At 57.8% G+C, this 68,633-nt stretch overlaps 1 protein-coding gene across 9 annotated transcripts; it reads left to right on the top strand.

Moving 5' to 3' along the window:
- The first annotated feature begins 14,568 nt into the window (after window positions 1-14,568).
- On the top strand, window positions 14,569-54,641 carry FOXP4 (forkhead box P4). Of its 9 annotated transcripts, none has more exons than XM_074163437.1 (17): window positions 14,569-14,769; window positions 24,154-24,243; window positions 32,385-32,507; window positions 34,458-34,544; window positions 39,058-39,060; window positions 40,378-40,525; window positions 41,161-41,365; window positions 41,642-41,746; window positions 44,235-44,322; window positions 46,346-46,429; window positions 47,114-47,315; window positions 47,415-47,491; window positions 47,711-47,812; window positions 52,189-52,310; window positions 52,435-52,501; window positions 52,853-53,019; window positions 53,256-54,641. In XM_074163437.1, the coding sequence occupies exons 1-17, from the start codon at window positions 14,569-14,571 to the stop codon at window positions 53,398-53,400; spliced, it is 2,016 nt and encodes a 671-aa protein (XP_074019538.1). In that variant the 3' UTR covers window positions 53,401-54,641. The 9 variants fall into 9 exon arrangements, with proteins under 9 accessions (XP_074019538.1, XP_074019536.1, XP_074019537.1 ...); XM_074163435.1 differs by lacking the exon at window positions 39,058-39,060 and adding an exon at window positions 36,760-36,765; XM_074163436.1 differs by lacking the exon at window positions 39,058-39,060 and adding an exon at window positions 36,716-36,718.
- The last annotated feature ends 13,992 nt before the right edge of the window (window positions 54,642-68,633 follow it).

Genomic DNA, 68,633 nt, shown 5'->3' with positions numbered 1-68,633 from the left:
CCTGACAGTGGGAGGGAAATTCCCCGGAGTGAGGGGTAAGTCGGGTCTGGAATGCAAATAGAGCATCGTTGGGCCTATTAAAAAATGGAAGAAGGAGAGAAAATAAAGGTGGGGTTGGGGGGAGAGTGTCCCATAACTTCTGTGGCAGGAAACGTGAATTTTGAAAATGTGAATTTTGAAAATGTGCTGTTTCTAGCTGAAAAAAAAAAAAACAAACCTACCTTTATTTTGCTGAGATGGATTCGGGTGAGGGCGAAGCTGTGCTTTTATAAAGTGCCCTCTCCAGCTTTGCCTTTCTCCGGGGCTGTTTTCCAAAGTATTGACGCTTTCCCCTTTTACTCCCCAACTTCCTCTCCCCGCGGCAAAGTCATTTGGGGACCAAAGCGGTTCCGCTTCTATTCTGCAGGGGGTCCCGGTGGGATGTGGTGTGTTTTGGTCTCCCCCTCCCCATCTCCCGTTCCCGTGCTCAGCTTCGGCTCCGCCGGGAGCGGGCTTTGGGCAGCCAGGCTGCGACCGCTCCGCCTGGCACAGATGTTTGCCCTTAATAAATTAAAACCTCAAAAATCGACATGATTTCTCATTTGGAAAACAAAAGGGGCGTTTGTCCCCTGCTGTGCGGGTAAATCTGGGGCTGGGGGCAGGGAGGAGGAGGAGGAGGAAGGTGCTGCTGCTGCATGTCCCGTCGCTCCCAGTTTGTTCCTGTGGTCTGGGGTGCTCCTGCCTTTTTCCTGCTCCCCCCCACCTGCCAGTGGGTCCTGTTCCCATCCCTCCAACCTCCCCTGGCACTGGGGTGGTGGGTTTGACCCGTGGTAAGATCAGAAGCAGGTGAAGGAGAGGACTGGGCAGGCTGGGATGTGTGGGGCCAGATCCTGCACCCGTGCAAAGCTGGCTGGGGTGGGAGCGGTGCTGGTTTCTGCAGAAAACCCCAGCGGATGGGGGTAAAACCACCAAAATGCCCTGGGAAAGGCTCCAAAGCCACCTGGGGGGGGGGGTTGCCGGTGCTTGGGGTGCGGGGTCCCCTCTGAAGGGGGTCAGAATCAGGCACTCGCTTCTCAGGTGCCTGCGATGCTCCGGCAGATCCTGTGTTACGGCAACGGGGGGGGGGGGTCGGGTGGGGGTTTCACGCATCACACCCAGCTGATGGAGCCCCAGGGATTGCTCAGGAGGGTTGGGGGGGGCATGCAAGGGTGGGGAGAGAAAAGGTCCCTGACGTGCACCGGGTGCAGGGGGACCTGGATGTGTTTTTTCTCGCTTTCTGGCCCCTCTGTGCAGGGTTTCTGGCCGGGGCAGGGAGGTGGGGGCTGCAGAGCGAGGGACATCCCTTGCTGTGTACAGGGTGGGCGAGCGAGTGCCGGCCCCCAAGTCCCCCTCTGGGGCTTGTCTGCATTTATGCAGTCTTGGGGGAAATCTCCCCAGATTTGGGGTTTGTTGTGTATTTTGGGCAGGGGAGATGCCCGGTCAATGTGCTCCCAAGAAAAAAACATAAAGGGAAACGTCCTAAAATCTGTCCAGGCTGGGGCTTTGTATAAGTGTGTTGGAGAAACCCCCAGTGAGGGATTTCTGGCCGAGCTCTGCTCCCGTGGAGCGACACGAGGTTCGTTTCATCCCTCTTTTGCCGTCGCGACAGGCGGAAGATCCGTGCTGCAGTTTGGGTCGGAGTTTCCCCGGCTCCTCTGCTGGCCCTGGCAGCGGCGATGGGTGCTGCGGGGACCAGCCCAGCTCCTCGGACTGGGACAGGTCCCCAGGACCAGGCTCTGCCTGCCCTGAAGGATGCTCCGGAATCTCCGGATGTGGCGAGCAGGTCGGGGTCAACACGGCTCTATTCGGGTTATTCTCCCTTCTCCTTATAAACGAAGGTTTTATTTATACCTAGCGTGGCAGAGTCTGCTTTTAGGGCCTTTTTTTCAAAAATCCCTTGAAGTCTTTCCCTTGATGCTGGTGAGCTGGAGCCCCGAACAAATGTCCTTTTTTTTTTTTTTTTTTTTTTTTTTTTTTTTCCCCCTTCCCTGGGAAGCGGAGCCGCGGCTCCGAATCTGGGTCAAACTTTGGGGCTGTCGGAGCAGCCCCGGCTGCCCATCAAACGCCGCCGCGTTCCCGCGTCGCCCAGGTACGGCACCGGCATCGCCTGGGCGAGAACAGAGCGGTTTCAGTGCCGGAGCCATTTCCCCCCTGGGTTATAGAGCCGGTGGCTTTAAAATACTCTCTGATGAAAAGGCCAGTCCATTTAGAAACGCGATGAGATAAAGTTTAATAGGGAAGGGGGCTCATTTGGGGATTGATGCTGGCTTTGGGGGAGGTCGGTGCCATCTGGTCACTTGTGTCCCTGCCGTACCGGAGCAGGGGATGCTGTGGTGGGGAGCATCGCTGCTGCTGAATTTCCAGTTGTAGACTGGGGCTGTTGTGGGAGGAGACGGCGGCTGTGTCCGTCCGTCTGGGAGAGGGATGGAGGGACAGACCTCTGCCCTCAGAGGGGACGCATATCTCCTTTCATGGCAGGACTGGTCCTTTCTGACCACCGCGGAGATCTCCGCTGGCCCCTCACTGTTGCAGATGCAAATCCTCCAGGAATTGCCCTGGGGCTGGGAATGAGCTGGGAGTCGCTGGTTTTAGCTGGAGGTTTAGAATAATCGGCATTTTAAAATCCGTGGCAGCGGGCAGGAGCTGTGGTCTGTATTGGGGCTGGCTGGGGGTGCTGGTGTGGGCAGGTTCTGGGGGCTCCTCGGCTGGGCAGGGAGGTGGGACGTGTCCCTGGGGGAGCTGGTGACCTGGACTCTGTCCCCTTCGTGTCTTGCCTGATGAGATATCCTGGTGTCGTTGCCTTCCTTGGCCATGATGTGATGATTTTTGGTTCAGGGAGGAAGGGCGATGTCCCCTGGCTTGGTGGCCAGTGATGGACCCATGGCACCGTGTCCTACAGCCAGTGGTCACCGAGCGCTCACACCCCACCCAGGGGATGCGCTTCGGGGATGAGGGGGAGAGGGTTGTCCGTGACCCTGGCTCAGCGGGAATTGCGGGAAAAATGACATGATGTGATTGTGGAGGATTGCGGTTCCCATCAGTGAGCCCTCCCCGGGCAGGGGGACACGTCAGGAACCGGCCGGGCACTGGGCACCTCGACCCCCTTTCTGCCACAGCACCCATGGGTGCTTGCAGGGCCCCTGGGACTCGGCAGCTGAGAGCTGCAGGCCTGGGTCAGGTATGGGGTGTTACAGCTTGGAACGGGTGAATCATAAACTAATATTTAAAAAAGTATTTTAAAATATTTTACGAGGGGTGGAGAGGGGAAAAAACCTGCAATTTTTCAAGCGTGCTTTGCAGTGAGATGTATCTGACACCGCATTATCAGTAAGAATCCCCCAAATTTGCACACTGCTGGCTGTCCTGTGCCGGTGGCCTCCTTGGCCACTGCAGCATGGCCACTTCTGGCCTGGAGCATCAGTAGCCACCTCCGTGCTGCTCCTGGGGGCGTCCACACCCTGCGGCTGGGCTTCTTCGGGGATCTTGCTGGTCTCAGGAGGCAGCATCGCCCGCTGCCTGGGATGAGCAGGGATTCGGGAGATGCACATCGTCTCTGCCACAGGTTTGCTGCCCAACCTCTGTCGATTCGTTTCACCCTTCCATAGCTCCATCCCAATCCGTAAAGCAGGGGATGTGCTGCCCGGATTCGGGAAGGAGCTGTGTCCCGATGTGGGCTCTGGTAGGGACTGAGTGCTAGGGATGGAGAAGGCTCGGGAGCTCGGATGGATCGACATGACCTGGGAATGCCGTGGGTGACACCGAAGTGATGCTGTGGGACCAGATCACCTTCCTGGTGCTGCCGGCCTGGCAGCGGTCCAGAGGGATGCTGAAACCGCAGCAGTGCTCTGCCATCCCACCGGGAACATGGGGGAGAAGCTCTTGCTGCATCCCTCAGATGTGGGTGCGGTGGGCGAAGAGTCACCCTCCCGGACTCCCTGGCCAAGGGTGCTGGAGGGGGACGCTCTCCCCAGGACCAGGACGTGGCTCATCCAGGTCACCTGGAGAAGGAGCACAGGGGACCCTGGTGGTTTCTTGGCTTTGGCACGGGATCTGCCTGGGGAAACTCTTCCCCTGGCTGGAGGGATGCTCCGTGCCTCTCCGCTGAGCCTTACCCTCTTCCCGAGCACCCAAAATGTTAAAGGCACCTTTCCCGCGGCCGCCCATCTCCATTCCCAGTGCGAGACCCCGGGACAGCCCGTCCTCTTTACTGGGCACGCCGCTTCCCAGCTTTTAAGAAAGCACTTGGGAGAAATGGCCGGTGTTATTCCAGTCGCTGCTCTGAGCAGAGATGTCGGGGCTGTCGGGAGCTGTGTTCGTCTTCGGGGCTGCGGTTCGCCCGGGCGGAGCGGGGGGGTGTCGAGTCCGTGCGAGATGGAGCCGAGCTGTGCAGAAATAAAATCAGGAAGGTTGTTTGAAAGTGCCGAGCCCGGCTCTGGCGGCGGCGGCGGCTGCGAGACGGAGCCGGCCTCGGGTCATGCTTGCCTCTGATTTGGATGCAGAAAAAATGGACTTCAGACCAGGAGTTTGAAAATGCCCAAGGATAGTTCTTCCCCCCCACCACCGCCTTTTTTCTTCTCCCTCCTCGTGAGCAGCATAATTTCTGGATGGAAACCAGGTCTCTTCCTGCATAGAAATGGGATTTGCAGTGGGAAGCGTCAGTGTGCAGTGGGGAGCGTGTTAAACAGAGCGTTTGCTGGATGAATTTTTGCACAAACATGACGGAGTCTGGGAAAACTTGCAGCATCCGAGTTCCTCCCTCCCGTTCAGTAGGCACCGTGACTTTCTTTTCCTCCCCTCCGGATTATTTAAAGAGACTTTTAGCAACCTCCAGTCTGACTTTTGGGCAAACTCAGCTGGACGATGTTGCTCGGGGTCTGGCACAGGGGTTTGTGTCCCAGCGCCGGGTCCCTCACGCCGATGGCCCTGTCATCGCTCCTCGTCCTGGTCTGCTTTGTCCCTCACCTGCTCCCAGTCATTTTCTTCCTCCCCGGCTCTGCCCTCGCCCTTTGCAGCCTCCCCTGAAGGGACAGGGCTCCTACAGCTTGGGTTTTATTTATATTTAAGAGCTTCCCACCATACACCCCCCCGCTGGGAGCCTTCCTCCAGCCCACGCTGCCTTTACCATTCCCGGGGGTTGCCAATGCCGCAGGCACCTTTCTCCTGGACGAGTTCGGTTGCTTTCCCGCATCCCTCCTCTTCCTCATCTCATATGGGGCGATGCTCTATGAGAGGAATAGCCCTCCTCTTCCTCGGGTTCCTGAGGCTCCGCCAGGCGGGTGCCTCGATGGGGACACACCGCGTTCAGGCTGCGTGCCAAAGGGATGGCGGTGATTTTGCGTGTGCGAGGCGTGTTGCGTGTGTGCGAGGCGTGTTGCGTGTGCCCCAGGCGGGCTCGGGGCTCTGCGGCTGGTGGGATGCTGCAGCAGAAAGGCTGGGTGAGATGTGCATGTCCCCGCTGTGGGCATTGCTGACGGGGTAAAGAATAATTGTGTGAGCCGTGCACGTGGGCAGAGACTTAAACCCGACTGGGGATTTACTGGGAGATGCTGGAGGAGCCTTTGCAGAATGATGGTGCGGTGCTGGCCATGTCCTGGCCACTGGTGCTGGGCTGGGGAATGATGGCTGAGAGCCTCACCGGGACTGCAGGGGGTGTGTGTGCACGTGTGTGTGTGCAAATGTGCACAAGTGTGTGTGCACACACGTGCACCATGGTCCGTGCTGGTCCCTGCCACCGCCGCCTTTGGGCTCGGCTTTGGCTGTAAATCCATCCCACGCCACACCAGCGGTGGGAGGTGCTTTTAATTATTTTAATGGGATTTTGAGGGGGGTGGGGGGGAGTGTGTGTGTGTGTGTGTGTGTGTTTGTGCTGAAAATCCCTCGTACCTTAAAACCCCCGTCCCGTGTGGAAGTGCAGAGCAGCTCTCCCCAGCGAGTTGTGCGTCTTGGGAAATCACACATTCTTCCTCCGGTGGGGTTTTTTTTTTCTTCTTTTTTTTTTTTCCTGGGAGTTTGGAGTATTTTTTTTTGTTCCCTATGATTTTTTTTTTTTCCCCACCCTGTTCATTATCATTTTTGTTAATTAGATTGTGATGGGGAATGGTCTCTATTCAAAAGAAAAACCTCTGAGATATGTTTTTACAAGTGCGTGTGCGTTTCGGGGCGAGGGGGGGGAGAGAGAGCAAAGATGCTTGAAAGAAATCATTTTAAAAATAATTTCTTCATAAAGCCCTTTAAAAAGAAAAACCCAGGTCCCCTTCCCCCACCACGGCCACCTCCCCTCAGCCCCCCCTAATTAAACGATTTGAATTTTCACGTTAACCGCTTGGTGCTTCCTCGGCGCCTCAGATGATTAGAAAGGGATATTCATTTATGCCTTTTAAACGCCGCCCCGATTAAAATCAGAGAGATTTTTTCCTTCATCAAAATCTAACATCCTTGAAAAATTAATTTGATGCCTCTTGTTATCAATTAATTGAATCTCGTTGGGAGAGAGGCTTGTACGGCGGGTGGTTGGAGCTGGCCCTTCTGTTCTTAGTTGCTTTCCCCCCCTCTCTTCTCCTGCTGCTGCTGCTTCCAAACACTGTGACATTATAAAACTCTGCCTTTTTTTTTTTTTTTAATATATATTATTTTTACTCATCTCATAAAATAAATGAATAAAACTTGGTCTCTCTTCCCACCCTCCTCCCCCATTCCCTTGAGTTCCTCTTGTATAAAAGACCCTTTTTTTTTTTTCCCTTCCTTTCTCTTATCCCTCTTTCCTATAACTTCCGAGGCAGGGGGAGAGAAAGAAAGTTGGGGCTTTAGCAATTTCTTGGCGCAGCAAAGCGGCCAGGGTCCGTCTTTCTTCCTTTCTTTAATGGGGGGATATTGGATAGTTCATTTGAATCTCCCTCTTTTCAATTAAAAGTGCACAGCTCCTTCTCTTAAAGCCGCTCTATTCTCCTCCTCTGTCTCGGCAGCCGGAGAAGTGATTTTCCTTTCTTTAATATTTCAACTCTTTCCCCGAGACGGGCTGCCTGCGTCTTTTTTTTTTTTTTAATAGAGTTTTTCTTCCTCTATTAAACTTTTCCAATCTTCGTCCCTTTATTTTTTTTTTCCCTTCCCACCTCTTTAAACAAAAAAAAAAAAAAAAAAAAAGAGAGAGAGAGGAAAAGTTATAAAATTTAAAGAACTGGGTCATTCAGGAAGTTATTGAAATAACTTAAAAAATAGGCGTTTGCTTCATTTCTGTTCTCCTTGGAGTGATTCTACCTGGTTACTTCCAGATCCAGACCCTTCCCTGGTGCCTCCGTTATTTAGGTCCCGTTGTGAATTTGGGACTGGGGGCTTTGGGGGGGGGGGGGGGGGTGTGTGATTCCGTGATTCTGTGATGACTTGAGTGGGCGCTGAGGGCGTCCCCGCTGGGGAGGTGGTTTGGTTTTCTCGGAAGAGTGGATCCCTGCCGGACACGGGTCGATGCCTGAGATGGAGGTGGGGATGTTTCCTCCTTGGGTTCCCTGTGGCTGGTGGGGGACGGATCCCCCCGGTCCGGTGCCCTGGGCAAAGGGTGATTTGGTGCCGGGGCCACCAGCCCAGGTGTCCCTTCCCTGTGCCGTGCGCTGGGGCCATTTGTCCCATCACTTGGTTTTTGTGCCAAGCTGGATTTGAGGTCCTACAGGTGAGAGACGCCGTTGCCTGTTTCCAGCCCTGCCTGTCCTCGCTCGGGTGTCTCTTCTGCTCCCGTGGGGGTTTGCTGAGGATTTTGAGGGTGCTCTGGGGGGGGGTTGTATCTGTGCTTTGGGGCATCTTTCCTTTGAATTCCCATTTGGAACACATTGGGCAGAAGGAAAGCAAGCTTTTTGGGGGGGGGGATGAGAAATTGGGGTCTGCTTTAACCTCGTTCCCTGCTGCCAGGGCTGGATCCTGGTACCTTGGTGGCAGGCGTAGCTCCACGGGGGCTTCCTGGGGCTCAGGTTTTGCCCCCCAGCAGCCTGAGTCTGCTGGGATGCGGGTGCTGGACCGGCACCCCGACCCATGGGGATGCTGGACCGGCACCCCAGCCCCACAAAGATGCTTGATCAGCACCCAGACCCATGGGGGTGCTTGAGTGGAACCCGGACCCACAGGGATGCTCGACCGGCACCCCAACTCATGGGGATGCTCCGGCGTGGCAATGGTGAACCCATACTGGGTGCACCCACCCAGCCAGCACCCACCGAGGGTGCTGCCCTGCTCGGGGTCCCCCTGGGCCCACACATGCGGCTCCCGAGCAGCGAGGCGGGAGCCCCCGTGCACCACGTCACTATTTAATTAGACGTCCCTGATTAACAAAACTTGGCGTTCGGCTTCCTCCTGCCCTCATCTTTCCTGGCTCCGAATCAATGGCTTTGATATGCTAATTAGGGAGTAATTTAATTTCAAAAGGCCGCAATTAACAAGGGTGTTGTGGACATGCTGTAGTTAAGCGGCGTAATCTAATTTGCATTAGTAACAAGCAGGGACTAATTAGAAGCTTAATTAGACACTTAGACGGCTCTTGTGTTTACTTTCTTAATGAGATGGAGTGGGGCTCTTTTTTTTTTTTCTTTTTTTTTTTTTTTTTTTAATCTTTTCAAGAGCGCAGCGAGGGAACGCAGGATGGAGCGGCCGCCCCGGTGCCCGCCACGTGCCTGGCACCGTCCTCGGCACCATCCGGCATCGTCCAGCCATCCCCGTGTCCACGCCAGAAGGGATTTTATTTTCCATGGAGCTTGGCAGGGACGGGGAGACGTGCCAGCCAGCCATCGGCATCTCCGGGGCTGCGGGATGGCTCGCTGGGGTGGGCACTGAGGATCTCCCGGGGGGTTGGCTACGGTCGGGGTGTCCTCCGTGCTCCGGAGAGCAAAGGATGCTCCGCGGGAGATGTTTTTTCGGAGAGGTGGGCTCGTCAGGACCCAAGCAGGAGTCGTGCCACGTCTTGCCGACCCACACGGTACCGGTGGCTTCCCCTGCTGGTGGTGCTCGTGATTCCAGGTGATCTCCCGGCTCTTCAAAGGGGGTGACCCAACTTTTTGGGGAGAAAAACCTCACTGTGGTGGTTCTCGCTTGATTTCTGCGTAGCGGCAAATGCTCTCCGCTGCCTGATGGTTGCCGGTGGCCGCCGGCGTGGCCGGGGTGACGATGGCCTTGCACAGGGAGCCGGAGGGGGTAAAGGTCTGCCCGCCGGCCAGGACCAATGCCCGCAGGTTGGTTCTTCCCAGAGAAGTTGCTGGGAGCGAGATGAAAGTGGGAGATGAAAGTGCCCAGAGGTGAGATCCCATTAAAGCGGTGCCCAGGCTTAGCCAGTCCCTGGTTCCTTAAATCTCTTCTAATTTACAGTAATGCTCTAGATTCGTTTCAGCTCCCCCAGACTTTTATTTTAATCCCCTTTCCACATTTCCATGTGTTTATGTGTTAATTAAAGGGTAAAAAGCCACTCTCCGAGCAATCCCGGCTGCCGCTTCTTTTCAAGCCGAAGCCTTTTAAGATTAGCCAGCCACTTCCTAAAGCCTCGGCTGCGGTGCCGGATCCGGACGGGCAGGTTGCTCAACTTTCCGTAGCTGGAAGCAGATCTGGTGCCTGGGGGTCGAGCCTTCCCAATTCCTCACCTCCTCCCGGCCGTGCAGAGGAGCATCCCGCGGGACTTCCGACGGCTTTTGGCGGGGGGGGGGGGGATTTGCTCGATCCGTGCTCCTCCATCATCTGCCGGTACCCGCTGCCGGAGGGAGAGCCCTCGCCATGCCGTGGGGCAGCCCCCTGCTCCCCTCCAGGTCCTGGCGAGGCTGGAGCTGGGAGGAAGGGTCTGGAAAAGCGCTTTGGGGCTGGGATGTGGTGGGAAAGGTGGAAAAAGCCTGTGGCGCATCACCGTAGCGGGCTGCTCGTAAATGCGTGGTGTCACACGTGCTGTCCCTTGCAAAACGCGGCTGGGTACCGGGGACTTGCTCGCTTGACGGAGACGGGGGGGGAAGCGTTTTCCCGACGGTGTTTCCCACTGGTCATCCCCATCCCTTCCTGGTGGTGGTTTCAAGCTGGGGATGCTCTTCGGGTTTGCGTCTGGGGAAACCGAGGCCAAGGGGCACCCGGTATCGTGGGGGGCTTGGGGACGGAGGGCTTGGGGACGGGGACCCGCTGACAGTGAGGACGAGGAGCCCACGATGCTGGCTCCGTACACAGCCCCGGTCCCGCCGGCAGCCAGCGAAGGGCAGCCCAAAGTTACGGAGCCCTTGAGGAGCGCGGTATTGAGGATATTTAAAAATAGGAGAAGCGGCAAAAATAGGCGTTCAGGCAGTCGGGTCTTAGTCGCTCGTGGTCGTGGCTGCGCCTGTTCCTGCCTGTCCCGGGGGCTGAGAAGCGCTATTTAAGTTTTCACATCCGTGGAGCTGAATCGGGTGGAGAAGCGGCATCGCTTCGGGTGGGGTCTGGATGCCCCAAAATTCGCTGGGAGCTTTTGGGGGAGAAATCGCCCTGTAAATGCTTCGTCTCCTGTTCCTGCTCCTAAAGACACCCCCACCCCACCCCCCATCCTTGGGTCCAAATCTTTGCTTCCAGTCCGTCGGGTCGCTCGTCTGTGTTTGTCCCCCTCTTTCTGCCGGGGCTTGGAAAGGCTCTGTGGCAGTGCCGGGCTCCGTGGCACACACGTGTTGCTCCTGTGGGACCTTGGGCTCCGTGGCACACATGTGTTGCTCCCGCAGGACCCCGGGCAGCGTGGCACACGCGTGTCAGGAACACGTGCCCGTGGCAGGAGCCGTGTCCAAGAGCCCGGCCAGCTGATCTGCACCCTCCCTCACCGGGAAGCTCTGGGCATCCATCAGTCTGTTAATTGCACTAATTAGAGAGTGTGGAGGTGTTAATTGGAAAACCCTGGTATCGTGCCTGTTTTGGGGGGGTGGGGGGGAATGTCAATAAAAATGAATTGATGACTTGGCATGGCGCGTGCACTTTACAGGTTAGCGGCAAGTCGGGGGATGTCAAGGAAATGTTACTGCTCAGATGAAGCAATTGTTAATTAAAAAGCAACGGTAATTAATATACTCTCATTGCCATATGGTGCTGCTAAAGGCAGGGGGATTCTTTACTCCATTTGTAATTCTCTCTTTCTTTTTCTTTGTCCTGCGAAAGGTGCGCATTTAAGTAAAAGGGGGGGGGGGGAAGGCAGAGTGCTTATTCAGTGAAGTGATTTTTGAGTCTGAAATGGTAATTAGCAATCCATTTGCACAGCTTCTGTTGCTCGTTGCCATTAGAGGGGGTCTCCTCCCCTCCCCTTTTAAGTAAAACCATCCTTTTCTGCTTTATCTGGGTGTTGCATCTTCTGCGATGACTGTCTGGACAGGGTCCCTGCCTTTATTCCTGGGGGAAGGTCTGATCCTGATTAAACCCTCTGGATACTCAGCGTATGGAGAATCCCTGAAATATTGGATGTGTTTGAACTAAAATAGATGAAAAGCTGGCGCTGGGGTGCTGCAGAGCCCTCCCGTCTGCGCACAGGGATGCACGTGTGCTTCAGTGCTTGCGGCCGGGTTTTGCTTTTCCCATCCCGGATCAGCCCCGGCTGGAAAGGCACTCATTCCTAATTTAAATCGACTTTATAACATTGCAGACACTGGCTTCATTTCTCTTTTTCTTTTTTTTTTTTTTTTTTTTTCCCTTTAAGGTTTTGTAAAACTTTTATATGAATGGAAATATTTTCATTATTATTATTATTACTTTCTTTTACGACTTCCCTTGCAGCGTTGGGAACCCAGACACACCAGCATCCCAGTAGGGTTTGCGAGCGGGAAGTGGAGTTTTACTAGACTTGGAGAGGGAACCCGACTGGCCTGGTGTCCCGGGCTGCGGGAATCACCCGCCTGGACCCCAGCGCCGGTTCCTCTGCTCCAGCATCCTGCCTCTGGCAGGGGCTGGGACCGGCAGAGCTCCTCCACCAGAAGAGATTTCCTCCTAATTCCCAATAGTTAAGCTTCAATTTACGCCCCGAAGCCAGGAAAGTTTTATATCCTTTCCAAAAACTCTTTTTTTTTTTTTTTTTTTTTTTTTTGCCTTTTTTAATACTTCCTGTTGTAACTCTGGATATTCTTTTCTCCGTATAAAAGTCAAATCCCTTTTTGAGTCCTGCCGAGTTTCTGGCCGTGGTGATGCCTTGTGACTGCCGGACACGGGCAGAGCCGGGCTTTCCCCGCGGGGCCGCTCGCCGGGTCGAAACACGGAGCAGGCGGCGGAATTTCGGGAGGAAAATGAGAAAAGTAACAGCAATAATTTAATATTACTGCAGGCTCTTGTTTGACGTCTGGGGGGGGAAGGAGCAAGTGTAGTTTTCGAGGGTAAAAGGTGTTGTTTTTTTTTTCTTCCAGCTTTTTTTTGTTCTCCTAACGCAGCATCCGTAGGCAAGCATCCCATCCTTTCCCGGTCCTTTCTCGGGAAGCTGCATCCCGGCTCCTGCGCTTCCAACGAAACCAAAGCCCAATAATCCCGTTAACCTTGAGCTCTTCCCGCGGCCACCGGTGTGTCACCCTGCGCGGGTTTGGCAGTGCCAGGACGGCGGGAGGGAGCCGGCAGCTCCACATGGGAATTAATGTCAGTCATATACCCTGCGGAAATGACTTTTGAAATGCATATAATCTCAAACATGCAAATGAGAAGCTTGCTTCACCCTGTTTAATATGAATGATCAGCTTCTGAATAGCTATTATTACACGCCACATTTCAGCAATTATGTTGTTCGCGGTTTGTCTTTCTGTCTTTTGGGGCGGGGAGGGGAAAGACGGGGGAAAAAAAAGAGAAGAAAAGGGGAGAAACAATATTTTTTCTCCCAGTCCCTCTTTCTTTATTCCTCTCCTGTTTGGAACTCGCTGGTCAGCTGCGAGCGGCAGGGGGTGAGCGCTGATCCCGCTCCGGCACCCGCCGGTGGGGAAGGAGCGGGATTGAGTGGGATAAGACTGTGTCCCGCAGTTTTCCAGAGTGAAAAAGTGAGTGTCGGGAAGGAGGGAGAGACCCTCGGCTCCGGTGGGGCTTTCCGTGCCCCCAGCCCGCTCTGTCGGGGCTGGATGTGGCCCCGGGGGGCTCGGCGGTGGCTGACGGGAGCGTCAGGGTGTGATGCTGGATGGAGGTGGTGATTTTCCCTCCAGTGCCAGCCTGGATCCGGGAGTTTCCCCTGCAAAGGGGATGGACCCTCAGGTTTACAGCTCACAACCTGCCCACTAATGGAACCCAACTGAGCAAAGACTCTTCCTCTCATGGCTTTGAAACCAAGCCTTGGAGCTCTTTGGGAGTCCCTCCCCTCACCCCCCTGCCTTAATTTCAATAGCATTTCAGACCCGGGGGGGGGTAAGGGATGCCCTTGGCACCCAGCTCCCTGCAGCCGCCCATGCATTGGGGTGCCAGCAGCTTTTCCAGCCTGTGGTTCCCCCTGTGCCCTGGTCTCCCAGCTCAGCACGGTGGCTTGGGAGCTTGTGTGGGTCAAACGGAGCTTCGGATGGCTGTCCCGAGACTCTTGGCATCCTACGGCTCCGCTCCTGGCGTTGCTGCACCCGTGCCAACGCGAGCCCTGCAGCCGGGATGCGGGGATGAGCCGGGACCTTCTGCCCGTGTGCCCGGGGTGTAACGGGGTGATGGGCAGGGAGAGTTTACAGGGATAAAACTTGCCCACGAAGGCAAAGTGGTTTCCCTCTTGCCGTGCGAGGGGGGAAGCCTGGAATGGCAGGAAATGAAGTGCAAGAGCTGCAAAACGCCGCTGCCGGGGGGCTGGTGCGGGGCTGAAAATGCAAGGGGTGTTGTAGCCCCTGCAGCGAAGGGCAAAGCGCCCGGCTTGGTCCTGGGAGAGCATCCGAGGGGTTACGGCATCAGGAGGGGGTACGGCAGCACAAGGGGGTGCAAAGAGGCGTCTGGGAGAAAGGGAGGATTCTCCGACTGATGTTTTCTGCAGCCGCGCCGTGCTCTTAGTTTTTGCCACATCCCAGCTCCACGGTACCTTTGGGTTTCCTCGACCAGGTCGGCAAACTTTGTGCCAAGTGTTTTTTCCTGCTGGGAAGCACTGGTTTTGCTGGGAGCTGAAGTGCTTTGTGGAAATGTGTTAACTTACATTGAGATTTTTGCAGTGAAATCTGCGGCGCGGGCTCCGTGTGCTTGGTGTGCAGCCTTGCTGGAACTTCAGCTTCGCCGTCTCCAGCGTCTCAAAGTGAAATATTTTGGGATTCTCTTGAAAAATGCCTGGATTCCTGGGACTTTATGTCTTGACTCAGGCTGGGAGAAAGCTAAAAACGTGGTGTGTTCCTATGAGAGGGTTGCCCTGGTGCTGCAGAGGGCTGGCAGCGTGTTCATGGCAGCTCGCTCTGCTGCACGTTTATTTTTTGGAGTGAATTGAACGCAGCTAAAACTGGCCGGGGTTTGACATCCCGTCCCTGCATCTCCCCCGCCGGACTTCACGGGGATGGGAGACGGGGCAGGGTGAGGATGGGGCACGGGGCAGGCGGAGGTGGGGATGCCAAGCCAGGGATTTCGGACTCTCTCCTCAACCTCTGCTCTTTCCTCCTCTTCCTCAGGTCCCGCTAGCAAGTCATGATGGTTGAATCCGCCTCGGAGACGATACGGTCCACTCCCTCCGGCCAAAACGGGGTCAGCAGCCTCAGCAACCAGCCCGATGGCGGCGGGGGCGGCGCGGGGGGCGGCGGAGGGGGCGGCGGGCGCGAAGGAGCCGCCAGTGGGGAGACCAACGGCGAGATGAGCCCCGTGGAGCTCCTGCACTTCCAGCAGCAGCAGGTAGGAGGGACACCCCGCTTCCTTCTCATACCCACCTTACACAAGGGGATGTGGGACTGGATCCTTCAAGGGTTTGGGGGCAACACCCAGTTTTACCCTCCCCTTGTCCCCCAGGGCTGGCCCAGGAGATGGGTGGCACCAGGCTGGGTCGTCCCTGTTGAAGTTGGGGTGCTGGTGCTGCCCCAAAAAAACCAAGCGCTTGTCCTTTGGGGTGCACATCCCAAGATGACGGGAGATGGAGCCCGTCCGTCCCTGCAGCTCGTGGGCTGGTGGCTGCTGCCCTGGAGGTGGCCACATTTTGGGGGGAGGTCCCCCTGCGCTGGTGGCTCTGCCTGCTCTGTCCCGTGTTGGCGGGGGGGAAAGCGGGGCAGAAAAAGGAGGAGGGCTGTGAGAGCGGAGCAAAGACCTGTTGGCTGTAAAATAAGGAGCAGGTTGTCTCTGAGTCTGTATTTAGTTCTCCGGAGGTGACCAGAGGTGGTCCCCCCCTTCTCTAGGGCTCCTGGTGCCTTCAGCTGAAGAATTAACCGCACGTGTGGCCCAAAACACGTGTGACGGTGACATGTGCGTGCAAGAGCTCTGTCCTTGAGCACACGCGTGTGCACCCCGGGGAGCTGCGTGGCACACATCTGCCCTTGCACGCCTGGGCGGCTGTAGGGAGGGGGGACACGGATGGACGTGTGTGCGTGCCTGCAGGTTACCTTTCAAAACAAACTTGGGAGAAAACATAAATTTTCCTCCTTGGATACTAAATAAGGCAATGATCCCTGCCTCGTATGGAGATCGCCTCCCTGAGCCATAAATTCCAGCGTGAAAGCTGTAAAAAATTGCTGTGTCTGATACTTTAGTAGTGAGTGCTGTAAATCCATTACCTGAATAACAGCCGTTTCTCACGCAGTTAAGCCCCTGTTCCCCTGATCTGCCGGGTAATCATGCGTGTAATGCCGCTGAGAGTCACCCCTGCCGAAGGAGCCGCCGCTCGCTCCCCTCCCCGCGCCGGGGACGGCCCCGAATTTCACCGAGCGGCGGCCGGAGCCAAGGGTGAATAGCAGATACGTGTTCCTGCCCGGCCAAACCGGTGCAAAATGGGCAGCGTCGTTGTGAAACGGGGTTGTCTCCTCCAGAAAATAAGGAGGAAAAAAAAAAAAATAAATAAATAAGAGGGTTTTTTCGATGCGGAGCGCTGCGGGTGTTGGCTCATCCCGGGGGATGTCGCTCCCTGAGCTCACCCGGTAAATCCTGCCCTGCCCAAGGCACGGCCGAGGTTTAATTTCATCCTTTTGCCTTTCTTCTTTTGGATTCCCAGTGTAATTACCCTGGGAAACTCGCCGGCACGTGGAATTACTAAGGCAGAGGGTTTGGTAAACTTCCAAAAAACAAATGACATCTGCAATGACAGCACCTTGGGGGGAGGGAAAAAAAAAAAAAACCCATCCCCAGGACTATCAATCTTCATGCTTCAGGGAACAGGCTGAGCACCAGCTGGGGTCAGGAATAAATGTCCCCATATATAGAGTTTTGCACAATTAAGTGCTTTATGGAGGCTTTACACCATCCTCGGGAGCATCCAGCGTTCGCCCCTTGTCGCAGCCGGGCTCCCGGACCACTGGGCTGTTCCCGTCTGACAGCTCCTCCGTCCCGAGCTCCCGGAATGTCAGTACTCAATCCTTATTTTTATTTAACTGTACGAAATCCCCAAGAAAGGTTAGGAAGCCTGGAGGGAAGGGAACCCGCCACTCGACCACCTTCCCAGGCTTGAAGGGCCACCAGTGGCTTAAAACTCCCCGTCCGTAGGGGTTTGTGTGGGCGATGCAGCACCCTGGGGGCATGTCTCTGCCCTCCTTTTTGGCTGGTTTTGCACATTTTGGCCAAAAAAAAAGCTGGTTTTGATCGTCTTTGGGGCCCACAGTCCCTCTGCTGTCACCCTTTAGAAAGGGTGAACCCAGACAGCCATGGGGCTTGTTTGCAGGGTTAAAACCCCTCTCTGAGGATGCTGCCTGGAGGCCAGTGCCCTGGGTGGGAGCTTGAGGGGAGGTGGGGGTATTGTGGGGTGCTCAGGGACCCCCTGAGGCTGTTTTGGGGAGTCCCTGGAGCAAGAGGACCATAGGTGTCTGGCTGCACCACCCTGGGATCAGGGGTTGCCAGCCACAGCTTTCTTTAGCCATCCTCAGCTGTGCCTGGTCCATCCGTCCACCCTGGTCCATGCGACTTGGGAGCATCCCGTGGTCCGGAGATCCTGGAGGGAGAGCGGGAGCCCGGTAGGGATGGAGAAAGGTCATCCCCCTCCCCTCCCTCCTTTCCTTCCTCCCTTCCTCTCCCCCCTCCAGCCCAGGGGATGGGCGTTCGGGTTAAATCCCTGGATTTCAATGGCAGGATTGGGGTTGAAAAGCTTGAATAGCGCGCGCCCGCATTGTGCCGGGGTTGGCGGAGGGGAGAGGTCGGCCGGGGGCATGGGAGGGCTGCCCGCCGGCCGGGGTCTCCCACCGCCGTTGCTGTGGGAACGTGGCGAGACCTCCAGCGCGCTGACATCCTCCAGCCGGGCTCCAAAGGGCCCCGCCGCCTTGGCGCATTAATGAGTTTTTAACGTGGGGGCCGGCCCCTCGCCCCCCCCCCCCCACCACCACCACCACGCCGGGACCCCTCCCCTTCGGTAATCCTCGGGGGAGGAAGGCTGGGCAGGAAACGGGGGGCAGCAGGGGGATGGGGGTGTTGCATCCCCATGGAGGAGGGGGATTAGAGGAGGAGGGTTGGGAGGAGGATGAGGATGCTCTGGTGTGGGTATCGGGGTGCAGCCATGGGAGCGATGTGGGGGGAGGTAGGGGACACCCGCGGGTGCTGCTGTGCCCAATGAGGGGTGCTCTCCCGTGATTTGGGTCTTTCCAGGGTTTTCCTGAATTCCTGCAAAAAATCCCACGTCTCCAAAACCCTGGAGCTGGGGTTTAAAGATGGGTCTTGGGGGGGGTTGTGGCTTTGGGGGGCAGGGGGTGGCAGGGCAGGAGCACAGAGGGGCTCGGAGCAGGGATATCCTGGGGGAGTCACAGGGAAAGTCCCCAAGCCCGATGGCCGCACAGTAGCTCTTTCCAACTTGCAATCCCGTGGAAAAGGATCCATCTGGAAAATCCAGCCACGCTAGCGTTGGTCGGCGTATTTTTTTATTATGCAAAAAAAAGAAAAAAAGAAAGAATATTGCAGTTTATTGCAGGCACATGTCAAAGAAATGTTAAGTTATTAAACAAAAGTAAGACTTGTTTTTAAAAAAGAAGCAAACCAGACTTTTTTGGTAGTTGGAGAAGGGTGTGGATGGGGGGGAGGCACTTCTCTGCCATAGGAAAGATACCGTTCTATAAAACATGTGATCACATCTCAAATATATTGTGTAATCTGCTATTATTAGGGTATTTAAGATAAAAATGAGACTGGAGCACTTAAGTGAAACTCATCTCTCTATTAGGTTCCTTGATTTATATTTCATATTTTACTGAGTACAAATGCAGGAGGGGTTTTTTTCCTTTTTTTTTCCTTCTTTTTTTTTTTTTCCCCTTTTTTTTTTTTTTTTTTCCGTGGGGTGGGATTGTCGGGAGCTTGTTCCTTGTGTTCTTCATTAGTGGGAATGGCTTTAACCCCTCGCCTGCGAGGATTGAAGAGTCAAGAGTGGGGGAATAAAGTCCAGAAGCATTAGTGTGTGCAGCGAAAGGGAGAACAGCTGGGGCCGAGGGAGAGGCACAGAGCCTGTTGTAAAAAGGACTTCTTTTCTTACCCTTTTGTGAAGAATTGTGTCATTTTTGTTAATTTTGATCTCTTTGAGCCATTTGGTTCTGGTTAAGCAAGACCGGGGCTGGGCTGGGTGGAAGTGCTTCTCAATATGGCATCATTTACCGTTAATATCCATCTAAAAATATCCCCGTGTGTGTGTTGTTTTAATAGCTCTAATTCTGGAATGTGACGATGTCATTTTTATGAGGTTAGTGTAAAAAATCTTTTTTTCTTTTTTTTTTTTTTTATTTTAACATTTTTTCATCCCTTCCCGACCTCTTTCTACCCTCCAAAAGGAGCGGAGGGAAAAGGGAAGGTGCAGACTCTCTTTATAGATCCCCTTCCTTGCAAAATTGTTGGTTTAATGTAATCTTTTCGGGTGGGTTTTCGCTCGTTGGGGGTTAAAAACCCATGCGAAGCTTTGATCCCATCCAGGTGGAAAATCCCTGGGCTATTTTTGGGCAGTGGTTCCCATCCCGAGCAGGGCGAATCCGCTCCCCCCGGAGCGGTAGGCAGCCGACGCGCCGCTTTTGGCTCCAGCAGCTGGAGCGTCCGGGCACCGCGGCGTAATTAAAAAGTACACCCTCGTAAAATGAAATACCTGGGAGAACAAGGTGGTTTAAAAATACCCTGGGCAGGATTTTCCCTTGCGCTGTTTGATTTTGGGGAGGTCCGGGCTTGTGCTTTTAGAAAGACCCAGGGATGTCTCCAGCCTCACCAAGGTTTTTGGTTTTTTTTTTTTAACTTCTTGACCTATTTCTTCCCAATTTGACCAGGGAGGTGTCGGAGAGACGTGGCTTGGGCAGGTTTTGTGGGGAAAAAAGATGGCCAGGCAGAGATGAGGGGTTAATGTAGGGGCTGAAGTGTGTCTCAGCCCACCCTACGTGGGATGGGCTCCTCCATCGCTGGGGCCAGATGGGACCTGGTGTTCCCCGTGGGAGAAAGAGGAGTTTGTGGTGTTTCCATGGGGGACGGCAGCCAAAAGCTGGCCCTCAAACTCTCCTGGAGGCCTCCATCACCTATGGGGTGGAGGTGTGAAGTCCCACCAGTCGGAGCACGAGCCTCTTGGGGGAGAATTAATGATAAACCCCAGGTACGTTGGGTGGAAGCCGGGGTAACGGGCTGCTTCCCTGCTGGAGGATGAGATGCTTTTGTCTGAAGTCAGGGACAAGGATCCAGCCTTGGTTTGTCCAGCGAAGTGGATCAATCCCAGGCATGGTTTGGGTATTGACCCTCTCCCCATCCCACCACGCACCTTCCCAGCATCTCTTAGGGCTCGGGCTCTGCAGCATCGCTGAGAAAAACATCACGCAAGCCCAGCGTGGGGCACACAGAGGTGCTGAGCCTGGGGGAAGCTTCTCCTCCATCGTGCTAAGAACCTGTCTAAGTACTTTCAGTTTTTTGGTTGCCTTTAAAAATACTTGTTTAGAAACCAGGATAGCTGCAGACTGCGTTTTATTTCTACCGTGGACCCTTTACCAAACTGTAGTGCTGCCCGGTTGGAGAAACAGCACAAAATGCACCAAGAAACTGGTGCGACCTTGTGTGAGATTTTACAGTTTAGTTTTTAAAAAAGGGAGCAGCTAAAATAATTAAATGAGCAAAAGCCCACCGGGTTAAAAGCTTTCCTACCCCGGGCATGGCTCTACCAGGGTTAGTGGGCTTTGAGTGGTGCTTGGAACTGATGTTTTATGTGTCCCCGTGTAGCCTGGGGTAGTTGTGGGTCACCCCCAGCAAAGTCTGAGTCACCATCCTCTTCCTCAGCCCTGAAAGGTGCTGCTGTCGCTGCTGCTTTTGGGGAGGGCAAAGCCAAACAGCATCAGCTCTTGACGTAAGTGTCTGAGACATTACAAACTTTTTAATGGGATAATTTGCTGATCAAAGGGAGCCATCGAGGAGCATGATGAATCTGACACAACCCATTCGTTCCTAATTACGGGTAACATGCTAATGACTCTTGAATAACACCATGCAGCAGGATACAATTTTTTTTTTTTTTTTTTTTTAAATCATTTTTTCTCCAGTTCACAGAGCCAGGAGGTGTAATCCCATCCACTCCCACGGGGAGACTTTCTTCCTTCTGCTTTCACGTCTCCTCAGCCCTAAGGAGGGGTTGTGGGTGACATTCTCCTTGCTCATCCCTATGGAAAAGCTTTATCCCCCCAGCACCCAGGCTGGTCCTCCTGCCCTGTGGGGTGTGGGTAACAAATACAGATAACCTGATGCTCTGCATCCCAAAATTCAATGCTTGGGGGGTCCGCCTGCCTCATGCAGCCGTGCGACAGGTTTGCAGACCCGTGTGGTACCGGCCAGAGCATCCTTCGTTTGCAGGATGAGCTGGATTTAGGCTTAAGTGGCAATCGCTGCCGGGTGGTGGGGAGGGAGGGGGCAGCTCCGGGGCGCTGGGGGGGAGGCCCCTGTGAGCAATTGTAAGGCCATGTCATTTTTTTTCTTTTTTCCCCCCTGTAAATCTTGTAATTTCGTGCTTCAGAGCACAACAAAGTGAGAGAGCCAGCGGGGAGTGAATTAAATTCCCCCCTGAGAGGCGGCGCGGGGTGGGCGGCCGGCGGTGGGGCTGAGCCAGCCTGGCGCTGGGGACACGGTGGCACCCGCGGGCCAGCCAGTATTTGGGTTTAGAAAGAGAGATTCTGGGTGAAGTTCCGTTTAGCGCTTCGCCTGGGTGCTGGCATTATGTCTCTTGAGATTTTCCCCTCTTTGCTGGATTTTCCACGCTGGCCGCAGTGATTTTTGTTGGGCTGGGGCAGGGACCTGCCTCGCCAGGTCACCTCTCTGAGGTGGTCCTTGCAAACCCCGGAGGAATTTCATGTGGTGCAGATGGAGAAACCAAATCCATGCAAACCTCTCTCAAATGGACACGTGGAAAAAGAGGTAAATCTTGGGCAGCCGATGCACACACGGGATGGATCCTTGGGTGGATGCCCCGGACCTACCGGCTCTGCTGCGTGCCGGCGCTGAGCAGCCGTCGATTGAATTCCTCCACCCTTGGCTTTTAACTGGAATTACTGTTTTCATTTCCAAAAGTAATTAAAATATCAGAGCTTGGGCTGTCATAACTGTCACATGGTTTTTGTGTTCACATTACCGATGCACATCTATTACTGTTAATAACAGGGAAATAACATGCCCGTGGAGAAACGCGCCTGGCGCTGGGGCTGCGACGGCTCCAGGACTTGGACCACGAGCTCGTGCCGTTGGTGATTCCCGGCAGCACGTTGCCACGTTTGTCCTTGAGGATTTTATTTTTTCAGTCGTTTGGACAAAGCGAGTTTGTGGGTTAGCGGTGATGCAGTTTTTGAGCATCCCCAGCAGCCGGCCGGGAATGCTGGGGAGGAGGCGGTGGGCAGGGGGCATCCCAAAGATTCGTCATGGGAGCGTAACGTTGGGATCCCATCTGCTTCTGAAACTCCTGGGCTTTTGACTTTCTTGGGGGCCGTTTGGCTCCCGTGCGCGGTGACAGACACAGCAGGGCAGAGGGTGCCCTGCACTGCGTCTGGGGCCCAGCTCTTGGGTTTGGGGCCCTTACTGTGAAATGATAATTTTTTTTAAAATAAAATAAATAAGGTTGCGTCTCCTAAACCCTCAGTCACAGCCGCCAGATTTAGCAACAACTCTTTAAAAACTCTTGTTTCGCGAGTGCACTTCTAACGCCTGTCCGCCTGTCAGGGGCGGGTCGGGTGGGTTTATCCACAAAAATAAAAACGCAGCAGAGCTGGGACATCCTTCGCTTTAGATCTGTTGCGTACGCTCTTCCCGAGCAACCCCCGGCGGAGAGGAGCACGGAACGGGACCTTTGAGCAACCTGCTCTAGTGGAGATGTCCCTATGGACACGGTGTCCCAGGGCAGGGGGGTTGGAACTCGATGATCTTTAAGGTACCTTCCAACTCTAACCGTTCTATGATTCTATGATTTTGATTAAAACGCAGGTAATGAGTGAGCCTTCATTGGGTGCTCCCTTGAGCTACTATTAAAGGGTGCTGTGGGTGCTCCTTGCTTCGCAGAGGTTCAGTTCCCGCATGAAACGGGACCTTTTGATTAAGACACAGGTAATGGGTCTTGATGGGTGCTCCCTTGAGCAACTGTTAAGGGGTGCTGCGGGTGCTCCTTGTTTCGCAGAGGTTCAATAAATAGTGAGTGGACCAGAACGGGTGCATTAAGGTGCATCCACGCCGCGGGTGATGCCGCTCCGGTTTGCGAGTGGCTTTGGCAGGGGGAGGGATGGAGGAGGTAGCGGGCACAGGCTGGGGCGGGGGTGGGGGGGCTTTTTTCTTTATAGCTGGAAATGCGGAGAATTAACAAGCGGGCCCTTTCTGGGGGCGCGCGGCCGCCTCCTGGAAGCCCGGGCGGGTGATTTACGGCCGGGGTGATGACAGCCGGGGGAACCCGCGCGCCGCCCAGCCGGGCGCTGACCCCTAATGCAAACCTGGCCCGCAGGCAGGGCCACAATGGCTTGGTTGTTCAGAAGTATAACCCGGGCAAAAGAAAAAAAAAGAAAAAAAAAAAAGAAAAATTCCCTTAAAAGCAAAACTGAGGAGTGTAGGAGGAAGCGGGTCTGGGAGCAGCAGCCGGGTACCGCAGGGTTGTTTGCGTTTGGGCTTTATTCCCTCTCCCGGCTCCTGAGCGAAGCTCCTTTGCTCGGCTTGGGGACACACTCCGGTGCTCGCCCTCGCCCGTCACTCGTACTTGCTCCTCTCCCATCCTTGTCTTTTGCAGGATTTCCCTTAATTTCACCAACTTTTTTTGGCTGCCGACCCTGCTGTGTGCGGCTCGCTCACAGTTGCTGGTGCCTGCGTGTGTTTCCACACCTGGTTTTTACCCATTTAGGTTGGTTTCTCCTTCTTTTCCCTGTCGCGCGACTTCCCAGTGAGACACCTTCGTCCCAGCAAACAGCTTAAGGAAACCCATAACTCTGGCTGGGCAAAAAGCTGTAAAAATAAGCAGGTTTCATCTTGGTCACTTGTACAAGTTGCTAAACTCCTCCTGCATCACCATAAACTCCATGTGGATGCGTTCATGGATTATTAATTCAGAGTTTAATCCTGCCTGACCCAAATCTGGGCAGGGACTGGGACTTTTTGGTGCTCCAGCGTGACGATAAGATATAAAATTAAATGTACACAGTAGCTGCAGACACAAGGGGTGTCAGCTGCGGCAAAAACATAGTGGTGGCTCCATGCAAGGGTGGAATAAATCAGCCGGGAGCCCTCCTCCAGACCCCCCCCCAGCTACAGGTTGGGCACCAGTTGTGCCTGGCCCCGGTGTGTGCCAGGGCTGGGGGTAACCCTCCAGAAAACCTGCCAGAGGATGAAGATGTTGGACCTGGTGACCTGCTGAAGATGGGATGAGGGCTTTTGGAAGAGGGCAGGATTGCACCCAGGTCCCCATGGCCCCGGGCTATGGGGGGGTGCAGGGGGAGCGGTGGCCTGTAATGGGATGTACTGGTCATACTGGTGCATCACTTGTGCATACTGGCCCTCCTTGTGCATCGCTTGCACCCTGTGGATCAAACCCATGGAGAGCCCATCCAGGCGCTGCTCCGGGGAGCGTGTCTGGAGGAGGGAGGAGGAAGAGAAGGGCACCCTTCCTCCTGCCCACCCGCTGTGTCTCTTTTGCAGGCTCTCCAGGTGGCACGCCAGTTCCTGCTGCAGCAAGCCACGGGGCTGAGCTCCCCCAGTAGCAACGAGGGCAAGCAGCCGGCGGTGCAGGTGAGCCCCGAGGACGTGTGTGTGTCTGTCCCCAGCACCCCCTTTTTTGGCAAGGGCTCTGCTGCACACCGATGCGGTGGGAAACTGGATGTGGAGATACACGTTGGCTCCATCTTCGGGATGGCCAAAGCACACCAGGAGCCCACAAAGAGTTAAATCCCCTGTAAACCTCCAGACATTTATTGGATGGGGGTTTGGAGGGTTTCTGTGGTCCCCCATCTGTGGTGACATGATGGGAAGGGGTGATGTGAGGGAAGGGCTGGCTCCAGGCGGGGTAAGGACCAGGGAGAGAAGGTCACCATGTGCCACTATACCTTGGGACAGCGTTTTGGATAGGGAGGTGCAGAGTTTCCCCGGGCTCAGAGCACCCCAGGATTCATGCTGGGTGCTGTTTGCAGGGACATGGGGCTGGATAAGGGATGGTCCCTTGAGGCCAGAGCCAGGGCAGGTCCCCCAGCGTGGGACAGCCGCTGGGACAGGACAAAGGCCCATCTGGGATGGGGTTTTGTGGTACTGGCAGGAAACCGGGACTTTGGGTGGATGCAGCACCCTTGGGTGACATCCTGCTCCCACAGGGGAGGGGGGGACCTCCCCTTTGCTGCTCTCCTCTGTCAAAGGAGAGGGGCAGAAAATGGGAAGAAAAGGGGCAGAAGAGGGGTGTGAACCTGGGGAGAGGGAGGCAGAAAGAAGCAAAGCCCAAGCGATGGAAAGTGACAATTTAAATAGCTGTGCGGAGGGGCTCTCCCTTCAGGCTAATTAAATTTATCGGAGAACAGCAGGTTACCTTATTAGAGCCACGTGGGTTTAATTAACAAAGGAAAGTAATTAGCACAAGCGCTCTCAGAGCTGGAGGTCCTGCCTATGCCAGGCTGAGCCGGCAGGGCAGCGGGAGGGCGGCGAGAGCCGGGGCTGGGATGGGCAATCGCCGGCTCCTCTCCCGCTGCCATCCCGGTGCTGCCGGTACCGGGGTGGGCTCAGGTGGGGGGGCCAGGGGAACCCCAGCGGGTTGGGAAGCAGCAGCTGGGTACGAGCAATGGGAATTAGTCAGGGCTCCCGCGGCACAAACAGGCGGCTTTTTCCAGTGGTGCTCGCAGGAAGGAAATGCAGTCACTGCATGGAAAATGTCTGCGAAGGACAAAGGCAGCGAGGGTGAAGTCAGATTCCGGTAACCGGCGCCTCGCTCCCCTCCATGGGTGCGTGTCCCTGCCTGCACTCACTCCTTCCCCTGCCTGCACTCCTTCCCCTGCCTGCACTCCTCCTCCTGCCTATCCCTTCCTGCTCTCTCCGCCGCTTCCCCGGCTCCAATGCACACGCGCTTGGCTCGCTCGCCGCTCGCTTAACATCCCGTTCCCCCCCCTTCTCTGCCGCTTTCTCGCCTCCCTTTCCCTGCCCATCTGGCCCGGCGGCTTTGCCGGAGTGAACTGGATCTGCCTTCCCCTTCCCCTCCTCCCTTTCTGCCTCGCGGGGAAAAAAAAAAAAAAAAAAAAAAAAAAGACTTGTGAAAGTTGTAGACGTGAGTCAGAAATAGCTCATAACTCAGCAGCGACCGGCCTCTTCCTCCCCCCGGCCCCGCCGGCAGCTGGAGCGGGATCTGACCGAGGGGAGATAGAGGATTAAGCAGACTCCTTTGAAAGGAAGTTTATCTAATGGCAGAGTGGTGTGGATGAGACTGGCCAGGACGGCTGGAGGAGGAGGAGGAAGGCTGGGCCCCAGTGTAGCAGACCCTGGCTGGGGAAGGATCGGGGAGCGCGGCAGGACCGGGGTGTTCATTGCGGTGTTTGGGACCCCGGGTGCCCTCCATGTGCCAGCCTGGACCCCCGATGGCTTTTCCCGGGGACATGGGGCTGTGCCGCAGCCCCCCCGGGGGCGGATTTCCACATCACTTGGGGATTTGGGGTCCCAAATAGGAGGGTCCCCCAGGAGCATCCCAGAGCCCAAATCCCCGGAGCGCTGCAGGCACCCCGTGTTTGCCGACACCACGTGTTTGCAGCTCCCTGTCACCTTGCTGATGGGGACGGGACGCTTATGGGGCACCAAGCCAGCGGGGATATTAATGCCAGGCGGCGATGGCGTGCTCTTAAAAACAAACAAGGAGCTGCTGGGCTTGATAGGATCTTGGGGTTTGGGTTTTTTTTTTTTGGAGTATGGACCCTCTCTCCCTCCAGATGCCTGGAGGTGTGTGGGGAGAGCATCACGGCTGCATCTAAAAAAAAAAAATGCCAAAAAATACCAAAAAAAAAACCCACTCTTGAAACATTTTTAAATGGTTTTAATTCTTTGCAACTTCAAAACTATTAGCAACTTGGTGGATGCTGACCAAATGTTGCGTTTGAGGAATTTTGCTGCAGGGCACTCCTCTCCTGCCCGGGGCTGGTCGGGAGCAGCGGATCCCACCGGGATCCTGCCGGCGTGGGGAGATGCTGTGTGTTTGGAGAGGCAGTGGGGAGTCTGTCCATGCCCTGTGTTTTCAGTGCTGGGCCATTCCTGGCTCGGAAGCTCCAGTGAATCTTGGGGTGCCCTTTTTGGGGTCCCTTCGCCATCTGTGCCCCCAGAGCCGGGGGTCTCCCAGCCTCCGGCGGGATCAACTTGCTGAGGTTACAAAGCCTCAGAAATAGGAGAGGGGGCTGAAGGGCGCCGAGGGAAGGGGAGAGAGGAGTTTGGAGCAAACTGCGGGAAATTGCTTTTCTTTTGTCTGCGGCGGCGGGGAGGGCAGCGGAGCGGAAAAGTGTATTTTGTTGATTTGAAACTTGAGTGAAATGGGTAATGAAGACAGATCAATACCAGCCCTTCTGCGTTCCCTCTCCAGGAAAAAATACACAGCAGCCCGTCTGTCTCGGCTCGCGCAGCGCTAGATTTTTCCATTTGAACTCGCAGCACCGCTGTCCATCCCCGCTCCCCCCGCCGCTCCCCCTCCTCCTTCCCGGAGCCCCCGGCTCTGCCACCGCCACCACCATCCCGCTCCGTGCTCCCTGCTGCCACAACAGCGTTTTGGCTTAACGGAGGAGCAAAGGTGTCGCTTCGATGCCCGTGGATTTGGTGTGACGAGCCGTGCCAGCACCCTGTGCCCATGGATCCTGCCCGAGCGATGCTCGGGGGCCATGGCTCGCCCCGAGCCGTGCCGAGGAAGGGGCTGCCGGGCAGCGAGAACTCCAGCCTCTGCCACCAGCATCCCCCAGCCAGCTCCCTTTCAACTTTCAGCGACTCGCAGCCCAATTATGCGCGATTAGTGCCTCCCCGGCGGGGCGAGCAGCGCTAACGAGGACGCACGTTGGATTGGACAGGCAGGGGGATTGATTCCTCCTTTTCTTTGCCTGCAGCTGAACATCAGAGGCTGGCTGTCCTCCACGCAGGTACACCGGCACCCGCTCGCCCCATGCTGCTGCCTTCCTCCTGCCACCAAAACCCAGGGCAGTTATTCCTTTGGTGCTAAAGCTGTTCAAAGAATTCATAAAATAACCTCAAACCCAGCCTGGCGTGTGGAGCTGGAGTTCCCTTGCAAATTTGGGTTCGGTTTCTCCTCTGAGCTGGGTAGATTTTGTCCCCTTTGTCTCTGTCCCATCTTGGTAAGGTCCCAGAGACAGCATCGTGTGAGCGGAGAGGGGTTGGAGCAGTGTTTGAGTGACCCTGTGTCACCCATCAAGGTATATATAACCGCGTGACACCGATGTGAGTGGCATCGCTGCGTGGCCCCGGGCGTTTGAAGCTCTTGCAGATGGTCTGAGCCAGCTGGATCCCAGAGCTCGCCCAGGGATGCTGAGCGCAGGAGGGGACACGTGGATGTGCCTTTGGCTGGACTGGGAGTGAAAGGTTTGCGCTCCTCCAGCTGTGGAGGGTGCTCAGGGAGGGATTTGCTCATCCCTTGTCCCTGAAAACGGCAGATGTGAAGCTGCTCTTGGTGATGATTGCTTCCCCCTTTTCTATTCCCAGCTCCTTGCCTCCCTTGCCAATGTCCTCAGTTTGTTTCTGTTGGTTTTGGAATTGAAAAGGGTGTTTAAAAAAAAAAAAAAAAAAAAAGCAAAACAGCGCAAACATGTTTGCTGTTGTCTCTAATTGGGAGTTAAAACCTGAGATTAGATCAGAGACAAGGTTGTGCAGCACCTTGAGCTCTGCGGGAAGCATCAAACACCCCAGGGAGCTGGTGCTGAGGTTTGCTCATCCTGGTGGCCCCAGAGACTGCTCCCTGGTCAGGGGGGACGAGGTCTGGGCTGTGCCTGCCCTGGCACAGGAGCTTGGATGTGTGGTTTCAGGTGTGGACCTGGAGATGCTCCTTCCCGTAGTGGTGGCAGCGTGCTCCCCCCAGCTCCCTGGGGACACAGTGGCTCCCACGGCATCCTCCCGGCGTGGGTGATGGTGTGGCTGGGAGGTGAAGGTCGGTGCAGGGATGCTTTGAGGCTGAGCAAACCACCGGCTTGCTCACACGGCCCGGGCCGATGGGGGATGTCCCGGCTGCCGCTCTGTGCCAAGCCGGCGCTCCCGGGGGTCAGGAGGGCGGCCGTCCCTCTGACGGCAGCCCCACGGAGCTGGGAGCCAAGGCTGGCCGTGGGGCTGTGGCTTTCCGCGCTCTGCCTCGCGGCTGGGAGTTGCAATCTGCTTCCCGTAAAAAATGGGAAAAAAAAAGAAAAAAAAAGAGAAAAAATATCTAAGATTTAAATAAAAGCATCACTCCCCCATCCTGCCGCCTTACGCCCGGCCAAATCCTGTCTCGCTCAGCCGGCTTTGGCAGAGCTGCTCCAGGCTTGCGCCCTGTGATACCCGTCTCGTTTTCCCGCTGCCTGATGATCCCCATCCTCTGGCACGGAGGGATTATAACCGGGACCGCCTGGAAAATCACTCCTTCCCCACCCCCCCCCATTCCAAGATCCCGCTGGCCGGTGGGAGCCGCAGCGCCGGGGCTTTCTGGGAGGCAGCCGGAGCTGTTAGTAAGCAGTTTTGCGGGGTGGCAGCCGGCCAAGGAGTGAGTCAAACCCTTCCTGACTCGGTGTCTGGCAGATGCCAACTGGTGACGCGCCGGCCGGGGACCTGCTGCTGGCTGCTGGGACCCGCTTCCCGAGGGATTTGCCGGCTGCAGAGTGACCGCCGCCTGCGAGGGCAGTCCCCGGTGGCTCTGGGACATGGGGAGGGACTTTTCTGCTGGCTGGATGGGATGGAGAGGACACGGATCACCCCTTTCCACCCACTCCCTCACCGCTCTGCTCAACACCTTTTGGCTCTCACTTGTGTTGGATCCGAGCTTTGGAGGCGACTTGCCCAAAGCCACCCTGTTATCCAGGGATGCCCAGGTGGCCTTGTCCCCTGCCACGCGGATGCTGGTGGCCTCTGAGTGCCGTAGATGCGGGCAAAGGGGTTGAACCATCCCGGGGGGCTGCGCCATCCCCCTCCCCATGAGCAGATCAGCTGCCCGCGGGGCTCTCAGCCGAACTTGGGACAGACATTTCTGTCCCCATCTCATTTTGCCGGGGCAGCAGCTGTCCCATCCCCGAGGGAGGCAGCTGGGGCTGTCACCGGAGCCCGCAGCCCCGCGGTTTCCTGCCCCGTGCCAGGGTCGAGCCGGCAGCACCATGCAGCCTCCCCGGCACGCGTGATGAATGGCCACAGCGGGAGCAGGACTCGCTGTATGTGAAGATATTCCCCTCTTGCTAAAGAAAGTTCCTGCCCTCCCTGGAAACCTCAGGCAGGAGGGAGGGATGTTTTCCATGCTGGGGGGGAAATTCTTCGTGTGGCTTCAGCATCCATCGGGGCTCGGGGAGGTGGCAAAGCATGGATGCCCTTCGCAAGAGCTGGCACCAGTTCACCCCATTCACACCTCACCCCCCTCGCGAAGCCGCCACCATTTCCCCGTGTCAGCTCCGCATCCGAGCGTGGAAGAAAAAAAACCCATTTAATGCAGACAAAGGTTGTATGAAAATATAATTCTGCTTTTGTTAGCAGCCATCAAACTCTAAAAAGCGTCACTTTTGTTTTCTTGTAACATTGTGAAAACCTCGTGTCGGATCGAGAGCTGGGGCCCTCTCGACTAATCGCCTCTCCTTTGTGTTTTTAGATTATAGGGGCAATTAGTGTTGTCAAAACCTCTGGCAATTCTCTTTGCTCTTGACAGGGTGTCAGTCCGCTGGGCGAGAAATGGAAGGTGTTATAACTCTCCGGTAATTAGGATGCCTCCGATTTGAAAATGCCAGCAAACGTGTACGAGGGGCTGTTGCGACGGTTGGGGGCGGGGAGGCCGCCCGGATGGGGGATGCGGATGAGCAATTAATTAGGGGCTCTCATTCCGAGCACGTTGCCAGCTGATGAATTGGTGAAGGGAAATTAGCGGGATGCTTAGCTCCCAGCGAGCGGGCGCGCACCCCGCTCGCTCCCGTCCTGCCGTCCTCGCCGGCATCCCTTCTTCCCAGATGTTCGCCGAGGGCTTCGCACAGCTGGCGGCGAGCACCTGACGGCCCAAACACCAGTTCTTCGCCGGTGCTGGTGCCACGGGGGATGCTCAGGGCTCTCCTGGCTCTCCATCAGGCATCGGCGGGTGCCGGAGCCCTGGCAGGGATTTGCAGCTCTTTGCTGGGGATGCTCCTGCCTCCTCCGGAGCCCCCCAGCGCCAGCCAAGCTGGGGAGGTCGAAGGCGTCCCTGGCAGCAGCCCTTGGGTGTGAACATGCGGCAATTAATCAATAACTCTGACACGAAGGCAGCTGGGGGGGGGGGAATTGCCGGCGACAAATGAAACTCGGGCCGCTCTCGACACCTCCCTCCAGCAAAATGCCTGAGTAAACAGATAAGCCTTTGCAATCTCCCTTGAAGGTCAGCGTGCTCCAGCCCGGCCAGACACCTGCCATGGATGGGAGGGACAACACGGGGCCACCCCCGGGGTCCCGTGTCCCACCAGGGTGGCTGGAGGGAGGAGGCGGCCCCCAGGGTGGGCAGCTGGTCCAGACTCAGGGCAGGAGGCACTGGCGGGTACTGGGCTCTCATTGGGACTTTGCTGGGTGCTCTGGAGCTATTTGCTTTGTTTCTCTGTTCCTCATTTTCTGAGCTCCCAAGACCTGTGAGCGAGGGGAGGAGAACGTCACGTACTTTGGATCAAACACGGGTCCTTGGTGTGCACGGGGAGCCTGGCTCGGGCTCTGCTGCGTCCCACGTGCCGAGGAATTGCCCTTCCTGGGGTCCCCTTGAAGACCCCGATGCTGCCGGGCAGGGACAGGCAGGAGGCTGCTGGGGGCTCACCAGCTCTCCTGCTCCTGACCAGTGGCAGTGATCTGCTTTCCTAGGAAAAGGGAGCATCCAGGAAGGATTCTTAAATTACAGCAAAACCATAGCCCTGCCCAGAGCCTCGGGAAGGGATTTGGGCTGGTGGGATCGACAAAGGGCTGGGACAAGGCAGCTCTTGGTGGCCGTGGTTGGGAAGGCGGCGTTGCTCCACCTGGGCAGGACCAGAAGGGCTGGGAGCCATCACTGACACCTTCTCCAGCGCTTTGCCGTGGGGGTGTGGACCCGTGTTATGATAACCAAAGGCAGGGGTTGGCAGGTTTTCTTAGCCCTCCCTCCACTTGGCATGGTAATTAACGCGAGTTACTGGTGTCAATTGGAGGTAAAGCTTTGATGTGTCTATGGAAAACCTGGTAACCTCTTCCTCCGTGCTCTGCTTTGCAAATTTATTTGGGTGATCGGTATCTTCCCCACTTCCCTTGGCATTTCCCTCCTCCCTGCAGCAGCCGGGACTCCGAGGGAAGGAGCGGTGCCCGGCACCTTTCCCATGCTCACAGGAGGGGAGGGAGCCGTGGTTTGGAGCTGGCTGCCCGTGTGCCGCTGCCTCCTCTCGATGCCTAATTCCTCCAGCTAAATTGCATTTAAAGAAGATCCTGTGGGCAGAGAGCATCCTGCCCGCAGGGAGCTCCTGGTTTAGGAAGCTTGATCCCAGTGCCAGCTGCACCATGGGGCACCTCCGTGCCATCACCACGTCCCCAGTGGTGGCCTCGTCATGCCAGGACAGACTGGTGGCCAAGGGCTCACCTGAAAGTGGTGCAGGAATGGGGGCATGGAGGATGCCCTGGGAGAGCCTGGTGGGTGGCAGGCACTTAGAAGCTGTCGGCATTTGGGGAGGGTTTTTCCAGGCTTGGAATTGGGAGTGATGACGTGTCCTTCCTCTCCACAGGTCCCCGTGTCTGTGGCCATGATGTCCCCGCAGATGATCACGCCGCAACAAATGCAGCAGATCCTCTCGCCGCCCCAGCTCCAGGCCCTCCTGCAGCAGCAGCAGGCGATAATGCTGCAACAGGTAACGCTGGCCCTGGGCTGGCTGCGCATCGGCCGGATCCGGCCAAACCATTTCCCACTGGTGTCTGGGAACGCTGGAATTTCTCAGGGGCAGGCAGGCAGGTCATGTCGTCCTTGGGCTTCTGTATTTCCTTGGGGATTCCCAGTATGTCCAGCACCAAGGGATGAAAAGAGCTGCAGGTGCTAATGGGATGCTGCTGCCCTCAGTCAGGGTCTCAAAGCCCAGAAAGTCCCTGCACAAGGGCTGGTTTGGGGCTGCCCAGCTCCTGGGGAGAGCTGGGGTCAGGGTGGATGCTCTTGGCTCAACGGAGCCCAAGCAGAACCCCCTTATCCCCTGCCTGGGCTTCGGGGCAGGTGCCTGGGTCTGGCGCTTGGGTTTGTTTCTCACGGCTTTTCCGAAACGCTCAGTCAAATGTAAAATGAATGGGGAGGGAGGAAATAGGAGCAGAAGAAGGAAAAAACAAAACAAAACAAAAAAAAACCCAACACCAAACCTCAACTCCGAAACAAAACAGGTCTGCTTGGGTAAACACCTCCCGCCGGCGGGAGGGAGAGAAGGAGAAATCCCACAAGCATCCTCCACACCCTTCCTCCTGCCTCCAGTACCTGTTTACTCCAAACAGGCTGATAAGGATTCAAGGTTGGCCCCAGGGAAAGAACAAAGGGTAAACACTACCCTGGGTGGGTCCTTCTCCGAGCCTCTTTGGAGCCGGATAAAGAAACACGTTTGACTGCAAATTAAACAACCCAGGCCGGAATAGCTCACATTCTCCACCAGAAGAAAACCAAACATCACACCTCTCACCCCTGACCCAATGTTCCCGCAGCCTCGCTCGACCATGTTGCAGAGACCTGGCTTTGATTGGCTTTCGGGTAAACACCCAGCCCTTCCAAACCTGTTCGCCGACAGAAAAAGCAAAGTTGCTGCTGTCAGCGCTGTCAGCCCCGAGCTGATAAAGGCTTCCCGGCATCCAAAGGGGCATTCCTCAGCCGCCGCCGTCGCCCCTGTGCGGGGTACGGGGCTCGCTGACCTCCCCGTGCCTCCGGCCCCCCCCGCGCCCAGCAAATCCATCACCAACAGTTTATTTAGGGGCCGGGGTGAGAACTGGTGTCAACGCCGGCAGGTCCCGGCACTTACTCCAGCAGATTGGGACCCTCTTTGGTGGCTCTTTGCTGGGCTGGGGTGTTTTTCCCCTTTTTACTGGCCCAGAAAAAAACTCTTTTTGAGTGAGGTGCTGCGAGGAGCCTGGTTGCCTGCGCTCTCCTGTGATGCCCATGAAGGGGGGGGGGTGCAGGTCTGACCCCCCCAGTGCTCACAGGGTTGCACCAACCAGACCAGGAGCTGTGGCTGCTCCCAACCCCTTCCCAGCCGAGAGCCCCCCAGCTCTTGCAACACTTGCCAAGGGTATTTTGGGGTTCCACCACGCTGAAAAGGGGGTTTCTCCGCTGCTGAAACACTGGGTTAGATGCCAGAGCGCCTGAACCCCTTCTCTCAAAGGGGTTGCTCACCTCCTGCTGTATCACATCCCCCCATCAAACAAACTCCCCCCAGGACAGCTGTAAAATCCCCGGGATGCACAGGAATTACTGAGCCGGGGGGTTGTGACCCTCCTTCCTGGGGCCCCACAAGGGCTGGTGGCAGAAAGCCAGGGCGACCGGGCAGCATTAAAACGAAGAGCAGGTTGGGCATTGGTCGTGCTGGGGGGATTTTACTTGCTGGGGGGGTTCCCGAGCCCTTAAGAGCACGTGCCCAAGGTTTCTTCTGCGGCCGTGACTCCTTTGACGGGTGCTTTTCTTCCTAACCTGCAGCCGAGAGCCTGCCCTGACGGCGTGGTGCCGGGATCCGGTGCTGGGCACGGGGTAGTGCTGGGCAGGGAGAGGCGAGCGGGGTGTTTCTGCTGCTGATCCGAGGTTCTTTCTCCCTTCCCGTCCCTGCCTTCTTCCCTCCCAGTTGCAGGAATACTACAAGAAGCAACAGGAGCAGCTTCACCTGCAGCTATTGACACAGCAGCAAGCCGGAAAGCAGCAACCCAAAGAGGTGAGCTCACGCAGGCGGGTTCTGGGCCATCAGATCTGGCTCCAAATTAAAGGGGGACCAGCGGAAAACAAGGTGTGTGTGAATCTCAGCACCCAGGGCAGCCGGCTGGGAGCCAGCAGGGATGGGACATGGGGTTATTGTTGTGATATTTGTTTTATTCTTCGTGATATTTGTTTTATTCTTCTCCCGGGGGGTGCTGGGGCAGTTGGGTCGGGTGCTGGGAGTTCCTCTTCCCTATCTGTGATCTGGCACGTGCGTTGAGCTGCGTCGTTCTCAGCGCTGCATCCTTGTCAGCGCATCTAGAAACTATGGGGTGGGTGTGGGGAGCAGTGAAGTCAGCGGGTGTTGGTGGCACAGCCACTGGAACCCTCCCCGGCAGGAGGGGCAGGTCACTGCTCCCTGATCCCCAAATTCCCCTCGTGGTGGGGGGCAGAGGGCTCAGCCCTTGCCCGATGCTCTGGTCCTGCCCTGGCATGGGTCAAGTCGGGCAGCCCAGTCCTGATTGAGCTGGCACGGCAGCACCCTGGCAAGGGTGGGATGAAGTGGGGACCCAAACCAGGGCTTTTTCCTGCCAGGAAGGGCGGTTCTGCAAAACCCAAGCGCTGCGTGAAACCGCAGTGATGCCGGCAAAGGGATTTTCCAGCGGGAGATGCTCAGGCAGGGGATGCTGCCAGCTCCCCTGTCACGGGGTTGGCAGCAGTGGGTCCTTTTCTGGGGAGGTGGTTGCCTGGTGGAGAAGTGTTTATGCACCGAGAGAGGTGTGATTGCATCAATCTCATATAACTCCCTTTACCCAACAGGTTTTACTGCCCTTTCCCATAGTAGTGCACTCCCAGGCGTTGAGGCTGTATTGGCAACGCTCAATTTTGGGGATGTGCCGGTCTCACGGGGGCTAGGGGTCGACCCCAACCGGCAGCGGGCAGACAGCACCGCTCCCTTCCTTTTCTTTGTGTATTTGTGCCCCTCTCTTTTCCCAGATTGGTGCCCATGGTACCCCCTGGGGGGGAGGTATTTTGCATTGTGCATGCTGCTGTACGTCTGGCATCACTGCCCTCTGTGTCGGGCATCCTTCCTTGGGCTCCCAGCGCGGAGGGATGGAGCTGAGCCGTGGTCCCTGTCCCTGGCCGAGCATCGGTAGCGAGCAGGGGAACGGGGAGCTGGGGCTGTTCGCTGCAGTCACCCCTCCTGAAATCCATTCTCAGCGCTTCAAAAGTCAGCTTTCTTTTGAGGAAGAAAACGCTTTAAGCCCAGACTGCGCGTCGGGGTGACTGCGGTGGGGGCTCGACGGCAAAGCACATGCCCCCCCCCCCGTTGGGGGAACGGGGCAGCTCGAGCGGCTCGGGGTCGGACCAGCACCCACTCGAGCCTTCAATAGACTTTGACCCGGGCTTTCATTGCGGGATGTTGGCGTATTTACGCAGCGTGTGCGGGGTCAGGCTTTATCGGAGCCATCTCCAGGAGCTGGAGTAGCTGCTCGTGCTCCAGGAACAGGGGAGGCATAAATCTGAGCTTCCTCAAGGACTTTCCTCTTGGCTGTGGCGATGTTATATTGCAGTAACAAACGGGGTTATAATTAAGCTCTAACAAAGGGCTTGCTTAGCGGGCTCCTGGTTTAAAAAGCGCATAAAAGAAAACTTTTAATTAAATGGTGCAGAGGAGACGAGAAATTTATCCACTAAGAAAGTCTGAGTGGCCAGCGGGGGGGAAGTGGCATTAGATGCTGCTAAAGGGGGTGCGTGTCCAACTCCCGGCAGCACCGTCAACCCGTGGCTGGGAAAACCAGCGAGGGAGTCCCTGCCAGGGGGTGCCACAGTGTTTCCCCTCCCCAAAACCCCCAGCCAGGCTTTGTAGGGTCGGCTTCACCCCGTGAATTTGGGCAGCTGCTATTAATTGAGGCTGCGTTGGGCAGCAGCGCTTGCCTGCTGGGAACGGCGATGCCGACGCTTCACCCCGACGGCACGGGGAATAGCTGGCGTGGCTGGGATGCCGCCGCAGAGCCGCTCTTGGCCGGCATCAGCTCCTTCATGGAAATCCACGATGGTATTTAATTACGGCCCTGCTGCAAGGTTTGTAAACCCAGCGCCGCCTGCTTTCCCTCCGCTTGATCTCAAGGACTTGCCTGGGTGTAATTGTAAGTCAGCGGCTCGTCTGCCAGCGCGGAGGGGGATCAGCAGGTGGGGACGGCTTTGTGCCACCACCGTCACCGCTGCGCCAGGAGCAGGTAGCAGCATCTCATGGAGCAGCAGCTCAGATCTCCCCAGGAGCAGCGGTCCGGCTGGAGGTCCCCCGGCGGGCGCGGGGATGGGGAGAGCAGGAAAAGAGGGAGCGCGGAGGATGGAAACGCGTCGGAAGCGCCTGTCGGCAGCATCCTGTCCCAGAGGATGCGGGGGGTGCTCTGCGAGGAGCTGCGCCACGACGGGGGGGGTGCGAGGAAGGGGCCGAGCGAGGCAGCTGATCCGTGTATCCGTGCATCCCAGTGGGATGGGGCTGAGCTGGAGCACATCCCAGCCCATCCTGGGTGTAAGGGCGAACCCCCAGCCCCACAGGCAGGGATTGAGGAGCTGCGGTGCAGAGCTGGGATGGCTCCGGGCAGCCCCTCGCCCTCATGCCAAGTGGCAGCAAAGCCGGTGTTTGCCATCGGGCGCTTTTCCCTGACCACTTTGCTTCTCCACGCTCACCCCAGTATCCCCTGGGGGTGAGGCCAGAGGGTCTCCATGTGCCCCCAAAGCTGCCAGTGGGGGTTGTCCCTCTCCCAAGTCCAGTGGGGCAGGGGAGGGGGGTGGCGGGGGGGTGCTGCCTGCCGCCTAACCTCAGTGTCAGCTTAATGAACTGCTCCTGTCAGTCCCGTGTGTCACGCCGAAACTCCTCCTGATGTGCTCATAAATCAAAGTGACGGCGGCTCTTACCCCGGTAGCTGCACCCAGTCATCTGCGTCTAATGTACGCCGAGCGCAGGCGAAGCTCCGGACCCCCAGCCCCCGCACTGGGGTGGGAGACGGGACTGGGGGGGGTCATGGGGGCCAAATGCAAGATCTGGCCCTAAAACGGAGCCAGCGCCTCTGGCTGGCACTGCAGGGTCCCCTCTGGGAGGGACTCAGCTGGCGTTTGCCAGGCTGGGGCTTGCCGAGGGGAGAGGGGGTGAGTGAAGATCATGGGGTGCTGGCTGAGGAGAGAGATTTTCGATAAGACTGGAGCTGCAATTCAGGCTCTTGCTGCCCTGCCTTCTCCAGAGCAAACTCTTGACTCGGAGCCCCCGGGTGCCATTGGGTAGGTCCACATGGGGGTGCTCCTCTTCACCCATTGCTCTCAGTGGTTCTGAGCCCGTGCAGTTTGTTGGCTCTGCCATGCGGCGGTTGTTCTCTAGGGACTGGCAAACTGGCTTCCCTGGAGAGAAGAGGTCTTCGTTTTGACTTTGCCAGGGTGGTTTTGCATCCTCCAGGGACCAGGATTCGTATTCCCGGGGCTGGTCCCTGTGTTTGTGGTCTGGTGGAGCTGGAAGGATGCGCACGTGGATTTGAAGCACGTGAAGGTGCAGGTCCAACGAGGACAGCATCGTCCCTGCCAGAACCACGCAGGGGTCAGGGATGCCCAGTCCCCCGGGAGCTCGGGGGGTCTGACTCTGCAAGCCATAGCTCAGAGGAGGCCGGGTCAGGAGACCCCAGTGCCGGCGACGTGCCCCGGGGATCCTCATGGCTTCATCCGCTCCCGATTCCCTCCTGCTCCGCAGCCTGGAAGTGCAGTGAATGAGGCTGTGTTTGTGCGGAGCCCGGGCTTGCCCCAGGGCCCCTGGGGAGGGCGGTGGTGGAGCTGGGAAGAGGAGGAGAAGCCCATCACATTCCATCCCATCCCGTTCCATCCCATTCTGGTTCCAGTTTCTAACCAAGGTGAGGACATGCGTGTCCATCCTGGCAGAGCTTCCCCTTGCAGGGGACAGGGACACCGTGGGGGTCAGTGCTACCTCTGCTAAGGCCCTGGGGTGCACACCCTGGTCCTGCCTTTTCCCCTCATCGTGGTCCTGCAGGGCCACTGACCACTCCTGTCCCATGGCCTGAAGCCCTCCTGACTCAGTGCCTGGCTCAGGAGCGAGTGCGGGGATTTCTCTTCCCTGAGCGGGAATTGCGTTGATTTATGACTTCATCTTCAAGTGTCGGAGGTGCAGGAGCGAGGCAAAGCCAGAGAGGATCCGGACCTGACTCTGGGGGGACAATTCTGTTGTGGCCAAGAGGTGACAGGACAGGGAGGAGTTCGCATACCCTTCTGAGGCTGAGAAAACAGATTTAAACTCTCTCTGTGCCCTACGCGGGACTCGCAGTCGAGCGTTGCGTTGCAGCCCGTGGGGATTTTGCAGGGCTGTGCCTGGAGCCCGTCCTCACCCTGTTTCACAGAGTCACGGCCGAGCATCAGCAGCATCTGCAGGGGACAGCCTGTCTCCCGCGGGGCCCGGGGTGCCGCCTCGGGTACAGCATCACCTACTGATGCCAAACTGAGCCGTGAGCCTGGTTTGCCACGGGGAGTCTGTTTGCCGGTCCCTGTCGAGCAGAGAGCGAGACGCAGCCTCGGGGATGATGGAGAGAGGGAGGTGGGGCTGTGCCAGGTCCCTGGGATGCCCAGTGGACCTGAATCCCCACGATGCCCAGACCCAGCCGGAAGATGGAAAAAAAAAAAAAAGGACATTTCCTATTGCAAAGCTCATCAGTAAGAACATGGACATGAAAATACTTCTTTTTGGCCCAAGCAATGGTCCCTACTCATGAGCGCAGTGGGATCAGGGGGAAGTACAAGCTTGCCCACTGTGCTCCACCGAGGTGGGGGCTTGCTGTGCCCAGAGGGGCCGCTTTCCTTGGCTAAGGGAGCTGCCGTGGGGGGGCCAGGCGGCTGCTGGGGCTGCTCGGCACAGCCGGCTCGCTCTGCCTGCCAGCCCGGCTCCTCACAACCTGCAAACAACGTCTGGGCAAACAGGGGGGGGGTTCAAGGGGTTAGGGAGATGCCTGCCCCGCTAATGAGGCCAGGCAGGCCCGGGGCAGCTCCCCTCTCGTGGCCGGCTCGGATTAGCAGCTGCCTGTCCCCATCCCTAATTGAATTCTCTCCCCTTCAGTTAATTCTCATGGATTTCTTGGTGCCTCCCTGGGGACCCATCCTGCCTAACTAGTTTAGGGCTGGCTACGCCAGTCAGAGTGTGGCCGGTTCCTGGGGACAGGCAGGAGGGTCACCTACCCCGGGGGGTGCTCGTGGCTGACATGGGGGTGCTGGTGCTGGTGCCTGGGGGCTGGGAGCACTGGGTGCCTTCTCCCCTGCGGGTGGTTCTTTTCTGCTTCCCACCAAGAAGGTGCTGGTAATGGTAATTTTTGGCAAATAGGGACTGTTTTCCTGCCTAGAGGAGGGTGTTAAGCATCTGGGCAGTCTCAGGATGCCTTTTGGGTGCTGGGTGATGCTCGGTGCCCATGGGAGCTCGCCCTGCGGTTGAGCCTCCCCAGGTGGGACCCCACGGCTCAGGTTTGGGGGTTTGCCCGTCTTGCAGGTGGAGCCAGGTCTCTGCTCTGAGCAAGCCCCCAGCTCCGCTCACTCCCTCTCTTTTCAGTGCTTTATTATTTTTTTTTTTCCCTTCCCCTTTCCTTTTCTTCCCCTCCTCTTCCCATAGATCAAAGCCTCCGTCCGGCTCAGCCGGCGAGCTGAGCGGGCACAGCGGCCGGGCGGCAGGACGGAGGCACGAATGGCCGCGGTGCCACCGCCGTGGGCATCCCCTCACCGCCGCCGGGTCTCTGCCTCCCCTGCGGGGCTTCTGCTGCGAGGCTGGAAATAACGCGCTTTGATTTCTGCCTTTTGTCTCCCGGCAGCCGTTAGGGAACAAGCAGCTGGCCTTCCAGCAGCAGCTCCTGCAGATGCAGCAGCTCCAGCAGCAGCACCTGTTAAACCTGCAGCGCCAGGGACTGGTCAGCCTCCCGCCGGGACAGGGCACCGTCCCCCTCCAGACCCTGCCCCAAGGTAAGGACCCCCGCCTAGGGTTGGGGGTTGTATTTGGGGGGGATCCCCCGCAGCTGCAGCATCTCCCTGCTCTGGGTGAGGGGAGGGGGCTGGGGTGTTGCTTTTCCTGATGAGTCCATCTAAAGTTTGGGGGCCGGATTGCATTAACAGCCGGAGTAGACTGGGAGAGTTTGAGGTGGGTTGTGTGCAGGATTGGTCCCCCAGCTGCTTCTTGAGTGAGGATGCCAGGGTGGGGGCATCTGGGGGGTCTCCTCCCCCCCGGGGCTCCCCAGCTGGAGGAGCCTGGAAGAGTTTGAGGTGGGTTGTGTGCAGGATTGGGCCCCCAGTTTCTTCTTGAATGGGGATGCCAGGGTTGGGGAGAGCCGGGGGGGTCTCCTCCCTTCCCAGATTCTCTGGGTGCTGTGGGTGGCTTGTTTCGGGGTTCCCGATGGGGTCGTGCAGCTTTTCCTCCCAGGCTGTGCCCAGCTTCAGGTGATGATTTCCCGGTGCTGGGCTGCCCAAGCTTTGGGGAGCCAAGCTGTGCCATCCAGGCAGGGAGGGAGCCCCCGGGGTCCCGAGCCAGCCTGGTGGGTGGGTGCAAGTGGGTGCCGCTCCTTCTCCCCGCTGACGGTGGGTGCTTTCTCCCCACGCCGTAGCTGTGTGCCCCTCGGACCTCCAGCAGCTCTGGAAGGAGGTCACGGCCGCCCAGCCCGTTGAGGACAGCATTAAGCAAGAAGGTCTCGACCTCACCACCAACACCTCCAACTCTACCTCGTTTTCGGCCGCCAAGGTCTCGCCTCCCATTTCCCATCACCCTCTGCCCAATGGACAGAGCACCATGCACACGCCGAGAAGGGACAGGTAGGGCTGGCTCTTGGTGTTTTTACCCCCCGGAGAGGTGGAAGGGGCTGGGATCTGTCACCCATGGGGCTGGCAACAGGGTTGGGAGGGCTGGGGGCTTTCTGCCCACCCCGTAAACAAGTCCTATCGCTGTTTTGCTGTGCCCATGGAGGGCAGGGAGCCATCGCTGTGGGGTCTTCTGTGGGTCCCCGAGATGGGGATGGGGCTGGCCCCATGCATGGGAACACTGGAACATCACGGCTGCCCCATCTGACCATCCCTTCCCGTCTCCTGCAGCTCTTCCCATGAAGAGACCCCCAGCTCCCACCCGCTCTACGGCCACGGAGAGTGCAAGTGGCCTGGCTGCGAAACCCTCTGTGAGGACTTGGGACAGTTTGTCAAGTAAGTGCTCCCCTTTTTGGGGGAGGTTTTCCCGGAGGAGGGGAAAGCCGTGACAGCGTGGGGCTGGCGGAGGGGGAGACCCTGGAAATGGGTCCAGACACCCCAAAGTCTGTCTGCCTAAAGCAAGGAGGGGGGGCCACGCAAAAGGAGAAAACATCAGAGATTGCTGCTAGAGGAGAAGAGACCCAGTGCAGCGGGCAGGAGGCGAGGGGAGTTTGCAGGTCCCCTCCTGGGGGGCGAGAGGAGGGGAGGAAGCAGATGGCGGCGCGGCAGCCCGCTGACACCGCTTGTGGGCTCCAGCGCTGACTGATTAACTCCGCTGTCGAAGAGCCCTCTGCTAGCGTCAGGGTCAAACAAATTGTTTTCACGCTTCGTCAGAGGTTTACTTAATTAGTTCATTTGCAATTAGATCTCTTTGTAGCCGGGATTTTTAGCAAAGACATCAGAAGGAACTGACGGGCTTGCTTGCTCCTTCCCCCCCGCCTCTCCGGCCGTCTGCTTGGTATGGCGGCCGAGACACACCGGCGTGTTTTGCTCTCCATCAGCGGGATTTTGGGTTTTTACAAACTGATCCCATCCGCTCAGGGCTGTCTCCAGTGGGAGCATCCCTTGGACCACACCGGCCTCCTCGTTCCCAGGGAAGGAGCTGGGCAGAGGCCTTGCAGAGGAGGATGAGGAGGTGCGAAGGCAGCCTGGGGAGGCCGGGGGAGCGTTGCCTGGTGGCGATTGAGTGAGTGAATGAGTCAGGATCCTGTGTTCTTCTTCCTCTGACTCACAGGGTGAACCTAGATAAGGCATCTCCTCCCGCCTCTCCAGGCGTGTTTACATGGCACGGGACAGATGAGCAAGCTCCGGTTTGGAAGCTGGAGCTGGGGTTGGCAGGGGATGGCTGGGGCTGGGTCGCGGTGCCAGCTGGGGCTGGAGGGTCCCTGCATCCCACCTGCCTGCCCCCTCTAAGCACACCTAGTGCTTGCAGGAGCAACCTTCCCACGGGGCAGCCTTCCCGGCAGCAGTAGTGAAGTCGTCTTTCTGTCCCCTTTCCGCCAACGTGAGTGCCTGTCGGGGTGTGGGACAGACAGACAGACAAAAAGCTTCCCGCTCCCAGAAGCTGATCCCAGCTGCAGCGCGGACCTTGCTCCGAGTCCAGGCACCAGCTTTGAAACTCCTCTGAGCATCGCCTCCAGGGAGCAGCTCAGAAAGCCTCAGCGCCTGCCAAGGGGCAGCACGTGCTTTGAGCAGTGGTTTATAAAAGCCCGTGAGGGTCGGTGGGAGCTCTCTCCGTTCCTGCTCAGCACAGCCTAGACTCTCGATGGCTTTTTCCCAGGAGAAGCGGCCGGTTCCAGCCCTCGGTGCAGCCGCAGCCCTAGCCCTGTGGAGCGGGGCTGAGACACCGGCGGGGTTTGCTCGCATAGGGCTTGGCAGCTGGTCCCAGTTACCTAACTTGTTTTTGCAAGTTGGGGCTGGAAGTCTCTCGCAAACAGCCGGGTGAGATTCCTGCCGGCTTCCACGTCCGGACGGAGGGTAGATATGCCTCAGGCACCTTCTCCTGGGATGTCCCAGCAGAAATATCTCACTCTTGGTCCTGGAGAGCGTTGGCCCACGGCCCTGGGACACCTATGTGTTTCCCAGAATTGGATGCCACCTTTTAGGGTGTTCCCGGTTTCGCCCCGATACGGTTCGCCTTGCTGCCCAGCATCCCCCCTCTGGCCTGTCCCACTCCTCCAGTGAGGACCCCCCTGGGTTTGTACCTGCCCCAGCAAGGACATGGACTGGCCATGCCACATCTTCAGGGCTCTGTGCATCCCCAGGCTGTGGCTTTGCTGGGTCTGGGGGTGAGGACCCCAACAAAGCCATGTTGGGATGTCCCTGGCTCTGCAGCAAGTGGTGTCCCCATCACCAGCTGCTCCTCTGCTGGGAGCCCTTCCCCTCCCTGAGAGGGAGGGAGAGTGGCGAGGACCAAAGGTCTCTGTGCTTTATAAACATAAAGTGCCTTATAAACACCAGGCACGAAAGTGGTAGGATGAGGAGCACCCTGGAAATGTCACCACCTGCCCTCGGGGGTTTCCTTAGAGGGTGTAAATAAACTTCCATAATGCCGCCTTTGTCCTGGAAACCTGCTCCTCGGGTCCTCCCGGGCACCTCCTGCCAGCAGCCCTTCCCAAGGGCTTTCTATCAGCCAGCGGCTGCTCCCTAAACACCCTGAGATGCTCCGGGCAGGGCCGGTGGTCTACGGCCACCCTCCAGCTTGTTTTTGGGGAGGAGGCACAGCCCAGTTTGCTTGGCTGCCTGCGTGCCTCAGTTTCCCCTCTGCTCGTCACGCTTTGGGCAGCAGCACCGGAGCATCCCCGGTGCGAGCAGAGCCTCTCAGGCGTCTCCAAGCATTGCCACCATACAGTTTGCAGGTTGGGGCTGATCCCAGGTGTGGCACCAGCGGAGGGGCCGCATTTTGGGCACATCCAGGCATCAATCCCCGTGTTCTTCTCCCCAGACACCTCAATACAGAACATGCACTTGATGACCGAAGCACGGCCCAGTGTCGAGTCCAGATGCAAGTGGTACAGCAGCTGGAAATACAGGTGGGTACCACCACAGCTTCAAAGGATGCACGCTTAAAAAGCCATCTCCTTCCCGATTCTGTGCACTGAGTCTTGGCTGCTCTCTGCAGGAGTGGGCTGGCAAGCTTGGGGACCACCAGCGAGATAACTAGCCACCCCAGTGCCACGGGGGCTCGTTTTAAGCATCCTTCCCTAATAGAGGTGCTGCTGGGCTCAAGACCTCAGGGACCCTGAAACTGGTTCCCCCTCTGATACCAACATCCCTGCATGATTATGATGGGGTTGGAGAAAGGGACAAGCCGTCTCTCCTGCCCAAAGTGTCCTTGTGGGTACAAGGAGATGTCACAGACCTGGGAGGCACATGCTGCCTTGGGGGGGGGGGGGGTGTGCCCACAGGCAGGGGACATGCCCCAGCCCTCATGCCCAGCCGTGCCACCGCAGTGAGAGCCACAGGGCCACTGGGCTCTTTAGAAATCAGGCCACTTATTTCGGTGGCTGAGCATGGTCTTTGGAGCCCAACTTTGGGTTGCTATTTTTGGAAAGCCCTTTCTTTAAATAGCGCCGTTCCCAGCGTCTCCGACTCCCCGACGTGCCGTGCGTAATTCAGTTAATAGAGAAGGGAGGGGGGAAAATGGGAGGAAATTGAGAGTTTTCATCTTGGGATTTGAAAGCGGTCGAGGAGGAAAGCGGGACGGGGCAGGGGTGTCGGTCAGAGGGTTGCTCAGCGGGACCCCCGTGGCGTGACGGTGGCTGCGTGCCCGGCTGTTGGGCCAGGGGCTGGCAGGAGCTCAGAGCGGTTTGTGCCCATCGCTGTGTGTGGCAGTGGGTACCATCACGGGAGACGCCGGCCCCAGAGGGCATCTGGACATGATGTGCCTTGGGAGTCTGTGCCCGGAGTCCCGATAACGGGGGCTGCAGGGTTGGGGGGACGCAGCAAAACCTCCCCAGCTGGGGAGGCTGCGAAGCTGCCTGGGCAAAGCTGAGCGATCGCATCCTGCTCCCCAGCCCTCGCTAAAGCGAGAGGTTGAAAGCAATTACTGGGGCTTAAAGAGGGGAGGGGAAGGAAGCGGGGGGGGGCGGAAAAAGCTGAAGGGCGAGCAGAAAGCTGCGTGTGCAGAGAGGAGAACCTGCCACCGGAGCTACCAATTATAAAGTTTTCAGCGCGGAGCTCCCGCTGTGCCGGCGGAGAGCGTCTGCATCACGAGGGGAGACCTGTCAGCTCTAATGAGCACCACGACAGCGCGAAAGCATCCGAGCTGCTCCAAACTTGCAGCAAACTCTGCTCCGGCTCCTGCCTTTAACTCCTTCCTCGCCCGGCTCCCGGCTCCGGCGCTTGCCCAGGGAGGGGGCTTGGCTGGTGGGGAGCCGGCAGCACACGGGGATGTGGCCGATCCCCGAGTTTGAGGGGTCGCGGTGGAAAGGGAAGGTGACGGGAAGAGAGCGGGTGTCAGATCCCATCGCCTCCACCGGGCTCAAAATCTCTCCTGGTGCCAGAGTGAATATTTCACCCTTCTCCGCGCTCCGGGGAGTAAACAGGCAAGGAGCGCGCAATTAGAGCGATGTTGGCGCGTCCAGGTGGATGGATGGACGGACGGAGGGACGGGTAGATGGACAGGGAACTGCTGGTGAGCGGGAGGCAATGGAGGCTGGAGGAGGGCGAAGGGGATGGGGACGGCTGGCACCAGGGCACGGGGACCACAGCGCCCAGGAAGGAGGGTGAGGGCTGTGGTGGGTGGCCGGGACATGTGAAATGATGCCGTTTCACCATAGATTTTTCATCTGGCTGCACACATGGAGCCGGAGCAGCAGCGGCCCCTGTCCCCACTGTGATGGGTGCCGCAGCCCCCTGCAGAACCACGGTCCCACTGGGGCTCTCGAGCGGGCTCGGTGTCAGGCAGGAGTGGGTTCCTGTGGGGACACTGGAGGATGCTGAGTGCCCTCAGGGCTCTGGGCTCAGCGGGGAGCTCCTCCAGGCCGTGGGCACCTCTGCGGGTGACTGCCAGCACTGCCTGACCGTCTGTCATCTGCTTCTTGCCTCCCACAGCTGGCAAAGGAGAGCGAGCGCCTCCAAGCAATGATGGCCCATCTTCACATGAGACCTTCAGAGCCAAAGCCTTTCAGCCAACCTGTAAGCGTGCGTGTCCCTCCTGCCCTCGTGCATCCCTGTAGACGCCCCCTCTCCTCCCCTTTTCCCTTGCCGCTGGCTGCCATCCCCTCCCTGCCCTGCACATGGTCACCACCCTGCATGGCCCGGCTGGACGGGATTCCCGGCATGGGCATTCCCTGACCGCACTCTGGTGCGTGTAGCCTGGTCCCTTGTGCTGGTGCAAGGCATCAAGAAAGAGTCAAACACAGCCTGTGTCAGCGTGTTGTGCTGCTCCGTGCTTGGTTGGACATGTAGTGGGTGCATCCTCATCCCACGGTTCTATCCTCATCCTGCGGCTGCATCCCTGTCCCGCAGCTGCATCCCTGTCCCATGGCTGCATCTCCATCCTATGGTTGCATCCCATCCTGTGGATGAATCCTCATCCCGTGGGTGTGTCCCCATCCCATGGTTGCATCCCGTCCTGCGGGTATATCCCCATCCCGTGGTTGCATCCTTTCCTGCAGTTGCATCCATCCCATCCCATGGTCGTATCCCATCCCTGCTGAGCCCAGCAAGTCTCCCCCCTGCAAGTCCTTCGCCGCCCGCTTTGCGGCATGACCCATCTCAGCCCCACCGAGCTGCCGGTTGTGCCAGGGGCTCTCCCACCCCCTGCCTTCCTCATGCCCGTGCCCAACCGCCCGCCCTCCCTCCCGCCTGTCCCTGCAGCTGAACCTGGTCTCCAGTGCAACCCTCTCCAAGAGCACTTCCGACACGTTCCCCGACGGCTTACCTCATCCCCCCACCTCCGCCACGGCGCCCATCACCCCCCTGCGGCAGGGCCCCTCCGTCATCAGCTCTTCCACTTTACACAACGTGGGGCCCATCCGCAGGAGAAACTCGGAGAAGTTCTGCACCCCGATATCCTCAGGTGAGCTCCGGGATGGGGTTCAGCGCCCTCCATTGTGCGGTCCTCCCAAAGTGTGTCCCTCCACCCCATGCCTCCCTGTTTCTTGTGTCCCCCCTCCAGAACTTGCACAGAATCACGAGTTTTACAAAAACGCGGACGTCCGGCCGCCCTTCACGTATGCCTCGCTCATCCGGCAGGTGAGTGGCTCCCCATGCCGTGGGGTTCAGCTCTGTACCCCGAGACCTTCCCACAGGGCACAGCGGCAAAGCCATGCTCCCCCACACTTTCTCGGTCCCAGGGGAGCCCCTGTGCCCTCTAAACCCCCATTTCTGCCCCTCTTGCCTCACCATGGGTTGGGCATCAACCCCCGCGGGGGCATCACAAGTGATGCTCTTGTCCCCTCTCTGGTTTCCCAGGCCATCCTGGAGACCCCCGACAGGCAGCTAACGTTGAACGAAATCTATAACTGGTTCACGCGGATGTTTGCCTACTTCCGGAGGAACACGGCCACCTGGAAGGTGAGAACAGCCCTGCTTGGTGCCACGGGAGCCATCCCGCCCGGGGCTCACTCCATCCCGCCTGGGGCTACCTGCTGCGGGAGAAGCTCCAGCTTATATGGGCACCTGTGGCAAAGGACCAGTTCATTGCACAGCTCTGAGATGGTGCAGGAAATTATTTTGTGGATAAATCCCACGTTTTCCCCCCTCCACAATGCATCCCTGGTCCCTGGGGATGCACCGTCCACGCGGTAGGATATGGCAAAGGGCTGCGCTGTAGAAACCCAGGGCTTTCTGGAGAGCTGGGGCTGGAGCGGAGCCCCCGCCGCGGCGCCGGGAGAAGGGCAGAGAAAAGAGCCAGACACTCGAAATAGCAAATAAGGTTAATGATAACCCGGGGGCGGGTGGCACGTGGCGAGGGGGAGATGCCGCAGCCGGGCTCCAATACGTGGTGGCTGGCTCTTGGCGGTGGCCAGGGACGTGGATACTGTCCGGGGGGACAGAGGGAGGGCGGTGGGGGGACCGTCAGCGAGTGGGAGGCTCCACAAGACCCCCCAGTGGGTGCTTGTGCCCATCGGCTCCCCCTTCCCAGTGCACGGTGCTGTACAGGCAGGTATTGAAAGATTTTGGCACCGAGGAGCCTTTTGTCACTGGCCTGGGCTGAGGGGTGTGAATTTTGGGGCAGTGTCTTGGGGGCAGGACGTGGGCACCGGAGCTGCTCCCCCCTCGGTTAGATAGAAATCACCAAATCTGAGAAAACTGAGAAAAAGCGTCTCGGAGGAGCAGGGTGGGTGTGAGAAGGAGCAGTTACTGCCCCGACCAGGATGGATTTATTTATTGTTTCCTGCTGCATGTATTTACTGAAACCACTTCCTCCTGCCCCGGGCAGCGCGAGGCCAAGTGGCAGAGGGAGACTTAACACTTTAAAAAAAATAGATTAGAATAAGCGAGATGCAGACGAAATGGTGCATTTTGAAAGGGTGAAGGGAGGAATTGGTTATTCTGGAGCCCAGGGCCCCCGTGCGTTGCTGCTGCGGATGAGAGCTGACCGCAGCAGGGGTTTGCTTCTTCGCAGCAAACTTTGGGTGAATAAAAGGGTGTTTTGGCTCCAGAGCTCCTACGGGTGGCCCCTGGCTTCGGCATCGCCCATCCCGAGCATCCCAGCAAGGCTGAGCGGGGAGGATGGTGGTGGGAAGGAGCCAGGAAGGAGCAGTCAGAGGTGCCTGGGCCATTTTTGGTGCTGGCCGTGGCCCTGCGTCAGTCTGGAGTCCCCCTCACGGCACGCCTGCAGCACTGCAAGCCGGCACCGCGGCACAGGGAGCATCGCTGGCAGCCGCCACTGTCCCGGCCAGGCCCATGGGGACACCTCCAGGTTTGGGGACAGGGTGGGAAGTGACAGGGAACATCACTGGGGAGAGCCCAGGGCGCCCATCGCTGCTCCCAGGACAGTGTTTAGCTGTGAGGCAGAGCAAGGTCTGTCCAGGGCAGCCCTTTCCCTGCTCCGTGCCTCAGTTTCCCTGTCTGTGGAATAGGATAATGGCAGGTGAAAGTGCCTTTTTCCTTCCCTTTTACTAGCTGAAAGGAATAAATGTTTGGGGTGTTTTTCCTTGGTGGTTCCCCCACACCCCGTGTTTCCCAAGGGCAGAGTTGGTGTCTCAGAGAGGGGCTTCCCCCAGCCCTTCTGGTTCTCTTTTTGCTGCTCGTTAGTTTTTTCCTGTTCCACCACCAAAAGGGATGGCAGGGGATTACAAAGAGCTGGGGGAGGGCGATTCCCTTCACAACTTTCAGTGTCCAAGGTCGGGCTTTTTTTGAAGGAGGGGGATAAGCAGGAAAAAATAATGTATTTCCGCTCTTCAGAAAACCACCATTTCTGCTGCGGCTTCTCCCTCGTCTCCTGCCTCAGCTGCCCCCACGATGGGGCAGGGATGGCGGGGGGCTGAGGTGGGTACCCCATCCCCATGGCGGGGCAGAGATGCGGTGCGGTGTGGGGGCCCACGGGGAGACCCCCAGCACGGCACAGGGAGCAGGGCCGGGGGCTTAAAGCAAACATCATTAGAAAAGACAAAGATGAGAAGCAAACAGAGCAGCCAAGTCTGGCACTGAACAAATACTCTGTCGAAATACAAAAGCCACCTTAGGATGAGGCAGGGACCACCCACCCACCCCCCTAGCACAGGGTGGGAGGATTCCCATGTCGGGGGTCTTGCCTGGCCACCTCCTCCATGTCCTGGGGCCACCACCCTGCCCGACACCCGGCTCCGGAGACGGGGCATCCCAGGCTCCGGTGATGCTGAACCGCATCCACCGCCTGCCTAGTGCCAGGATTTATTTTATCTTTACTTTTTCTTTAGCAAACACGTACCCGCCAGTGCCTGGAAGCGGGGGGGTGTCACCGGGGGGACGTGGTCGCTGCCGGGCCGGGGCTGGGTCTCTGCCTGCAGGAAAGGTTTCGGCTTTGCCACGCTTCTTGCCTTTAATCAGGGCTTTGTTTGGACGCGGAGCCCCCCGCGCGCACAGGAAGGAGGAAGGGGAGCGCGGAGCAGGATCCGGCCCTGGCCAGGGGAGGAATTCCTGTGTTTGCTCGCCAGGGGACAGGGGTTCAAGGGCAGTGTCCGACCCAGCCCCAGCTGGACTTCAGACCCCCAGGTGCAGGCAGGGAGTGGGGTATTTGTGGAGATACTGCAAGGGGGCAGGGACTCATCCTACTCCATCGCTGGCTGGAGAGCACAGCGGTGTCTGGGGTCCCCCTTGGATGTCCAGGTCCCCCTTGCATATCCAGCTCCCCGGGATGCCTCTCTGTCAGTGCTGGGAGCAGCCGAGCCCTCCTCTCTGGGTGACAGGGTCTGAGGACGAGCGATGCCTCGGTCCCCAGGGCAGGCTGTGGTCCAAACAGAGCATATCCCTTTGGGTGACAGCGGTGGTGGCACCGGGCTGGGACCCAGGGACCCAGCTCTGCACCATACCGAGCATCACCCAAGGAGCCGATCCGGCTGCCGAGTGACAGATTCCCAGTGTGACCCAGTTCCCCCCCCCAAAATGACATCAGACAGCACCGACTGTGCTCAAATCTCCTTCCCCAGGAACAGGCTCCTGGGAGCTGCTTGAAAAGTTGCCCCTTCGGCCCGGCTCTGCCAAACGGCGAGGGGAGCAGGAGCCTGCCCGTCCTCCGGTGCCACTGTGTCACCCGGCTCTCGGTGGGGCCATCGGTGCAATGGCAGGGCCGGGGACACTTGGGTAGAGGGTGGGCAACGGGCGCAGGGCAGTGGCTGTGGGGGGGATGGATGGATGGATGGATGGATGGATGGATGGATGGATGGATGGATGGATGACAAGGGAAGGAGCCCAGCTTTGTTTGGTTTTGTCCTTAAATTAAAAAGTAAAAGGGGCGATGGTGCAATTTGATGAGTTTCTGGGAACTCTTAACACTTTCCAGCGCGGGGGGGGTTCAGTCCTTGTGTCTCCTTTTGCCTTGTTGTGTTGGCCAGCTCCTTTGTTTATACAGCCCCCGTTCGACCTTTTAAATTGCTGTTAATGTTTTAGCGTAACGAATTAGTCTCTCATCACGAATCAGGACTCGAAATAAAAAAAAAAAAATATAAAAAAAAAAAACCCTCCGAGGCCAACTTCCTGAAATTGGGGTCATTCTCATTTGCAAGGCAGAGAATCTGAGAACCTTAATGCAAGGAAATTTATTCAAAGGCAGAGCCCCGGCGTGATTAGGCCCTTTGTAATTATAGCTCGGAGAGATTCCACTCCAGCCTCCTGCCTCCCTCATGGATTAGCAAGTGAGTCGGAAAAATACACAGGATTTAATTAGAGGCAAATTAAAATTGGTAATGAAATAGGGGCAGTAGCAAATGGCAGGGAGTTGGAAGGGGACAAGGGAGCTGGTATCTCTCGGGGCTGCACTGTCTGCCTACGTGTGTGTCTCTTTATTTTACATTTAGAAATGTAAAGATGGTCGATGTAAAGAAGAAAGGGAGGGAAAGGACCAAAACGGGAGGGTGGGGGAAAGAAAAAGAAGGGAGAAGATTAGCTGGCTTTGCCGAGCGAGCTGCAGCGGAGAGGGCGGCTCTGTTCCCGGCTCCTGGCTGGTGGGACTTGTCCCTTGTCCCACTCTGTCCCCATCTTCCTCGGCATCTGGCCAAGGCTGATGAAACGGGGCTGTGTCCCATGTGCGGCTCGGGGGCTCGGCTCCTAAACCGAGCGAGCCTTTCCAGCATCCCTGGGTGGCTTTGCAGAGCTGTAGATGAGCCGAGTGTGGCCGGGGCAGCCCAGGAATCATAGGGACTGCAGGGGCTGTGGGTGAGGAGGAGGAGGATGGGGAGGTAGAGGAGGGGTCCGGGCGGTGGGGAGAGGGCCGTGTCGCTGAGCTCTCCTGCCCGCTCTGCCCACAGAACGCCGTCCGCCACAACCTGAGCCTGCACAAGTGCTTCGTGCGCGTGGAGAACGTCAAGGGAGCCGTCTGGACCGTCGACGAGCACGAGTACCAAAAGCGAAGGCCACCAAAGATGACAGGGTGGGTTCTCTCCCGTCGGATGCAGCCAGGGAACCGGGATCGCACCCATCTCCGCTGCCAGACCTCCAATCCCTGGCCCGGGAACGCTCAGCCCTGCATCATTGTGCTTTCTCTCTTTCTGCAGGAGTCCGACTTTAGTCAAAAACATGATTTCAGGACTTGGTTACGGAGCACTTAATGCAAGTTACCAGGTAAGGACCCGGTCCCGTCCCTGGCAGGGATCAGAGAATCACAGAATGGTTTGGGTTGGAAGGGACCTTAAAGATCAACCGGTGCCACCCCCTGCCCTGGGCAGGGACACCTCCCACCAGACCAGGTTGCTCCAAGCCCCCTCCAACCTGGCCTTGAACCCCTCCAGGGATGGGGCAGCCACAGCTTCTCTGGGCAACCTGGGCCAGGCTCTCACCACCCTCAGGGCGAAACATTTCTTCCTGGGGCACTAAACTGGGGCACTAAACTTCCTGGGGCTGCTCCACGGTCCAGTTTTCCATCGCAGTCTTGCACCCTCTGTGCCTTAGAACTGTCGGTGCTTCCCGTTGCAGGCGGCGCTGGCGGAGAGCAGCTTCCCGCTGCTGAACAGCCCCACCATGATCAACACCAGCTCCGCCGGGGGCATGCTGCACGTGGGCCACGACGACGTCAGCAGCACCGTGGAGCAGGTCAACAGCAACGGCAGCAACAGCCCGCGCCTGTCCCCGCAGCAGTACAGGTCAGCCCGGCTCGGGGGGGCGAGGGGACGAGGGACGGGGATGGCGGGTGTTGCTGGGCTGCTGGAGGGTTTGGAGCTAAGGGACAAAGGGACAGTAGCACAACCTAGACCTGCTGGTTGCCTCCCGTGGTGCCGGTCCCCTGGGCAGGGCAAGGATGGGGGGGGTCTGGACGGACTTTTTGGGGGTGCATCCAGCGGGGTGGGCTCTCCGGGGCTGAAGGATTCCCTCCCCGCAGCCATCCAGTGCACGTGAAGGAGGAACCCGCCGAGGCAGAGGACGACAGCAGACCCGTCTCGCTGATGGCCACCACCAACCAGAATGTGACGATTCCCGACGACAGGGACCTGGAGGAGGAGCTGCCGGTGGAAGACTTGTCCTAAGGACCCCTTCCTCCTCCCCACCGAGGGGCAAACCCTTCCCACCCTCCCGGCCGGAGACCAAGTGACGGCTCCCACCTCCCCAAGGTGACCTTCGGCGTTAACCTGTTTCTTAAAGGCACTTCCACAAAGCAAAAGGGTTTCCTTGGTGCAACAGCCTCTTGCTGACGGCGCGTCCCTCCCGCTCCCCACTGCCCCGGTGACTGACCGACCCCTGCCACGAGGGACGTCCCGCGACACGAGAAGCAAAAACCCAAGAGCTGGACTTTTTTTTCTCCCCTCTTCCCTTGGTTAGTGACTGGTGAACGAGGATGGTAGGTTGTTTCTGTCCGAAATGGTCCCCCCTCCTTTCCCCCTGCACGGTGGGCACAGGGAAGGCACCTCCGTCCCCGCATCCCCTCCGGTGCTCGAGCCTCTGCCAGCGACCGCCCCGGGGAGGGAAGGCGATGGCAGGAACCCGCCGTCATCTCTCCGTCCCCCGGTGGGTTTTGCACTAGGAGGGACCGTGGACCCTGCCCACGCGCTGCCTCCACCCAGCTTTGGGGGAAGAAACAGCAGAAATGGGGGGTGTGAGTCCTCTGCCACGGTCTGGATGTCGGGCTTGCACCGTTGTCTCGTGGCTGGGGAAGGATGAGGACTGGCGTGTCGGAGGGACTCTGTCCCCTTTGCCGTGTCACCTCTGGCAGGTTTCTAAACCCACCAGGTTGGCCACCCTCCCCGAGCCCCCCAGTCGCTGCTGGTGGTGGGGCTGGTGGCACCCAGCAGTGATGACCGTCCCCAGCCGACCACCAGCGCCGGGCAGCGAGGACACAGCTCCCGTTTCCTTCTCCACGTCGGCTGCAGCAGGTGACACCTCTCCCAGCTCACGCGGGGATGGCCGGTGGCCCGACTTCAACATCAGGGAAAGGCTCCTGGTCCCCTCCGAAGCCGGGGCAGGGTCTCCGAGGACGGGCAATGGCAGGGGGAGGCAGCACCCACCACTGCCGAGCCTCCTCCCGGGTGTATCAGGTGGTGAGCCACTGCTCAGCCATCCTGCCGGTCACAAAGCCGACCCCGGTGACACCCCGTGGCAGCCGACCCTGGCCGTGGCCATCGAGCCGAGCCTGCTGGTGCCGGGGCTCCTGCTTTCATCTTTTTCTCTTTTCGTTATCCTTTTGTGTGCGTGTGCGTCCAGATGGGAAGATACCAAAAGATTTTTAGAGACAGAAGGTCCGTAGTTCAGGTGAACAGATGGTATTAATGCCAAAAAAAAAAAAAAAAAAAGAGAAATATTAATAATAACGAGAACAACACAACCAAACACCCCTCTTCTCCCTGCTCTTTCTTTCTGGGGTGGTGATGTGGGTACCCAGTGCTGGGCTCCTCCGGGCCACCAGCCGCAGCCTCCCCCTTTGCCCCGTGCCAGTCTGGGGGACCAGCACCTTGCCCAGCATGGCCTGGGTGGCACTGGTTGTCCTGGCACGCAAGGGGATCTTGGGGGGTCTTGCTGTGACAGATTTGGAGCTGCTCAGGGTTTTGAGCCCAGCTCCGGGCTCTCTCGGACAACCCTGCCTTGTCCCTCCCTGTCCCCAGTACCCCAGGCTGGGACATTGGTGGTGGGGGCTGCATGGCTGCCCCGGCACACGGCCCCCGGCCCCATGCTGGGGTCCTGGCGCCGGCACCTCCGGGAGCTGTGTTTTGGGTTGAAAATGCAATGCACAGCTTGGTGGGGGGGGGACATGACAGTGGGTAGATTCTGTACTTGTTTGTCCCCATGCAGCACCTCTGTGGCCCCCCCAAGGAACTCTTGCCCCTGTGGCACGTGTCCCCCAGGAGAGCCCCTACCTCCGAGCATGATTTTTGCTGCCTGTTGCATCCTCGGTCCCCAGGTGGCTGCAGAGATTGGGGGGGGGCTGTCCCTAGTTCCCCCCTGCTGCAGCCACTAGTGAGGCTGAGCAAAGCCCCCCCACCTCGTTCCCTGTGCCCCCCAGCGCTGTCTGGGCGATAGTGAGAGCCTCGGGGAGCAGTAGCCACCCAGGGGGGGTGCGAGCACAGCCCAGTGGGGGCTAGTAACGGGGGGGTCACCAGCATCCCCCCTGCCTGGTGCTGCAGAGGGGTCCTTTCCCCTCCCTAAAACCCCAGAAAATCCTGGAAAACCCGCCCTCCCCAGCCCCGGGGGTGGTGGCCGCGCTGCCGTGGGTGCTCGCCGTGTGGCCCTCGCTAGGTGTCTCCACTCGCCCCGTCTTTCTCCCGACTCGCTCCCTCGCTGCTGCCGAAAGAGCCGGGCGCGGAGCTTGGCCGAGCCGCCCACTTCCCCTCGGCCTCTCCCCGCTCGTCCCACCGGGCTCCGCCGGACACCAGGGACCCTGCCCGGGGCCGGGGGACACGGACCGACCCCCACCTCTTGTGGCTTCAGCCCCGTGTCCCCCCCGTACCTCCACAGCAGCCATGAGGCCAGAGGAGCTGTGTGTGTTCCCCACCTGCTTTCTTTTAGAAAACTTAGTCTTTTTTTTTTTCACTTTTTTCCTTTTTTCTTTTTTTTTCTATTTTTATTTTTTCCTTGTTTTCCTTTTTTGTTTTTTTTTCTTTTTTCCTTTTTCTATTTTTATTTTTTCTTTGTTTTCCTTTTTTTTCTTTTTCTTTTTTCTCTTTTTCTTTTTCTTTTTCTTTTTCTTTTTCTTTTTCTTTTTTCTTTTTTTTCTTTTTCTTTTTCTTTTTCTTTTTTCTTTTTTTTCTTTTTCTTTTTCTTTTCCTTTTTTCTCTTTTTATCTTTCTTCTTTTTTAGTTTTTCCTTTTTTCTTTTGTTCTTCTTTTCAGTCTTTTGATTTTAAGTTATTTTTTTAAACAAGTTTACAGCTGCCACAGGCTGGGGGGGAGGCCGGTGTCGTGCATTGCTGCTTTTATTTGTATGAAGGAGTGGGGAAGGATGGACGGGGTGGGCATTGGAATGCAGCCCCCGGCCCCCCCTCCGCTGCTGCTCAGCCACGGTTCACCCTCGGCAGGGGCTTGCCTGCTTCTATCCAGGCTTTTGGGTTTTTTGGTTCGCATCCCCTCCACGGGCAGCAATTGTGCCTCTTACGGCAGCACCAGCGCCCGGTGTCACCCCCGGTGCTGCTCCAGCGTGTCTGGGACACCCCAGGGTCCCTGGGGAGGGAACGACCTGGCCTTGTACTGGGTGTAGTTTGTCCTTTCCGTGGAGGGGGAGGTTCTGCAGCCTGATGCAAGGCATTGCTCCGGCGGCTGGTGGGTGCTGCCGGCCCCCGCTGTGAGCTTTGTGGGGAAACAGACGCCCTCGCTGTTTCAGTAGCTGCTCCCCTTCGTTTTCTCCTCCTGGGACCTTTCCCTGCGCCTTCCTCGTCCTCTTCAAATTTCATTTTTTAGCAGCTCTGCAACCCCTGGGTTTTGCGTACGGTTCGGCCAAATCCAAGGTGATCCAGGCACAAAGTGCACCCGGCATTGGCGAGCCCTCCAGCGCCTGCCATGGGTCCTGCTAGGGGTGTCATTTATTATTTTTTTTAAGCTTTTCTAGAGGTACAGACATCCCCGAAACACCTCCCAGAGCCGGGGCGAGCCGCCTGCCTCCATATCCCCATGGGTCCAGCCAAAATCCCCGTACGCCATCACCCCCAGGCCCCCCAAAGACAACCTGGCGCCTTCCCCTCCGCACCGTATATTCCTATAGGTCTTTAGCCACCATCCTGGCTCCAGAGAGCACTATATATATATATTATATATATATAAATAAATATATAAATATCAAGGAGTTTTTTTTCTTTAAACACGTGCACAGGTTTGGAAAGTCCTGTGGCTCCAGGTGATGCCTCTTCCCCGGCCGTGGCTGAAACGGGAATCACGGTGGGTGATTTCACGGGAAACGTGCCCGGTTTGATACTCAGGGGTAAATTTAATTCATTCTCTTACCCCCCCCCCGCCCCCCCGACCCGGCCCAGCCGCCTCTGCAGGGTCCCATCCGAACCCAGGTACCGTGTCCCCTTCCAGCTTCGCCTGCACCCACCCCCCCCTACCCCTCTGGTTTATTTTTTGCCGGTTTGAATTTTACAAAATCCTGCGTGTCTTACCTCAAAACACACACCGGAGGCGGGGAGCTGGGGGGGGGAGGAAGGATAAAGGACCAAATGCAATGTGTGGCAGAATTGTATGTCTGTATATATTGAGAGATATATATACTGGGTTTAAACCTACCAACACGAATTGTTCTTTTTGGTATTTTTTGGATTTTATTTTTTTTTTTACTTTCCTGTTTCTTTCCCTCCTGGGGGCAGTTCTGCGAGGGGAAGGTACAGGCACCTCTCTGTAAGTAAAGGTATTTTTCTGGTATCTCCCACTGAAGGAATTACTCAGTTTTCCATGGGTTTTTTTTGGTATTTTTTTCATTTGTTTTCCACCCGGAATAGCTAGAATGGGTAGAGCCGGAGCGGGCCGGAAACCAGTGCTCGAGGGGCAGGAGTGCTGGTGGCACTGGGGGGGACAGCAGTGGAGAAGGGAAAGCAGCACCTGAACCTGCGTTAAACCAAAGGGTTTCTTTGCTTTGTTTACACGCCTGGCCAGCCTCTCCCCCCAAAAGGGATCATCCTCATCTAGGTTTTTGTCCTGGAAGCCTTGGGGAAGGTAGGGACAGGCCAGAACTGGGGGGCTTGGGGACCCTCCACTCCCCGGAGCTGCCCACGATGGCCTGGGGAGCCCAGCTGGGTGCCCAGGCTGGGGACATCCCTGTCCCCTGGGAAAGTGCCAGCCTTGCCACAACCTTTTCCTTTCCCCCCCCCCCCCCCCCTTTTTTTTTTTTCCCCCCATCCTCTTTGGCGCTGGGTGGGAAGGTGATGCTGGGGAGGTGGGACAGGTCCGAGGGGGCCGGAGGGTGGAGGGGAGGGAGGATGTGTATAAAGTGACCCTTTCTCTCCCACCGCCGCCTTCGCTGCCGCGTCCCTCGTGCTGTATAAAGGAAATAGCATTGCTGTGTATTTGTACTCTGAACTTCCGTGTGTCTGCTTTGGCAGACGGTAAACCCTTGTACAGTAGATCTAGCTGCATGTAATCTGTATGGACAATGGCATTATAAAATGCAATAAAATAAATTACCTATCATGCTGCTGTGCTGCTTGCTTTGTTATGATTATTGATTTAAAAAAAAAAAAAACAAAACAAAACTGCATTTTTAATCCTTGTAGGCTCGTCAGCAGCGAGGGAGCGATGGTCAGTGTGGGCATCGGAGGGGAGAGAAGTGACTTGCTCTGGTCTGTTGGTGTTGGGGCAGCTGGGGGGGCTACAGCAGCCCTGGTAATTTAAGTCCCTATATCCACACCTCACCAGTTCCCTCCATCCAGCACCACCACATGAACCCAGGGGACAGGCTGAAATACCCGTTTGGGGTGGGTTTGCTGAGCTGGCCAGCCTTGGGGGTCACATCCTGCCCCCGGGGTGTTTGCTGATGCTGCTGGTGGCATCGCAGCAGCGGAGCCTCCGCGTCCACTGGTGCTGGGAGCCGTGTGGTGCCAAACCCAGGGGTTTTTGTTCCCAGCACCATAGAGCTGCATTAGCTGATGGGGAGCCGGGAGATGCTTGGTTTTTCCTATGAGTTCAATCCACTCCAAGCCCCGGGAGCTGAGACACAGAGAGGGGATCCAGCAGCACCCACCCAGCACCCATAGCATCCCTAGGTGCTCAGGGACGGCTCCCTGCATCCCAGAAACCTGGGAAATGCCTGAATTTCCCTGGATGTGCTGATGGCGGGGCAAAGTCCTGCCAGCCCCTCGCAGCACCCTACTCAGATGATGAGGGATGGGATGGGATGGGACAGGATGGAACAGGACAGGATGGGACAGGGTGGGATGGAGCAGCAGTGGCCCCTGGAAAAGTGCAAGGGCAGGACTTTCCCTCCTCTTCCTCACCAAACAGCCCCTGCTCCACCCTGCTGAGACGGGAAGGGTTTTTTTTTTTTCCCAAAGGCTGAGGCGAAGGTGAGTTGCTGGATGTTCACTGGAGTTACTGCAGTAGGAGATGTGCCTGTACAAGAGAAAAATAGCAATAATTAAGAAGTTAATAATTAGTAAGTAAGAGAGCTTTTACCACTGCCCGTAGGGATTTTTTCTCCTACCTCATTTTTTTTTTTTTTTTTTTAAATTTTTTTAAGACCAGTTCTGCAGTGAAATCCCACCGCCGTGCGTTTAACACATCCATGACCGTGTTCTCCAGAGGCCTCTGAATCCAGCAGCCGGAGCGGTGCCCACCAGCCGCCCGCGGTCCCTCGCACCGCAGAGCCCCGGGCAGCCGGGGACACGGGGCCATCGAGCCCATGGCTCCCCCCTGGTGCCAGCCCGGTTCTCCCCAGCACGACGGCAAGCGAGGAGACACCTTCCTGGTGTCCCGGCACCCACAGCCCGGGGGACTGGAGGTTTGTTCAAAAGTGCTTGGGGCTCATCAAGGCTCTGAAAGCAGCACCAGGTTTGCAGTCTCTCTATCTGCCCCTTAAAAACAAAAAAAGCGAGGTTTTGGCCCTCCCCTTGGGGAATTGACTTCCCAGGGCATCAGGGCCTCACCGGCAGGAACTTTTGGCCATTGCATTATTTTTTTTCATGAATATCTTCGCTCCGAGTCCCAGCCAGAGCTGCAGCAGTGAAGGGGACAGGTTTGAGGACAGGACAGGAATGAGGACAAGACAAGGATGAGGACGGGACAGGGATGAGGATGGGACAGGGATGAGGACAGGAGAGGGCAGAGAGTAGATTTTGGCCACCACTGCAGCCCCCCAACCCTCGCAGCCCCACAGTTCGCAGCCCAGCGAAATGGCTGGCTCCCATCTGTGTCTAGACCCTGCCAATATTAATAGACTGTTATATCCCCTTTCCCTGGGCTGCTCCGTCTCAGCCAAACTTCGCTTAATCTTTTTTCCAGTGGCCCTTTTCCAGGGCTCTTTGAACCGCGGCCAGCTCGCCGGTGGCTTCCTGGGGTGCGCTGAATGTGCCCCCCCAGCCTCTTGCCGCCCGCCCAGGGAGGGGGCTGAGCCAGCACCCATGGGTGCGGGTGGCCGTGCAGAGAGACCGGTGTCCCCATCCTCCGCTGGCTCCCCTGTTCCCCCCCTGGGGAGGGCGTGGGGGCTCGCAGGCTGTCGGTTGCTTGGGGGAGCATGTGGCTTTGATTGATTTAACACTTGGAGAAAGAGCTTTTAACTTTTAAACTAGAAACTTCTTTTTTTTTTTTTTTTTTTCCTATTTTTTTCCCCCCCTTTCGCTATGGACATGAAAGGTTCCTTGGTTTGATTGCTAAACCAGTATGTGGGTTAGGGAAGAGACTGGGACCAGCCACCCTCTCCCCTCAGCTCCTGGGTGCAGAGCAACTCCACGCACCCAGAAAATGGTGGCAGGAGGCACCCACCCCTCTCCTTATCCCTCCTGGGTGCTCCAGAACCTGCATCCATGAGGATGCCACCCTTCTCTCCCGCTACCCCGATGCTTTTTCCTCAAATCCACAGGAGTTTTGCCCACCTCTGAAGCACAACAAAGGGTTTGCTGCCGGGAGCTGAGCCACCGAATGGGGACAAGTGGCTGCCTCGGATGCACACAGCCAGCACAGCTCTCAGGTGGTTAAAAAGAACCAAAAAAAGAAGGAATGCTTTTAGTTGTTTTGGTTTTGGGGTTTTTTTAAATGAGCGTTAAGGAATTGCAACAATTGGGGCCAGGAGGGGATGTGGCCAAAGAGTTCTTGCTCCGAGATCTCGTTCCCTTCCCTGATGTCTTGGGAAGGTCCATGTGGCTGTATCTCCCCTAGGATCGGGGCTGAGAAGGGCTCCCAAAGCAGTGCGGGTTGGGGGGGGGGGGACACACACATGGAGCCCCTTGGCTCTGCAATGCCCACCCACCCATGGGCTGGCTGTGGGTTTGCTCACTGCTTTAATCTCCTTATTGCACCCGTTTTTCTTCTCCGGTTTGTTCATGGGGCTGGAGGCTGCGGCAGGAGGGGCAGCACCTGGGGGGGGTCCCAGCCCTCCCTCTGCCCCAGGGGCTGCTGGACGGGTACAGACGAGTTCTTGTAAGAAGAGCCCTCGAATGTACTTTGACTACGTGCAGCTGATTTCTTTCTCTCTTGCCACTCAGACAGCGACGTATTCCCTGCGGAGAGACCGTGGTGGATTTAATACCAGCGTCACATCGTGTCCGGTAGCAAGGCACACGCTGGGATGTGCTGCAGCCGGGGGCTGTGAGCCCCCTGCACCAGGGGGGGCTCAAAAAGCGATGGGGAGAGTAACTGTGGCTTTAGTAGCTGGGAAGGGAAAGACCAGGAATGGGGGCAGCGGGCACTGGCTGGGTGTAAGCACCGGCTTTTGCCACCCCAGCCTCTCCGAAAGCCCCCATTCGTACCCATCTGTGCAAAAATCTGGAACATCAGCCCCAGACCTGCAGGTCCCCCCGGCGCGGGAAGGGGACAGAGGACAAAGGGGACCTTGTTGGTGAGCATCCTCCCTGGCAGTGCACTTCTTCCTGCCTCAGTTTCCTCTCCTGCAAAATGCCACGGTGATGCTCAATCCCCTGCCCGACTGGAAGGTGGCCCACTCGCCCCCCAGCACCGGGGGGCTGGTGAAACCCCCAAGCCAAGGTCCCCAGCAGAGCCCTGGAGCAGCCAAGGTGGGTGGCAGTGGTGGGGCTGCTCCGACGTGCACGGCACGATGCTCCCCCAGACACTCCCGTTCCTCTGCCTCCCCCCAAAAACAGCACTCGCACACAACCCCCCCGGGGACGGAGCGTGGCACGGAGGGGAGGGGGGAAGTCTTTAATTTTTCCATCTTCAAAAGATGAATGTTCATGGGGCCCCTTTTTTTTTTTTTAAATGTCCATTTCCTTTTTTTTATTTTTTTTTTTTTATTATTTACAGAAATAGCTCGTGACTCATCAAAATCTTTTAGCAGAAAATCTAAAACAGTGGGGTCATTCACTGCGAACCCAGCGCCTCTCCCCTCCTCCCGTCCCCCCCAACCCGCCCTGCACAGAAGGGTTTGAGAAGGTTATTTTGTTTAGAGATTTTGTGTGCGCCCAGCGCCTGGTAATTATGCTCCACGGATCAGGGGGTTATGGCTTGGACCCTAAGCAAACACGGCTCAGTCTGCACAGCCCGGCTCTGTGTGAGACGCAGCCGAAATCTACAGTCCCATTCATGGCAGGTTAACCACACGCTGCGACTGAAGGGTTTTCTATTTCTTTTTCTTTTTCCCTTTTTTTTTTTTTTTTTTTCTTGTTGTTTTCGGATTGCACGCATTTTCTCTTCTTTATTTATTTTTCTTTCGAAACTGCAAAGGATTCGCCCAGGGAGAGATGCCGGGAATGTTGCAAAACCCCCTTTGAACTGCAAAGTCGAGACTTAACGCTAAATCCTCGCCGGAGTCGGGAAGGTCAGGGAGGTTTAAATCTCGGTTCCCTCACCACCACCACCATTTCCGCGCCACCCCCAGCCCGGGTGACTGGGAGCTGTGGGGCGCAGAGGGACCAGCAGACCCGGGGTGATGGGGCACAGACCCAGCTCCCGTCGAGGAGCCCATGGAGACGCAGCCGGGAGCTGGGAGGACCGGTGTGGATTTACTTTGGCAGCAGCCGAGCTCGGAGCGGCGGGCGATGCCAGGGTTTGTGAATGTGGGTCAGTGCAGTCACACACCTACAGAAATGGCCTTGTTTTCCAAAATACAGCAAGCTCCCATGGCGTTGCTGGGGGTGCAGCAGTCCCGACTGGATGGCAGGATTAATCCGGGTGTAATCACCGCAGGATTAATTTGTGCACTGCAGGGTGCTCCCAGCCCTTCTCCTGCCCACCCCAGCACCCCGCTAAAACTGCTTGGGGGGAGTTTTCTTTAGAGAGGGCAACACTTTAGGGGAAAAAATAAAGCCCCTTTTTTGGGTGGAAAACGCTCTTTCAGCATGCTGGGTGCTTGGCATCACTGAGCAAATTGTAACCCCCACCAGAGATCTCACCGGGCTCGTTCACACCTTCCCGCTCACCTCCATCCCTGGAACTTTCCAGTACAGGGCTGGAGCCCCCATGGGACCATCATGGCCAGGTTCCAGCAGCCCCCCAGCGAGGGAGGGTGTTGGGGGCTGGTTCCTCACTGTTGGGCAACAGCGATGAGAAGTGCCGGCACATTATTTTTCCATGGACCTTCGTGGGAGAGCGGCATCGGGGCTGGCTGAGCTGCTGGCCCCGCCGGATGCTGGCAGTGACGGATGCTGGCGGTGACGTGCTCACCCCGTCCCCGCGACGCAGCGTGCTAAGGAGAGGTCGGGGAAGGCTGGGGCCCGGCTGCCCTCGGCTTGAGCTTGCCAAATTTCGCCTCCTGCTTCTGAATGAACGTGGGATGCGGCAGGAGAGAAAGCCCAATGGGAGGAGGCAGCGAGGAGGTGGCGGAGGAGGGCTAAGCTCGGGGTTAAGGCAGCAGGAGGCAGGCCCTGTGTCAGCCATCGTCCTGCTGTGCTGAGATGGGATCCATCCTGCCCAGGCTTGCAGGGAAGGGGCAGAGCCCCGGGGCACCGGGAGCAGGTACAGGGAGGGGGATGGACGGGATGGGACGGGACCCACGGCAATTTGCCTTAAAGCAAAGGGATATGGGTGGTGGAAGAAAGGAGGGCACAGACTTGTTCTGCAAGGTTGGATCCTGCCTTCGGCTTTGGTGTGATCCCTTTCGTTTGGAGGGGGAGCGGTGATGCACCTCTGAGGCTGGTGGTGTCCCCGCTCAGGGCACGGGAGGCTTGGCAGGGTGGCCCATGGGGCAGGCAACACCATGGCCCCGGTGTGGCTGTGGGTAAAGCCCTGCTGCTCTCCAGCCCCAAAAACCCTGCAAAGCACTTTCCTGCGTGGCACAGCTCCCTCTGTGCCCGGGTGTCTGCCAGCCCTGGTGTCCACGCAGCCACCCTGGGGTGCTCAGGGGACATCCTGGGCCACCAAAGTTGTGACTCGGCTTCCTAGGTACTCTTAAATGGGGTTTTTTTTTTTTTGGTGGGTTATCAGGCTGAGCTGTCAGCACAGAGGAAAAGTGCTGCTCACTTTGGCCTGAGCCAAGCACGTGGCACCCGGGTTCCTGGCTCCGTCCTCCCCCAGGCAGAACATCACCCACTCCGGCAGCCGCTCTCCTCCATCCCCAGGTTCACGGCAATCCCAGGGCTGCTGGGTCCATCTTGCATCAAGCACCTTTATCCGGTGGGGGGGTCACGTCCCCCCCCAACCCAGGGCTGCCCAGGAGGAGCTAGGGTGCGTCCGCAGGCTCACGGGTGCCCGAGCAGGTAAACAGGGAAGGAATGTGCGGCGGCAGCGCGTGGGGCTGGCATGTTCCCGGGGTGACTCACAGACACTGCCTCAGAGCCCGGTGGTGACGGCACACCCCGCGGCCCCGCTCGCCGTCACCAGCATGGCCGGCTCCGCGCTCGGCTGGCGGCTTTTAATGAATCCTTGTGGAAAGCTGGCTGGGTCCTGCTGGGGCTGCGGCCGGCGGAGCCGTGGCAGGTGAAGGAAACGATCCAGCCGCCGGCTCCCTGGTGGGGTGACCTGCGCCAGGGTGGCCCCCCCCTCCAGGGACGGTGTCAATCGATGCTTCACCCTCAGTATCAATGATGCACAGAGAAAGGCTCTCTGTGGTAGGGAAGGAGGGTACATCACCCTGCATGGCCTTGCACCCCACACTGCTCCCCACACACCCCCCCTGCTGCCCAGACAGGGGTCTGTCTGTGCCAGGGTCCCCGTTTTCCATGATGTGTGGGACAGCAGGGTGAGCAGGATGGCGCTGGCCGGCTCTCGGCAGCAGGATTTTAGGGCCACCATAGGGTACAGGCAGGAATGTTCCTCCCCGGAGGATTATTTAAAAGGCACAAACCGTAGTGACACGTTGGCTTTAAAACAGAGCGATTCTTGAGGTCTTGCATGACCCTCTCCATCCTCCTGGCTTCAGGTTGGAGCTTTCAGAAGGGTCCCAAGCACGTCGGGTCCCTCCAGTCCCGCTTCGCGCCCCGGGCTGCCTCATTTCCCCCTCCCGACCCATTTCTTTTACATGTGGCCGTGGTGGTGACGTCTCAGCGCCTTCCCCTTATCCCTCATCACACTAAATGCTCCACCACAGCACAGGGGACAGCCCCGATGGCAGCAGGGGTAGGGATGGCGTCGCCAGGCAGGAAAGAAGCAGGGTATGGGATCAGCCCTCCTCTGGGAACCCGGAGCCGTAGCTCTGGATTGCAAAATCAAGCTGTCCCCCAGACCCCCAGCGTGTCCGGGAAGCGGTGATCGAGGGAAGGGCTGGCTCATAGTGACACCCCAGCCCCACGCTGCAGGGGAGGGCAGCCCCCCCGTGCCACCGGCTTGTCCAGCTCCAGGCTCACGCTGGTGGCAGCGTGGCTCCAGCCCAGCTCCGGAGCGATTGCAACCTCTTTTCATACACTTTGCAATGCTGGGCTTTTTTAAAATGCAGGAAAACACAGCGGTGTTATAAAAAAAACCCCAAAAAACCAAAAAAACACAACTGTGAAAACGCCCCACGGGGTCCTGTGCAAAGCTCTGCACGAGGACGAATCCTCGTGGGGACCCTGCAGGGACACAGCGCCGGAGCAAACGCGGCGAACCCCGGGTTGGCCCACTTGGGAAGTGCTGATATTGCTTGAAACCTTGGTTTCACGCGGCGGCTCTTGGGGCTGATGACAGCAGTGACGCTGCCACCTCCGATCCCAGCACCTTCAGGCATCGTCCCGAGGAGCCAAACCCCACTTACCAGTTGGGGAAACTGAGGCAGGGAGGGGTGTGGGAGGCAGAGACTTTACCCCAGGAAGTGCCAGCAGAGGCAGGAACAAAAGCACCCTCTTTTCTTCCCTGCCTGGGCTCAGAGCGGGCAGGCTAGGGCACCCACCCGAGGGTCCCGAGCTCAGCTGGGTGGTGGGAGTTTCCCAGATCCGCTAATCCCCACTCTTCCCCCTCCCGGTTTTTGGAAGGGGGGGGGGGGGAGAGAAACCCAACCCCGAGCCGAAAGCGCAGCAAAACTGAGAAAATCCCAATTTCGAGGCTGGCCCTGGGAGCCAAGCAACCTCTGCCTGCCCTGCGCCTCTCCCCTCCCCGGCTCTGCTCCAGCCCCCGAAAGAAACTTTTCCTCCCCCTCCCGCTCCGCGGAGCGCGGCGGACGCGGCTGCTTGTTTGTTTGTTCTCGCAGCCCTTTTTTTTTTTTTTTTTTATTTTATTTTTTATTTTTTTAAGGAATTGGAGGGGAGAAAAAAAAAAAAAAAAAAAAAACCCAACCCAAACTACCCAACCCAAACCCAACCCCGCGCCCCCGACCGGCTCATTACCGGTCGCCGGAGCGGCGGGGCCGGGAGGCGGCGGGGCCGGGGTTGGGGGGGGGGGGGGGGGGAGAAATGAGCGGCGGGGGCGGCCCCAGGTGAGCCCCCGTGGTGGGGGGGGACACCGGGGCGGCGGGGCCGGTGGTGGCCCGCAGTCAGCCCTCTGTCCCCGCCGCAGCCGCCCCTCTCCGATGTCCCAGGCCAGCAGCCACCGGCCGAGCCGCCCGGAGCCCCGCCGAGCCGAGCCGGCCCCGCCGCCAGGTACGAGGGGCTGCTACCGGGGGGGGCTACACGGCCTGGGGGGGGGGGGTGTATGGGGGTGAGGAGCGAGTGGGGGGGCTGCACGGCTGGGGGGCAGTGGGGGGCTGTGTGTGTGCATGGCTGGGGGGGGGGGCACGGCTGGAGGGGGAGTGGGGTGGGGGTGTGCGTGGCTGGGGGGACAGTTGGGGGGGATATATGAGGGGGGGAAGTGAGTGGGGGGGTACAGGGCTTGGGGGAGAGTGGGGGGGGGGGTGCCCGGCTGTGGGTGTCTGAGGGGGTGTGAAAATGTGTGTACACGGCTAGGGGGTCCGGGGGGGTCAATGTGTGTGCGCGGCTCTGGGGGTCGGGGGTGCGCTGCTGGGATGGGGTGTGTGGCTGGGGGATGGATATATATACATTATATATATATATGTGTGTGTGCGCACGCAGAGTTTGGGGTGGGGGGTGTGTAGCTGGGAGAAAGTATATACATGAGTGTGTGTGTGTGTGTGCAAGGCGGGGGGGGTGTGTGTGCACGGCTGGGGGTGCCCTGCAGGGGGGTACATTGCTGGAGACAGTGGAGTGTGTGTGCGTGTCTGGGGGGGGGGAGCTGTGGCTGGACAGCAGGGGGCTACGTGTATGGAGGGGGGGTGTGTGTGTGTGTTTGCACGGCTGGGGGGGGTGAGTGTGCGTGTGTGTGTACACGGCTGGGGGGGGTGTATGGTGGAGTGTATGCATGGTGGTGGGGGGGGTTGTGCGTGGCTGCTGTGTGTGCACACAGTGGGGGGGGGGGGGGGTCCCTGAGAGTATGTGTGCGCGCGTGGTTGTGTACAGCTGAGTGTGTGTTTGTAGCCCTGACAGCGTGTGCATGCGTGTGCTTACATGCGTGTGCATGTGTGTGCGTGCGTGTGCGCGTGTGCCTGGCGCGCTGCGAGCGCAGCTGATGCAGACCAGCCCCGGGGGGAGTTCGCAGCACAAACTTTGCAGAAGTTTCTGTAATTTGGCCAAGCTCACAGGGCAGCCGGGCCGCGGGGCCAGCGCACACTGAAGGGGTTAAAAACACCCCCTCTCTCCCCCCCCCCACCAAGGGATGGGTGTCAGGGGCTGGGGGCTGTTCTGCATCCCAGGGAGGGGGGGGGGGGGCTGGATTGGTGGTGGGGCCCCTTCCGCAGCGACTCCCCTGGGGTTACTGGGCGGGATGCCGGGGGTGGGGGGGGCAGGATCAGGCTGTGGAGAAGTGGATGGAAAAGTTTTGGGGATCCTCACTTTCCTCCACGGGGCAGAGCTGAGCCCCTGGGTTGCCCGGGCGGTGTGGGGGCTCTGCCTGGCTTGGGAGGACCCACACCGGTGTCCCGCGGTGGTCGGTCCCCACCGAGGTTCCCGTGCATAAACTGCGTTAAAAGTCCCGATGGGAGAGGAGAAAAATGCGGGAGCAGGAAGCTGATGGCGAGAGGCGAAACACCCCGTTGCGTGTGCTGTGGGACCAGACACACAACAGGGGCCACATCCAGCCGGGGACCAGCTCCCCGCGTGCTCCCGAGGCAGCGGGCTGAGCGGCAGGAGCGGTGCGGCGGGAGCACCTGGCTCGGGGATGCACAGAAACCCACAGCTGGATCTCTCCCCTTGTTGGCTTTGGCCCGGAACGCGGCTGGGCCCAAATTTGGGAGAATACATCCTCTTGTTCTCTTCCCCCTGCTTTTCCAGCTGGATGCT

This window comes from Numenius arquata, chromosome 24 (genome assembly GCF_964106895.1).
Source record: "Numenius arquata chromosome 24, bNumArq3.hap1.1, whole genome shotgun sequence".
Lineage (NCBI taxonomy): Eukaryota > Metazoa > Chordata > Aves > Charadriiformes > Scolopacidae > Numenius > Numenius arquata.
Note: the sequence above shows the minus strand (reverse complement) of the source record. Positions and strands in the feature narration are given on the sequence as shown.

Excerpts from the sequence above, each read along its gene's own strand:
- FOXP4 (XM_074163434.1), top strand. The coding sequence starts at position 14,569 with ATGATGGTTGAATCCGCCTCGGAGACGATACGGTCCACTCCCTCCGGC. Across the intron at positions 34,563-34,633 it reads AGGTGAGCTCACGCAGGCGG|CACCCAGGGCAGCCGGCTGG; the intron begins GTTCTGGGCCAT and ends TGTGAATCTCAG. Across the intron at positions 53,020-53,255 it reads CTGTCCCCGCAGCAGTACAG|CCATCCAGTGCACGTGAAGG; the intron begins GTCAGCCCGGCT and ends CCCTCCCCGCAG.